Raw genomic sequence first — 72,089 nt, forward strand, 5'->3', positions numbered from 1 at the left:
AATACAGTGACCCAGAATAAACATCATAATATTTAATAAATACATTACCCACCCCCTGTGCCCCCCCATAAATACAAGATTTATCCTTTTACAAACAGGGTTCATAACGCAGCCGCACGCGAGTCCCCGGTGGGCTGGTCGGACACCTGACAGACCTACAGGGTACCAGCAGCCCTTTTCAAACAGGTTCTGGGGGCCTGCTGGTGGGTCCCGCCAGCACCATGGCCCCCAGGTGGTCTCCTTGGGTCACCGTGGGCCACAATTGGGTCCCCACGGTAGGCCCAAAGATGTCTAGGAGCCCCGGGTCAGACCCACAGGTGTCTGTGGGGCCTCGGGTGGTTCCCACGGGGGTCTGGGGAACTCACGAGTGCTCACTACGGGTCCGCGGTGCCCCCACAGAAGTGGGACCACACAGCTTCATCCCCGCAGACTACGGGTCCGCGGTGCCCCCACAGATGTGAGGCCACCGCTTCATCCCCGCATGTGTCACCCGTGGAACCACCAGCCTGGTACCCGTGAGATACCCGAGGAGACCCGCAGGTGGTCTCCAGAGGTCCCACGTGGAACCACGGAACAAACCCTGAATGTAAAAAAAATAAACCTGGCCTATACATTCAATACATTCCCTCCCCCCCCCCCAACACCTACAGTACAACAATGTGCAAAATAACTATTATCCAGATAGGGATAATAGATTATTTGCCCATTATTAAAAACATTAACTAGCATATTCAAATAAATAAAGTACTACTGACCTCATCAATAAGAAGTCTCCGTCGCCAGCCATATCCTTGTCTTGCCCACAAAATACATAGCCAAAACAAAGCCAATACATTGCAATTGCATTCAGATATCAATTAACCCCTTAATCACCTTATCGGATAATAACCACAAAGGTAATTAAGGGGTTAAGCCACACTGGCCCGATACCCACCACCCTTCACCCATGAATTTGTACAGTGGCTTCATCATGCAAATATATATATATATATATATATATATATATATATATATATATATATATATAGAGGCTTGGGGGGAGAAAGGATGTGACGTCATTGAAAGCTTGTCACATGGTACTAGAGCCAATCAGAGCGTGGGAACTCCATTCCTACTCAGATTGGCTGTAGTACCCTGTGACAGGCTTTCAATGACGTCACATCCTTTCTCCCCCAAGCCTCTGTCACATGGTATACTAGAGCCAATCAGAGTAGGGATGGAGTTCCCACGCTCTGATTGGCTACCGTACCATGTGAGGCTGGCCATGTTTCTTTTAATGACGTCATCTTAAAGGCAATTGAAGCAAAGCCATTCTGATTGTCTGTGCTTTCATTGCCTTTAAGTGACGTCATCATTTTTTTTTTATCTGCCAAAACACATGGTTTTCACGGCTCAATCAGGACCGTGGGAACCATGACGAAAATGTGACGTCATAGGCCTTTAAAAGCCTATGTCGTCTCATTTTGAAGCCAGACGCCGAGGAGGAAGGACCTCCTACAGAAGAAGAAGGACAGGGCGTGGCTGAAGACGGGAAGAAGACCCCAGAAGAAGGTAGAAGAAAGAAGAATACAAATGAAGATGGATTACAAGTAGAAGACATGTGGATTGATTTGGATTTTTAGTGTAATGTTTATTATTTTATGGTTTATTATTTTATGGGTTCCTGTGCGTGGTGGATTGGTTCATGAGTAAGCTGCGCAACGGGAGTCGGTGGGGCCAAGTAATGGTAAGTGAACTAAAGAAATGTATTTTATTTAACTTGTTAATTTTTTAAAAACCTTTTTTAACATGTGTTTTTTTTTTTTGGTGGTATATAATTTCTTGCCACTGTATGTATGTATGTATATATGTCTAGAGAGATATATACATACAGGGTAAGAAATGATGTTGTTTTAAAAGCTTGATTTGATGTGTTTTTAAATAATTTGTCTATGCTGCTATGCTTTATTGTGTGTTTAAAATATTTTACAATTAGATAGATGTAATTGTTGATATTGTATTGTGTTCTTGAGGCCAGGGTTAGGCTTCGTATTGTATTTTGTATTCTTGTTGGTACATATATTTTTTCTCGGGCTAAATTGTTATGTTAAAGGCTTGAAATTGTTAATTGTTTAATTGTTAGGGATGGAATGTAAATTGTTTAGGGATGTCATTAATGAATGGTAATTGATTTATGTTTACTGGATTGGATAAAATAGTTTACTTGTTTGGAGGTATTTTTATTTTGATTGCAATTTTATTGTTAACATTCATTTGCAGAATGTATATGATGCATAGATTGGATGCATCATATGTGCAATGTAAATGCAATGTATTGATTGCCATTAGAGGTATTTGATTGGCATTTGCTGATTGTGATTGTAAGATCAGTAAGGATTATGAAAGGAAATTTAATTTTATTGTAGTGTGTCTTTATGGAGAATTGTTATTTGTAGTACAGTATGGTTTTGATAACCCTTCTACATTTATTTGTATATTGGTTCATCATGTGTGTGTGTGTGTGTGTGTGTGTGTGTGTGTGTGTGTGTGTGTGTATATGTATATATATATATATATATATATATATATATAAAAAAAAAAAATATATATATATATATATATATATATACAGTAGAGGCAACGTTTATTCTAACATTTGCCATAAACTAGCCGGGTTACATTCTGGGTATGTGCTGGGTATGTTCTGGGCTAGTTTGAGGCACGTTTAAGGCATTTCTGTATTGACTAACGACCCATAGGATTAACACAGCAGGGATCCCTGGCAGTCCAATTCAGTTTGAATGGGACTGCCAGGGACCCCCGCTATTAATCTGATAGGCCATTAATCAATGCAGAAATGCTGGGGCTAGTTTAAGGAAAGTTTAAGGCATGTATTCAGAATGTACCTCGGTGTTTCCTGGGTTTTTTGGGGAATTGCCACTGGTTTTTGTTCGAATAAGAGTTGCCTCTACTGTATATTTGCATGATGAAGCCACTGTACAAATTCATGGGTGAAGGGTGGGTATCGGGCCAGTGTGGCTTAACCCCTTAATTACCTTTGCGGTTATTATCCGATAGGGTGTTTAAGGGGTTAATTGATATCTGAATGCAATTGCAATGTATTGGCTTTGTTTTGGCTATGTATTTTGTGGGCAAGACAAGGATGTTACTGGCGACGGAGACTTTTTATTGATGAGGTCAGTAGTACTTTATTTAATTGAATATGTTAGTTAATGTTTTTAATAATGGGCAAATAATCTATTATCCCTATCCGGATAATAGTTATTTTGCACATTATTGTACTGTAGGTGTTAGGGGGGGGGGAGGGAATGTATTGAATGTATAGGCCAGGTTTATTTTTTTTACATTAAGGGTTTGTTCCGTGGTTCCGTGTGGGACCTCTGGAGACCACCTGCGGGTCTCCTCGGGTATCTCACAGGTACCAGGCTGGTGGTTCCACGGGTGACACATGCGGGGATGAAGCGGTGGCCTCACATCTGTGGGGGCACCGTGGACCTGTAGTCTGCGGGGATGAAGCTGTGTGGTCCCACTTCTGTGGGGGCACCGCCGACCCGTAGGTGCGGGGATGAAGATGTGTGGTCCCACTTCTGTGGGGGCACCGCGGACCCGTAGTGAGCACTCGTGAGTTCCCCAGACCCCCGTGGGAACCACCCAAGGCCCCGCAGACACCTGTGGGTCTGACCCGGGGCTCCCAGACATCCTTGGGCCTACCGTGGGGACCCAATTGTGGCCCACGGTGACCCAAGGAGACCACCTGGGGGCCATGGTGCTGGCGGGACCCACCAGCAGGCCTCCAGAACCTGTTTGAAAAGGGCTGCTGGTACCCTGTAGGTCTGTCAGGTGCCCCGCCATCCCACCGGGGACTCGCGTGGGGTAATGAAGCAGCATTTAGGTATTTTTAATACTATTGTGCGGGAGCAGGGGGCCCCCTGAGCTGAACCGCATTGATTTGTGGCTCAGAGACCCCCTGCTTCCTGAGTTACGGGCCCCGGTTTGGGGCATCGGTTACAGTGTCGCCGCCATATTTATAGCGGGCACGTCGCGAATGGGACGCTATAAAGATGGCGGCGACACTGCCACCCGATGACACATTCCTGGGCCTGTAACTCGTGAAGCAGGGGGTCCCTGGTCCACAAAGTGATGTGGTTCAGCTCGGGGGACCCCCTGCTCACTGTACAGTATTATTAAATAAATATTCATGCTGCTTCGCTACCATAGCAGATACCCGCAAAGGTAAGGAACGAGTCTTTACTGATATGTGTGTTTTACTCATAGTGTAGATGTGCAGAGGGTCTCCGGAGCTGAACCGGTTTGGTTTTAGGTCTGGGGACACCCTGCTTCCCGAGATACAGGCCCCTTTAGGGGGTGCCGGTATCCCTCTGCTTGGTTTACATGCCGCGGTCACGTGATCGGGACCTTCAAATGCAGAAGGATACCGGCACCTCATAAAGGGGGCTGTATCTCGGGAACCAGAGGGTCCCCCGACCTGAAACCAATGCGGTTCAGCTCCGGAGACCCCCTGCACATGTACACTAGGAGTAAAAGTTGTTTAAAAATACTTTATGTTTTTCCGATGTTTGCGCTGAGAGAGCGGCTTGTCTCTCTCTGCTGCAAACATCTATCGGCACCAAAGGCCTATCGGAAGGCTTATCGGGAGCCAGGCTGTATCGGCACAGGCTCATCGGCAGCTTTGCTTTCGCAGTGCTTCGGCAGGGATCGGAAGGATTCGGCCCTTACTGAATACTGCGAGGGTAAATCGCCAAAAAAAGGCCTATCGGCCACCTATCCGCCACACTTGCCGAAAATATTTTATCGGGCTTACTGCATGAGGCCCATAATCGGTTGTCCTAAACATAAGGGGAAAATATGCATATAATAACAGATAAAACTGACTTATACCATTTTTGTAAAAAAGGGAAAAAATGGCAGAGCACTACAAAAAGTGTCCAAAATGGAATAAAGAGGAAAGTGCGTTTCCCATGAAAATATTATTTATTGGTCATAAAAGACAAATAAGGGCAAAGTGTAGCCCCCACCAACGTTTCACACTTCCCAGAGCGCTTAGAATACATGGACGTTGCAGCATTAAAAGGGAGTTTTCTGCTTGCTACATGTTTCCATATTATGGATTTCAGGACATTTGGTACAATCTAGGGTGATTTATATGTTTATGGTTTCTGGTGTTATTGTGTATACAGCCTTACCCTGAGTGGTGAGTTTGCCGTCCAGGACCACACACCCAGTACCTGTTTTCAATCAAGCTTTACCTGGGGGTCACTCTACAAGTGTCCATTCTTTATAATTATAAGTACTCTTCTGTTACTGGTCTTTAGCATTAAGCATCTACATTCATTACTTATACCATTGTTGTGTAGAATCTGACACAAGTATTATGTCCGTGATGTTGAGATGCAATTGAGATCTGACTTGTATTACTTCTGTACAGTAAATACACAGTATATAACCACCTCTGCTTTGATCACTCTCCTTCTGTTGTAGTGCTAAAGATGACAATTACTTTATGGCGTTTTCCTCCTTTATGACCTACATATTCTTTCAGTTATACCTGCCGTTCCTGCTTCCATACATTTCTTGTGTGTGAATCACTCAAATCCTTCTCCAAACCTTTTCTCTTTGATTGGTCCTAATAACTTTTGATTTGTAATGCCTTTCTGGCGCCTCTGTTAGCGAAGGGATTGATCAAATAATGTTAACCCCTTCAGTGCCCTAGTGATATACAGTGTGTCATGGGGTTTTGCTAGTTTTCCAAGGGGCGTTCGCGATCAGAGATTTACAGTAGCACCGACTGCGATCTAAATAGAAGGCCACCCCTTCCGTTTACATCAACAGAAGCAGGAAGCGACCGTGTGGGTGCTCAGGGATGCGATCACATTATCACTAGTGCTGTGACGACAGATGTGGCAGGATCCTCCGGCACTGAAGGGGTTAAAGCAAATATCTCTGAAGAGCAAGAGTGTTTCCACAGCGGACTGCAACTATCTGCGATAGGCCCTGTGGGAATGGAGGCGCTGTAACACCGAGAGAAGAACTATCTAAGCACCAAAAGCCGGTCCTGTCTATTCCCAACAACATCGGCAGATGCTCAGGGCCTTCTGTGAGCCTAACAGGTAGCACCAACAGCAGGTAACAGCACTGAATTTCCCTTAGGGTGGGGGGGGGGGGAGGGAACATGATATATATATATATAAATATAATTTTTTTTTCATAATGTTGGGGATCCAGCTGTTTTAGGAATATTACAGTGACACATGTATACATGCACAAACGGTTTCTGTCTTGGGGAAACCTGTGATGTGTAAATATATATTTTTCTGTCACTTATAATTGTCAACCAAAATAAGTCTGATTACAAGTTTCATCAGTGCCAGAAAACCATACTAATGGGATGTAGAGAAATGCAGATGTTTCTATATTTCTTATATTTCTAGTCCAGCAACAAATGAATTTAAAAAGGATGGATGAAAGTACTTTATAGGCAGACAATTATTCTGTGAAAAGGACCCGTTTCTAATTAAAGGATGGTCGTGATTTAACCACAGCAATTGTTTTACGTATGGCAATATTTTTGCCAGACTTCGTTTTGTGGAACATTTAATATTTCATATAATGCACTACCAAATGGTCTTTAAAACTCTTGCTATTGAATTATTGCTCTATGGATTGGTAGTGTACTTGTCCTGGAACAGGATTTCATATTTCTCTGCCTACCTTTGCAGCTCATAGGATTCATGTCTCCCTTAATTTAGCTGCCTGTCATTTTCCCTGTCCCAGCAGCTAGCTGCATATGAAAATGCAACATTATTGTTACATGTTGTTTACACAGCCTTAATCAGTGGATTGCTATAGCAACCTCTGAGATTCTTTTCAGAATGGGCTATTCTGTCCTCCCCCCTGTCTTTGCTGACAGTTAGTTTGTGCCATCTCACTTCTAGTGTGACCCTTGCTCCTCACTTCCTTTTTCACCATGGACACAGTGAGTACAGCACCCATCTCTGTTACACTCCTTCCGGCAAGGCCTTATCCTTTTCACCTGCCCTTAATTTCAAAACACTCATAGAGAAGCACTCTCTCACAACACCATTACTTCCACAAGTGCCTGTATTTACTGTTCCTTTCCTAATAAAGTGAAGAAAATATTACAGGACTTCGTGTGCGTTGGAAAGAGGGCTGAGTTGAAGCTATCTGGGTCCATTCATAACCTAGACATGACCCTGGGTTCAGAATAGTGAAAAGGATGGCCGTGTGCTTTGGGAACACACACAGGAGCTGCTACTCACAGCTTTTATGCTAAAGAAACAAGCAAGCAGCTTACACAGCAAATAAACAGCAGTCTCTCACCACCACAGTACAAGCATACAGCTCGACATTGCTACACAGAGCCATCAGCCTCTATACAGCAAACAGCTACAGCTTTATGCAAAGACAAGCAAGCAGCTTTACATTGCTAATAAAGAGCACAGACTTTCTACAGCAAAAGCCTTACAAACAAGCAAGCAGATTTACACTGCACACAGAGCCTGCAGCTTTATACAAGGCAGCAGAACAGCACTCAGACAAGTGCATTATACACAGAACTTTGTTTGCCCTTTCTGTTTTTTGAGTCCACCCTCTGCACAGCCTGACAGTGAGGAGCTACCCTCTCACCTACCCCTGCGCACGTCCCCACAGCTAGTGCCACCGGACACCCGCCAGGACACGAGTCAGAGCCACCGGACACCTGTAAGTACAGCTACCCCTACGCTTACCGCTGCAGGACACCTACAGGCATTATCTGAGACAGTCATCCATTGCTGACACAGGTAAACAGACCGCACGCCACACACACTGTTTAAAGGCCTACATACACCTACAACATGGCAGAACTCACAAAGAGGGCTGAGTTGAAGCTATCTGGGTCCATTCATACCCTAGACATGACCCTGGGTTCAGAATAATACTTATATTGTATATTTTGTTCAGTGTGTAGAGAGTACCTTTGAAGAGTCTTTCAGTTTTGTATTGTGTTTTCCATAGTATTTTTAAATGCTGTCTCTCCTTGCAATGTTGCATCTAAACTGTTGTATGTATGTACAGTATATAGCTTTATTTATATAGCGCCCACAGTGTACTCGGTGCATTACAGAAGCGATAATACAGCAAAAGGAATTATGATATAATCAGGGCAACAAAGTAAAATAATAGGAAAGGAAATCCCGGCCCCGGAGCTTTTACAATCTAAGTGGTATTTTACAGAGATAGCAGGTGAGGGAATAAGTGCAGTAGATTGTGTGGATAGGAGAGTGTTGAATCAGCATGCTGTGCATTATATAATAAATTGTGGTGTATATGTACAGTATGTAGATAAATATACACATTGTGTGTGAATATTTATATGTAGCCCTCTTTCTTTCTGCTCTAGAGTGACTACGGGTACTGCACACACCTGTTGGCTCAAGGAGATCTGGGCCTCCGCAAGCTGGGAGCCTGGGATACTAGTTATCTTATTGGCAGTGCCTCCACTTACCCAGAATCCCCATTGCGTAAGATTCCTCTGGGTAAGAACAATAGCAACACACATAGATTGTAACTGTTTACTGTACGTACTGATATAACCTTAACTTATTCAGTAGATATAGCAATAACACATATATATAACACATCAACCAACTACTTATGATATAACCCTAGTGGCTCGGCCACTCTCATAAGGAGAATTGTCACTGTCCCGTCACCGCGTGCCCCCACACCGTGTCCATGTAACTGTATTTATGTATATAGGCTCAGTCCTTTGGCCACTCCACTTAGTGTCCCCAAAGAGTGCTCCCTAAGGCAGGATCAGCGCCTGTTGACCGGTGTTGGTGCACTTCAGTAAATACCTTCCAGTCACTGTGGTGACCGGCAACAACTTCACAAAGGATCCGCCGCTCCGCGATACTGTGTCCCTATTTGTTTATGCAGTAAGGGGCATGTGTCGCTACCAATATAGGGAGTCTCTGCAGCACCACAAGCTATGGTGACTCAGGGAATACACTGGGGCCTGAGGGGGAATCTGCCTACGGAGGTGGGTAACTGACCCCCTACACACACCCTACCTCTCCCCTGGATCCTCCGGTGCCCTGTGGCTAGCGTGGTCTCTCCCCCACGCTTCCCTTTCCTGCCTCCCTCGAATCCGGCCCTCCTATTCGCTCCCTGGCATCAGGTGACTTCGCTAAGGCTCCTGGGAGTTGTAGTTACTGGCTGAGCCTCTTTCTTATTGGGCAGCCGTTCGCGCGCTTGCACTGCGCATGCGCGACCTCTCGCCGCTCTGACAGTGATTCTAACTATTACGCAACAACAAACTTTCTTCACTTGCTTTCAGGAACCTTTTGACACCTCTAGCCATAAAACACATCCACACCGGGGGAAGGACCAGCACAGATAACATTCCAAGAGACACTGTTTTTAAGTATACCCTTGCTTCATTCATTGTAACATCGCCGGAAGAAGAGATCAGTGTATCTCGAAAGCTCGCACAAATAAAAGCATTTCGTTAACCACAGAACGGTATCATCTATTTATTTTTTGATTATTGAAGCTCGGCTAACACAGTACTGATACCTCTACATGTGTATATATATATATATATATATATATATATATATATATATATATATACATACATACTGTATGTGCTCTTTAACTCCCTTATGACTGAGCATCTGCCAAAAGGACTGACACTAAATTCCAATTATTCTGACCCTTGATTGAGGATGTTTAAACAATAGGATTAGAAACAGAGGGCATAAAAAAGAGGATAGGTACAATAACAAGTTAACAAATGAAAACCTTGGTCAAGGAAAGCAGAAAAAAAGAAAAGACCAGAAATACAAGTCTAGTATTGGTACTGATAAAGGGGAGTGGTTAATCTGTATAGAGTGGTCAGTCTATATTCAATGTATAAATTATGTTTGTCAGTGACTTGTTGAGAGAGTGAAGATGTAGCATTTTCCATCCTGCTTGTATCTCTGTGTGTGAAGTACAGAACTAAAGTAATACAATGTTGCAAATCTTACTTTGGTCATTTATTGCTGAGTCTTTACTTATATTGCATTGGACAATCTCTATTATACCCCTGGTGGATGAGTGAGTCGCCAACCAAGAATGGAACTTATTAATTAATTAATCTCTGACATATTGGGGAGTCGTCCGGGATAAAAGAACTAATATTGTGAGTTCCTGTTCCTGGGACGGCAACAATTATTTTGCCGTCTGGCTACTATAAGGTTATTTCGACGTTGTAATTGATCACATTTTGGAGGATCGTTTGAAAACAACATATTTTCGTCTTCATGATGGATCAAAAGAAATAGGTAAATATGAAAGTTTGTAAAAGTTCTTCTACGGTAGTCTGCCAACATAGAGAAACTGCTAGTCAGGACAGAGCAAATGGATGGTCTCCTAGTAGTTTTGATGATTTAATACATGAGTTGAAAGTTACAGAGGTCCAGTTACATTGAAAGATGTTGATGATACAATTAAGGGCCTGAAATCTGCTATGACTGCAACTCCCTCACTGAAACATAAGGAAAGCAAGGAAGATTAATTCAGGCGTTCTTTCAGGCTGGAAAAGTTGTGTCCCAAAAGTTTGAGGAATTGACAGGGGCAATTATAGAATTAACAGATAAATTAGCTACAGAGGTACAGGGAAAACATGTTTAAGATACAGAGTTCTGTGCAGGCGCAAAGGGTTGTGGGGTTGATGCCAAAGATTAATTTCTTTGCTGCATCAGATAAAAACGCTACAGATGTTGCTAAGGCTGCGCTTATAGTGACGGCTACGAATGACGTCACCCATCTCTGTAGCCCTTGCGAAAGTTGTTATTTGAGTTTTGGAGACGTCTCTTGCTACAAGGGGCTTGACGTCAGACAAGGGGGAAGGCAGGCAGGTATTATCCAAGTCACCAAGTGCACCACCTATACACTCATCTTAGTGGGCAGCGCTGTCCCACACATGGGTGGGGTTGTGGGACTCTAGGGACTTTGGGTACAAGGACTTTGGGAATACTGTGTAAGGAGGTTATAGGCCAGTTAGGGGCAAGGTTATAGCTGCCAGCTAGTGGCAGAGGGTGGCATATATATTGTTGTGCATACTGATGATGTTGCACTGTTAAAGTATGATACTCTGTGTTGTGTTGCTATACAGTATTATGTGATGTTATTGTGTTATTTGCTCGTTCAGTAAACCTTTTAGCCATAACCCTGGTGTATGTGGTTTCTGGGTGGGTTCCTATGCTAGGTCCATTCTACATTCCTATAGAATCCTACATAGGTGGAGGTGCTGACCGACAAAACGTTCCAGAGATTCCCCCCAGGCTCTCACTAGCAGAGGCTCAGGCCTACTGTGAGCCTGACAGGTATAACGCACCACACCAAGTAACATTAGGTTCCCTGCACACACACTATATGCGATTATGGGAATACCCGTTACATAATTATATATGTAGCACTGTTTCCCTCACCCTATGGGAGATAAGACGGCTACTATGTGTGTGTGTGTGGTGCTTTACCTTTGGCTCACAGGAGGCCTGAACCTCCACTGCTGGGAGCCTGGGTGTACCTGATCCATCTGGTGACAGCGCCTCCACCTGTGCAGGATCCTAACTATGTTTGATAACCCATCACAGAACCCAATACAAGAATACACACAATGGTATAGATAACAGGTTTAATAGCATGCAATGGGCAATACAATACAATAACCATAGAAAGTGGCCTCGCACGGCCTTAACCACACCATACCCTCTGTCCAACACCCTGTCCGCACCCTGGTGGGATTTTCCCCAAAGTACTGAAGTGCCCCGGGCACTCAACCTCTCAGTGTCCACAGAAGCCAACCCTCCCAATGTATGTGTGACAGTGCTGCCCACAACCAGTGTTAGAGTTGGTGCACCTGTAGATGGAGGTGTGATACCTGCTAGGTGCTCCAACACCTGGTAGCGACAACAGAATGGTGACAGGGATTTGCTATGGCGTCTGCCTCCATGTGGGATGATATCCAGCTGGAGGTTCCCACCATAATAGTCTCTCTCTGTGTGATGATCTGGTCCCAGACCACCAGAAGCCAAGTCACCGCCGAGTCCTGGCTGTGTCCCTCACGCTTGATACAACAGGGGCAGTGTTCCTATCTACTGGATGTGCATACCAGGTAACCAAAGGTTAACTAACCAGGCGCTTCAAATAGTCATTTTGGAGACAGCTGCATCCTGATAATAAATAAACATTGTCCTGGCTGGTCTCCTGAAACAAACCAGTGAGTGACAAGCTTCTCCTTATAAACAATTAGCTCTCCTCAGAGCACCAGTGGGATTCTAAAGGGAAACTCACGGTTATATGAGCAGTCACAAGCCGATTTTAGAGATGAACAGCAACACAGGCAAACTGCCAAACTGCCAGGAATCTTCTCCGTGCTGATATAGGGTGCATCCCCCGCAGTTGCTGTGTGGCAGGCAAAGCAGCTATCCGGCGTGCAACCAGTAATGAATAGCAGGTAAAGAAACACTCCTCCCGTGGGAGGCAGGAACGGTGCACAACCGAGAGAAAAACCGCAAGCAGGCAGTGGTGGTGTAGAAAAACACTTTAATCCAACATCAGGGTAAAAGTCTGGCGGATCCTCTGACGCGTTTCAGCCCGTGGGCCTTTGTCAAAGTGTGACACTCTGTGATCCCTCTGCTCTGCTTGGTTTACAGGCCGCGGTCACGTGATCGGGACCTTTAAACGCAGAGGGATACCGGCACCCCATAAAGGGGCCTGTATCTCGGGGGGCACGGGGTCCCCAGACCTAAAACCAACGCGGTTCAGCTCCGGAGACCCCCTGCACATCTACACTATCAATAAAAATGTATTTCAAATGTATTTATTGTCATTTATTTATTTATTTTTTGGCGGCTGCTGTGTGTATTTTATTGTTGTGGGATGCGGGAGGGTGGGTGAATGGGGTATTCGCCCCAACGATGGTTGGGGAGGGCTTGCGGGGGGGGGGTAGCGGGAGGGCTTAACCCCTTCATGACCGTAGCGGTATTAACTGCTACGGTCGTGAAGGGGTTAAGTGCACCCGCAACCCCCCCCCTCCCGCAAGTCCTAAACTCACACCAAGGGCCAAATACCCCCCTCACCCATCCCCACTACACACAATAAAGCGGGCACGGTGGGTTAACCCCTTCATTGCCTTAGCGGCTATCCGCTATGGTAATGACGCAGCATTTTCCGTATTTTTAATAATATTGATCAGGAGCAGGGGGGGGGGGGTTCCCTGAGCATTAATTTATTGCTCAGGGAACCCCCTGCTCACTGTACAATATTATTAAAATAATGCTTCTTTACCATAGCGCATAGACGCTAAGGTAAAGAACGAGTGTTTATTTATACTGTATATTGTATGTGTTTTATTGATACTGTACATGTGCAGAGGGTCTCCAGAGCAGAAGCGCACAGGTTTCAGGTCTGGGGACCCCGTGCCCCCCGAGATACAGGCCCCTTTAGGGGGTGCCGGTATCCCTCTGCTCTGCTTGGTTTACAGGCCGCGGTCACGTGATCGGGACCTTTAAACGCAGAGGGATACCGGCACCCCCTAAAGGGGCCTGTATCTCGGGGGGGCACGGGGTCCCCAGACCTAAAACCAACGCGGTTCAGCTCCGGAGACCCCCTGCACATCTACACTATCAATAAAAATGTATTTCAAATCATTTTTAATGTGCGGATGTTTGCGCAGAGAGAGAGCAGCGGATCTCTCTCTGCTGCAAACACATCTCGCCCCCGCCGCCCATACAGTAGTATCATTTATGTATGTGCATATACAGTACAGTACAGTACTGTACAGTACTGTATGTTAGGGCTTACAGGGGTTGTTGTTATACAGTATATATATATATATATATATATATATATATATATATATATATACTGTACAGTATACAGTATACAGTATACTGCATTACAATTCATTATAGGGGACGGCTTCACAGAGAACAGCTCGCAAGCGCCACCATGTGTATTTTGACGGCATTGCAGTATTGTAACCAGCCGGAATAAAAAGCTTAAATTCCTGCCGGAAAATAACGCAATGCACTCTGGAAGAAAACTATCAGAAACCTGAATACACCCGAGTATACCCGAATTCGCGGGACTAGCCGTGCTCGAATAAAGTGTGTCGCCAGTGTATTTATGGACAAATAAATCCACCAGCATATTATTGCACCGGAAGAATTGTGTTGTCTCCTCACTAACCACAGTCACCCTGCCACAGTACATTGCTGAAGTGAGCCAGAAAGACTGGGAACAACTGCACAAAAATAAACTACAAATGCATTGTGAACCCATTACAGTATATTGAATACGTCACAATAAGGACTGAATAGGGACACTGTTTAGGTTGTTGGATTGTATTGAAATGTAAGTATGTATTGGTACTGTATGTGAATACACAGAAAGTTGGAAGGCGAGAGCATATTAGTGCCTCCGTCCACCAACTAGAAGCTCATTTTACAAACGCACTCCTGGGCGGTTAAAACTTAGCGTTTAATAATTATAATACTAAAATAAATTCTACATACAGAATATTAATGATATACACACAATGTACTTATACAGGGAAGGGGATGGAGAGGTGGGGTTGGGCTAAAGGTGTGTAACGCTATGGCGTATATCTGAAATGAATCAGAAGAGCTAATTGACACCTAATGTAGCCTATGAATATAGAACACAGGATCTCTGAATAACAACTACTAACACGACTCTAATCACTATAATAACATACATGTGTTGTGCGGCATGAGGCGTAGCATACCGATCAAACCAACCTGTAATTGTGGAATATGGCACCTAACAGTGTGTTGTTGTAAGTACACTTCTGCTTTAAACTAATAAAACATAATATTGTCACTGTAGGTGCAACACAATAACAAGTTGGTGGTACGTGGATTGACTACGCCTAATGACGTAGACATACACAGCACACAGATAAATCACACATATAGCTGATAGGAAATATAAAAGCCTGGAAACAGCTGTGACTAAACACTCTGCTAGAGAAATACAAGCAGCATACAATTGAAACTGTGGTATACGGACATGCCGTCCAAATATAATCAGTGCTCAGAAGACTATGTCCCGTAGGGAGCAATCAGCATCAAACAATCATATGTTCTGCTGTACAAACCGTGCTTGAAAGTTAATAGCACTCAATGATGGTGTGTTGGTGCAAAAAAGCCCCCAATATGTCAGCAGTAATGGTATAAATCAGTGTTGATATGAATCAATGCATAGCGTGCATAATGTGGAGCCGTCTGACATATACAGAGTAGCACTGAGACAGACACAACCATTAGCCACAGTGTGAAAGACAACTGCTGTACCAGGACACGAACGCAAATAAAACAAGTCTGTAGCAGAGACAGAGATACAATGTACCAACGATACCAGACTTTCTCTGATCCCTCCCTGATGACGTCACCACGCCAAACGCCCTACGCGTTTCCCTCCTACACGGAGATTCTTCAGGGGCGAGTGATGAACAGCTGATGTCGGGAGCGTGTATTTATAGCGTCACGGGTTACCGTAGTAACCCGTGGCCAATCGGAGAGTCACATAATGTTTATTCCAGACTGACAACAGCGCTATCCCGATCACAGAGTTACTGCATGCAGCAGACAGCAGTACAGGAAAAGTACACACTAGACGATTAAAAAATATATATAGGAGAATCGGAGGATATGAGTCCACCATTACCAGGGACAGTGTACATGGAATGAGGCTAAATGAAATTAATGATAATAATGCAGAGTTTATAAATACCGAGTAGCAACTCTGAGATAGGTGGCAAATAAAACGGGCTGAAAATATCCTGACGTACTGAATGGTATGCATATCAACCTCCCATTAGTACATTATGTTGTAGTACTGAGTGCTTACTTGCCTAAAAATAGAATTTTATTTTTTTATACTTTTATATTTCCTATCAGCTATATGTGTGATTTATCTGTGTGCTGTGTATGTCAACGTCATTAGGCGTAGAGTCAATCCACGTACCACCAACTTGTTATTGTGTTGCACCTACAGTGACAATATTATGTTTTATTAGTTTAAAGCAGAAGTGTACTTACAACAACACACTGTTAGGTGCCATATTCCACAATTACAGGTTGGTTTGATCGGTATGCTATGACTTATGCCGCACAACACATGTATGTTATTATAGTGATTAGAGTCGTATTAGTAGTTGTTATTCAGAGATCCTGTGTTCTATATTCATAGGCTACATTAGGTGTTAATTAGCTCTTCTGATTCATTTCAGATATACGCCATAGCGTTACACACCTTTAGCCCAACCCCACCTCTCCATCCCCCTCCCTGTATAAGTACATTGTGTGTATATTATTAATATTCTGTATGTAGAATTTATTTTAGTATTATAATTATTAAACGCTAAGTTTTAACTGCCCAGGAGTGCGTTTGTAAAATGAGCTTCTAGTTGGTGGACGGAGGCACTAATATGCTCTCGCCTTCCAACTTTCTGTGTATTCATTAAATATCAGCTCATCAATTGCACCCAACGTTACACTAGGCGTTTTGGGCACACCCATTTGACATAACATTATCATTTTAGTGAGCTGTATATCTTGTTGGTATTTATGTATTGGTATACAGTATGAATGAATGTTATCTTAAAAATACAAAAAGGGCATATGTGGATAGGAGAAACTTTAATCAGCGTGCTATGCATTATGTATTAAATTGCAGTATACTGTATATGTACAGTATGGAGATATATGCATAATGTTGTGTGTGTGTGTGTGTGTGTGTGTGTGTGTGTGTGTGTGTGTGTGTGTGTGTGTGTGTGTGTGTGTGTATATATATATATATACATATATATATATATATATTTATAATATTATACTGTATGTGATTTTTAACTCACTTATGACTGAGCATCTGACCAAAGGACTGAGACTAAATTCCAATTATATTGACTGCTCCTGATTGAGGATGTTAAAATAATGGGATGAAAAAACAGAGGTCATAAATGAAAGGAAAGCTACAATAAACACACAAGTTAAGATATGAATGCCTTGTTATTGATCAAAAGAATGCAAAGCAACCATAAACACAAATGAATGCATAAAAGCCTTGGTAAAGGAAAGTAGTAAACAGAATAGACCAAAAATACAAGTTTAGTCTTGGTACTGATTAAAGAGAGTGCATAGTCTGTATAGAGTGGTCAGTCTACTGTATATTCAATGTATAAATCATGTTAGTCAGTGACTTGGTGAGAGAGAGAAGATGTTGCAGTTCCCATCGTGCGTGTATCTCTGTGCTTGAAGTACAGAAATAAAAGTTCTACAATGCTGCAAATCCTACTTTGGTCATTTATCGTTGAGCCGTTACTTATACTGCATTGGACAATCTCTACTATACCACTAGTGGATGAGTGGGTGAGTCGGCATCCAAGGAAGCAACTTCTTCATTATTAATAAGCAAATATGCATCTCCGGCACATGGCAGTGCTTTGCCATAATGGTTGGTAGGGGTGACTGTGGGACAGTAGCTATGAGTTTATTCTATTGAAATGCTTCATTTAAGAGGGGAGTTTCCAGGTTTAACTTACGGGTAGGTAGATAAGGTGTATACGGAGTATGATGGAGTCCACAGGGGAGGTGCAGTGCAGGGAAAAAGGTTTAAGGCGATAGAGAGCAGTAGAGGTGAAAGGGTTGGAAAGTAGACAGGTATGGGTAAAGTGCCGGAGACGAGCATGGGCATAACGAGAGATCAAAGCTGATATTTGGGGAGGAGCAGATGAGTGGAGAGCCTTGTAGATAATTTTGTAGGCGATCCAAAATTTGATGGGAGGCCAGGAGAGGGATTTAAGGAGGAGTTGAGCAGAAACTGTTTTGGAAGAAAGTGAAATTATTCCAGCAGCAAAATGTTGGGTAGATTGCACAGGAAAAAGTTGCAAGACAGGGAGGCCTGTTAGCAGTATGCTACAAGAATCCAGACAGGAAAGGATAAGGGTATGCATTAGAATTTTAGCAGTAGATTGAAAGAGGAATGGTTGCATTTTGGCAATGTCACCAAGGAAGAAGTTACACATTTTAGTTATGCTGTGTATGTGAATGGAGAAGGAATGGAAGGAGTCAAATTTAACTCCTAGGCTACGGGCTATAGCACCAGGATAGATGGTAGTACCGTCTACTGTGATGGAAAAGGGGATATTAGACCAGATCTATGGGGAAATATGAGGAGCTCAGTTTTAGACTTAATGAATTTAATGCCATGGAGTGCCATGCCCAAGGGTATAGCCAGGAGGCAATCAGAGACATGGGACTGGATTGTTGATGTGGATAGTGTGATGCCCACACCACGTTGTAGCATCTTTTAGTCCCAGATTAAGACAGTAAACGTAGTATTTCTCTATATGGGATTTATTTACAGGGATAAATAATATACTAACAGGCACACCGTCCCTTTAAGTCAAAACGAAATCATAAAATAAACTCCTACTCCTCTTAGGAGACTAACTACACATTCAGCTTCAACCCTTACTAGCTGGATGGACCGCTAAGCTGGTTACCACCCCAAAACAGGTACTACTATAGCTGAACATATCAAGTCTCTGAACACAGCAATAAAGTGTTTTGCTTATCTGTTACTCCAGGGTTTGGTATGAAAAGTGACTGCGGCGCTTACTCAGATATAAAAACAATCATATAAAGTCATAAAACACACAGAAGATACCAAATGGTAATTATACTGGCCCTTAGATGCTGCTGCTCAATCAAAAAGGATCTTCCCTTGATCCTCGTCAGACATGAAAAGCAAGTGGCGATGAGCGCATGCAGAAATGAACAGATGAAATAAACATGAAAACAACTGATGAGTGGTAGTACTTTCTTGCCAGAAAGGGCAATATACAAACAATAAGAAGAGGGATGTGTTAAATAAATAAATGTATAAGCAGTAATCACACGGCCATGTGTGAGACTAAATCCCTTAGGGAATCTCTTTGGGCACTGTAAGTGCCTTTTTCACCCAATGGTGCAAAAAGGAGAGTAGGCAGAGCACTACAACAGGTATCCAACAAATAAATGGTCAGGAGAGTGTGACAAAGTGCTCTGAGTAGCGTGAAACGTTGGTAGGGCTTTCTGGCCCTTTTTTTTCTACATGACCATTAAATAACTATTTTTTTATGGGACACACACTCTCCTGATCATTTATTTGTTGGATACCTGTTGTAGTGCTCTGCCTCCTCTCCTCCTTTTTGTTACATTGACTCACCGGACGGATGCACACGTGAGGACCCCCACTTCAGGATTACATGGATGCTGTAGCTTCATAAGTGAGTAACTTGCTTGCTATATGTTTTCCTAATTATGGATCTCAGGACTTTAGGTACTTTCTAGGGTACTTTAAATGTTTATGATTCCTGGTGTTGTTGTGTATACTTACCTACATGGGTGGGGAGTTCACTATCTAGGAATACGTACCCAGTACCTGTCTTCAATCAAGCATTTATTTGGGGGTCCCTATACAAGTACCTTTCATTATTCCTCATTACTCTTCTTCTGGCTTTGGTCTTAGCATTACGCACTGACCTCTATTCACCCAATGGTGGCTTGTCAGTCTGTCGTCTGGTGTCACGCATTCATAGGCGTAAAGCGTCCTTGCCACGAGTTCCGTGTTGGCACGTAGAGAATTTTTGTCCGTCAAAGGTTATCGTATCCTCGCGAGAACTCGGGCTGCCGTATGGACGCGGAAGGAGAAAGCAACTGCGTCCGATCACTTGGAGGGGCTACCTACACCTGAGATGTTTTATTGATGTAAGTCAATGGATACTTTGATCTATTTCTAATAAATTGTATATTTCATATTCTGTCTCGTGGCTGTCATCCTTTCTGGGTCCGTGGCAAGGACGCTGGACGCCTATGAAAATACTGTAGCTTTGTTGAAAGATTTTGTTATTATTATTACAGTATTTTAGGTTTTTCAGTTACATTATTTTAGTTTTCAAATTGTTTTTATGCTTTTATACTTATTGGAAGCATTTTCTTATGCTTAGTTATTTTAGCATTTTCCTGCTTATTAAAATGTTTTCCATATATTTTTTTTTAAAGATCCAAAACCAAACCAAAATTAATGGAGTTTTACTGAACCCAAATATAAACACAAAAACATTTAGAACCAGAAATAAACCACTTACTGTATGAAAGTGGCCCCCGTTACAAATCATGCTGTTTGCCACAAATCCATGTACAGTCTGCAAACAGGCAATTATGGAGCAAAACTGTGGCAAAAAGAGGCATATTTTAATTTTGTATTTAATTATTAATCTTCTCTGTCATGGGACTTTGTTACAATGTTTTCCACATATGTCCGCTTACAATATAGGGAGTGCCAAGAGGAGGCGTTACATGCCGCATATGGAATGTATACAAATTTAACATCCTTTTTATTTTGCGTCAAAATTCCCCAGGTCTGAAGTGACATAAATATCTTACGTTTGGTACAGTAAATGGTGAAGGGCCTCAATGCAAATTTTCCCACATGTTGCTCTCTTCAGCAACGCTGTACATATTTTTTTTCTTTCTGTAATTGCACTCCGGAGATAATCGTTTCTTAAACACTTGCTCCTTGGAGTGCAAGCAGTCATTTAAAAAATCTCAAACACATTCATCTCTCAGGGTTCGCTAGCCTAGTTCCCAAGCACCCGATTCTTTGCACCAGTACTTTCTAAAACCCTAAAACAGAAAATATATTTTGAAGCCATTCTTGTTTCTTGGTAAGCCTGGTTGATTTCAGCAACATTATTTTTGTAGAGGAAAACATCTAATCATCCTGACTGCCAACACGATTTTTCCTAAATACAGTGCTGTTCTTTATTAAAAACTGAATGGCTCTAGGCACTGCAAAAGGTATGTCGTATGCTCTTGCCACCACATGTAAAAAAATAATTGCGGTATGCGTGAATGGTACTTGTTATAATATAGCCTTATTTTTCAAAAGGACCATTTAACAATTGCATCCGGCCTCAGTAAAAGCTATTTACACTCCCTGTGGCATTTTTGGGTTTCGGCTCACATTTTCCTTGACCGTGCTATTGTTTCTAAGGATGGCTCTGAACTAATAACCTCAACTATTGCGTAAGGTGTAAGAAAGCATCTGGAAAATCATACAACTGGGTAATGGGAAAACTGGATGACTAGAGATGAGTATATTTTTAATCTGAGTATGCAAATCTTACAAAAAATGAGGCTTTATTTATTCGACAAAAAGTTTGCTTTATCTCAAACGTTCACAGCCAGTTTGCAGAGCTCTAACAGTCAATGGGCAATGTATTTCTACTGCATTTAGATTTTCTGCGAATTCCGTTAAATTAGCTACATTTGTTTAATGCTAAGACTATAAATAGGGCGCACACATATCATCTGCTTGTGGATTTGGAGGAGTGTGGACACAGATGTGTTTGTGCACTGGGAGGGAGTGCTACCAATAGATGCAGATAATAAATCATTCAATTACTGTATGTCTCAATATATTGGTAAAGGAGGATACTATTGTAGTGTGAGTTTGGGACCCCAGAGAAAACCATTACAGCGGGCAGCGGGAGCAGCAGCCTAGAATAAAAGAAAAATAACTTAGCTTCATCAATTGTCTGTACGTGGGGACAAACATGTCACCACCACTAAGTTTGGAGAGGTTGCAAGAAAAGAACCACAAGTTATTACCACCACTCAGTGGTTTGGAGAAAGTAGCCATCCCTGACAAACAAACACATGTGCAAAGCCCAAGCACATCTGTTCAAACAAATGTGCTTGGGCAGAGGAAGCATCAACACTTGCTGGCACTAGCAAGATGGAATAATTTGAGGATGATGACAAATATTAGACTGCTACTGGCAAAGGTGGCCCTGCCCGCCCCACAAGCTCACTCTCCAACATACAGTAGAAAAAGCAAATTGACCTGCTGCCTCTAAGTCACAGCTATTTTTAAAGAGTACAGTTGAAGACGGTAGAATAATTACCTCCTTGTTAGATGAATCAGAGACACAGAAGCTCAAATGAATAGAAATCTAGGCTTTTATTCAGCATAACATCGTATTCTTCACATTAACTAAAATAGCTTCATGCAGTAGAAGTAAAATAAAAATCCCAACTTAAGTGAGCAGCGATACCTGAAATGTGTAGTCAGAGCCCATGGCAGCAGGGCTAACACTAGCAGGGTAGTATACAGTAGTTGTTTTGCACAACCAGTGGCGATGTCTGCTGGAAGCTACATTTAAGGCTTTCTCATCGGTGAACTAGAGTACACCTGAAAAGGAAAATAATTAAGGCGCTAATATATTAACTACAGTGTTTATAGTAATTTCTTAGTGAACTATACTTAGAAATTTCCATTTTGCTGTAGCTTAGGTGAAAAGAAGGAATCTCAGCCCCTATAAAAGTGCAAGAAAAGGAAAAACACCCTGGCGCATATTTGGGGATCTGATTAGATAAAAGAAGCAATATTGGTAGGACAGAGATTTCTAAAGAAAAATGTATGCAGTTTCAGTCACAAAAATGTAAAACTACAATACAATTAAATGAATACTATCATTAGTTTTACATTTTGTATATTTAAACCTAGATTGAGCTCAATGAAATACCTGAAAGTGTTACCAAATGATAACAATAAAACTTAAGCATAAGAAACTAAAGTTCCAAAGGAGGACGCGAGGACTGCAATCTTCCCTTTCTCGGTCCATATAGCAGTGCCCCGGGGTAAGCCTGTACGTTCTTTTGCCGTTGTACCAAATCACAGACACACTACACGAAAACATCAGTAGTGCTGTGCACACATTCTTTCTCATCAGTGATACTGGATGTGCACTTGCTATGTTAAACTTCTGTACCTTCCTTGGGTCCACAGAGCACTGCTTGCTGCTGCAGTTCCTTGGCTCATTGAAAAAAATAGTCCTCTGGCTGCTGCCCTTTTTCTGGGGCCACGTAGGGGCCATCCTCACCATCTGAATAAGGCCTGAAGGGACACTGCTCCATGTGACTGGGCTCTTTACACCAGGAAAACATTTTCTTCCCCATTCTTGCAGAGTCTGTATTTGACTTCACAAGGTAAGGATAAGATCAGGAAACAGTCGCTCCTCATGCAAACTAAGACTCACCAGAAAAATTGGCTAAAAAAATGTTTATTTAAACTACATAAAACGGATACTGGATCCACAGATAGAAGAAACAACCTCCTCCCGCGCGTTTCAAACAAAACTGTTCTTTCTCAAGGAGTACAAGGTCAGTGAGGGGGAGGGTACAATTTAAGCCTCCCATTCACAATTCTAATCACGAACAAACACCTGTATACAATATAATAAGTAGAAATAACATTTCTAATGGACATCAGAGCATCACCTTGATTTTGTAATAAATGTTGATAATATATCAAGACTTGTGGCTGTGAATTGCCTTGATGATGTAAGTAATGACAGAAATATCAATGTTAATACATTATCTATTCACATACAGGAGGCTTAAATAATATCATCCCCCTCACTGACCTTGTACTCCTTGAGAAAGAACAGTTTTGTTTGAAATGCGTGGGAGGAGGTTGTTTTTTCTGTCTGTGGATCCAGTATTCGTTTTATGTAGTTTAAATAAACAATGTTTAGTCAATTTTGCTGGTGAGTCTTAGTTTGCATGAGGAGCGGCTGTTTCCTGATTTTATCCTTACCTTGTGACTTCACGATCAAATATACGCCATGGAGGGACGCTGATCACCCACCTGGGTGCGACGCCAAGCCAGGAGATATCAAGTGATGGTATTAATCGTGAGTAGAGGTACTCCATACCATATCTAGTGGACAGTGTATTCATGCAGCCGAGCCATTACATTTGAACCAATTGCAGTTCTGTTGTTGGTATTCCTAACAGGTCTGCACTCTGTCCTCTCACTCTTCCTGTCTTCCTACTGGGATTATCACCATTTTGCTCCACATACATATTCATTGCCAAACTACCTACGGCGGAACTCCAGCTATCCTGTGAGCTAACTGATGTTTTTTTTCTCTTTGTCTGTATTTGACTTCAGCTGGGCAGCCATTTTAAATTACCAGGGTTTTTTTTTCTTTTCTTTTTTTCTTTCACCAGTGGTGGGGTAGACTCTGGTCACAGCATCAGTCCCTTGTGTGTGCCACCGTCTGTCGCAGTCCTCCCAGTCCAAATGTGGCATTGTGGTTTTCTACAGTGTAGTTTTCCTGCCTGGATGTGTAGCCCTTTAATTCTGGTCACTGCTGCTTGTTTTTTTTTCTGGTTTTGTTGCTCAGGCTGTTTGAAGGAACTTATGCAGGCAAAAGCACAAACATTTTCACAGGCAGTCTCCGGAGCCCCTTTGAACTTCAAGGGCCAGCTCTCATCCCAATTCTAACACCATATGTAAGAGACATGTTCGGAGGTACGCAATGGAGACCGTTTAAAGTGAAACTAAAATTAGGCTTTATTGCGCCTGTCCCTTTAACACAGCAGAACATTCAAAATAAGCCAAAGAAAAACCTGCTCCGTTTTGGAGAATATCTACACATGTAGGCCATCCCTCTCTAACTGGGTGGTTAGCTAAGCTATTTACCAGCCCCAAATATATATATATACATATATACAGAATAAATCAAGGAACAGCAGGCACTCCGTAAAGGCAGTCAATAATGTGGGTGCAAATCATATATAGAATGATAGGCAATACGATACCGTGGTAAAACAAAATCACAGGCAGCACTCCAGATGGTGGTCAAAAATAATATATTGTAAACAAGACACAATACCGACGTTTCGGTCCACAAGCGGGACCTTTCCCAAGGTTGAGAAAGGTCCCGCTTGTGGACCGAAACATTGGTATTGTGTCTTGTTTACAATATCTTAATTTTTACCACCATCTGGAGTGCTGCCAGTGATTTCGTCTTACCACGGTATCGTATTGCCTTCATATATACAGATATATAACAGTCCCATATGAAAGTCTTATCTGTTTCCTGTAGCTGTAGGGGAAGGCCGCTCTGCTATCCTGGGTCAGCACCCTTGTGTGCTAGGGCAATGTTTGTACAGGTATACAGGTCTGGATACTTAAATTATGAAAATGCCTACATTTGATAATGTCTTCAGCGTCTTTAGCGACCAAGGTCATTTTACAATGGATCACTGTGGTGGACTCTATTTTTATCTGTTTTTTAAACACCTGCAAATTGACACATATAGTACAGTAACTGTGCTACAATATGCACTGGATAGTGCAAAGGTGATTCATAGTGCCACCTGGCGGATACGTGAAGAAATGTACCCAAACAAATCAGAATCCAGGTCATTCAAAGAAATCAACAACGCTAAACACAGGTGTGATTGGCTGCGTTAACGCTAGTGTTTGCCAAAAATAAAGAGTGAATCACGCGTGGAATACAGCAGACTTTACAAAACAAGGCTCAGAGAAAAGTTTGAATAACGGCCGCTGCATCTGTTTGCTCAGCCGGCTGTGGTTAACGTGTACTGCACGTATGTGATAATTATACTCTGATGTGTCTTTCTCACATTTGTGAGATATTATTGCAATATATGTTACTGTTGTAGCTGCAGCGGCCGTTATTCAAACAAATCACGGCGCCGATTTTTTACTCCATGCAGCATGAACGCGGCCAATCGCCCCAGGCACCCGCGCTTATCGCGATTGCTTTGTTCAATTTCATGGATTCTGTTTCTTTGGGTGCAATGAAATGAATGAATTGCAATGTGTTCAGTACTGTGCTACTGTATTACTGTGTTAATTTAAGGTGTTTAAAAAACAGAACTTTAAAATGCCATTTTCTGCACTCGCCGCACTTGTGTCTTAAGGCGGTAAGGTTGGAAGACATCCGGCGTCATGACATCGGTATTCCGATGTACACAGCGCATGATTTGTTTGAATAACGGCCGCTGCAGCTGTATTTATGTCAAAACAGCAGAAGATCTCAATTTTACAGTCATACAGTATATACAGACAATTAGTGTCTTTATCTTTAAAAGCATAGTCTCCCGGATCACAGATTCGTGCGGCTGCTTGGGTGTACATAATTGGTAATTATATCTACATGATATGCTGCAATACACTATAAGGACATAAGTAAGTCATTCCTAAGAATATATATTCTGTGATATACTTGTTTTGGCACCCACTTGTGATATATTATAGTAATACATACTAAGGTTTTGGCTATGTATGTATCAAGATCTTAGCAGCAATCCACACTGACATATTGACATACTTTGTCTTTATCTTCATATATATATATATATATATTTTTAGGTAAATACCATTGTGTGGCTGTTAGGATGTATCTAGCCAGCCATTGACTTATGATTTGTTGCAGCATTTTGTAAGGTTATAAGAACATATTTTTAGAGTACTGAAATTACCGAGACTCAATATCACTGAGCAGGAATTACTATATCACTTTATATGATGCCAGTATAGAGTTCATTGAGTTTATTTAACCCATTAGAGGTATATATTACCATTAACTGATGCTCTATTATCCACTCCACTAAAGGGAATTTTAATATTGTACATATGTTTTTAATCTTTTGATTGTGTTGAATTTATATCTGATGTAATAATATTTTATTATTTTGGTCTAATGTTCTGATTCCTATGGGACATTTGACCGACTTACAGTAAAATTATCTGGTAGACCACTGTTATTTTCATAATCAGTCCCAGGATTGAGTGAAATTTGATGGAGAATCTTTTGATCCCTCTTGGATCTACTCTGTTTTATTATCATATATCTCTGTGCACCTGCTTTACTTTCTATTTTCACTATTAGGGCACATTGTAACAGGTGCTCACCACAAACAAGACAGGACCGCGAGGCCGAGGTGGGGATGTTAGTGTACAGCAACCTACTGTGTGAGCGCATCCGGAGTGCAAAGTGATAGTCGTATAGCTGGGTCAGGGTTGGAGAAGTGAGGATAGTGGTAATACTCGCCGTAGACAGGGGTTGGAAAAGTCGGATGGTCATAGAGGGTTGCCAGGGTCTAGGGGCTGAGAAGGTACAGTAGAGGCAACGTTTATTCTAACATTTGCCGTAAACTAGCCGGGTTACATTCTGGGTATGTGCTGGGTATGTGCTGGGTATGTTCTGGGCTAGTTTGAGGCACGTTTAAGGCATTTCTGCATTGACTAACGACCCATAGGATTAACACAGCAGGGATCCCTGGCAGTCCAATTCAGTTTGAATGGGACTGCCAGGGACCCCCGCTGTTAATCTGATAGGCCATTAATCAATGCAGAAATGCTGGGGCTAGTTTAAGGAAAGTTTAAGGCATGTATTCAGAATGTACCTGGGTGTTTCCTGTTTTTTGGGGGGAATTGCCACTGGTTTTTGTTCGAATAAGAGTTGCCTCTACTGTAGATGGCCAGAAACAAGCTGAGGTCGAGGTAGAGAGAAGTCGGGGGTCCAGGTACAAGCCGAGGTCAAAACACTGAGAGACAAGACAGGATCAAAAATGCACAAGAACAAGAAATGGTTACAGATGAAGATAGAAGAAGGTGATTAAAGATAGAAAAAAGAAATTGGGGTACCTGAGCCGGATCTTCATGGTGGATGGCATCGGATGCTGCTGGAGGCCTTCAAGGTACGTGAGCTTCCTGTTTCCCTGGGAGTCGGAGGGCCACCGCTTCTAATGGTAAGTAAAATATTCAATGTTTGTAAATGTCTCTTTTTACAGGTTTAATCTTTGGATGTGTTTTTTGATTTTTTGGGGGAGGCACATTGACTGATAATATATTAATCGGTACCTCTTTAGGGTACAGATTAATACATTATTATGACAATATTTGGGGGGCATTTCTCGCTTGGTATTGGTGTTGCTTTTTGGCATTTCATGTATTATGTGGATGTCATTGTTTGTTTTTTCATGCTTAATGTAATTAAAGGTTTGCGATTGGTGTTCGTTTGTATTTAATGTTATATTATGTTAGCTAATGTGTTTTATGGTTACTTCAGAGATTGTTAGAATTTCTTTTTTTTAATTTAACTGTTTAAATTGATTATAGTTGGAGTAATTCATTGTTTACATTGGTTAGTGTTACTATTCATTTTGAGTTGGTTTCGGAATTAATTGTTTAGATTGTTTAGATTGGTTAATGGTTTAATGAATTCATTGTTGATGTTGCTATTGATTGTATTGATTGGATTAGCTGGCTACTGTTTGTATTTAGTGACGTGTGATTTTTTGGAGTTTAGTTACATTTTATTATTGTGTGTCTTGTGTATTAATTTATTGTCATTAGGGTGCCCATTGAGTGCTATAGAGGCTTATCATGCCCATATTATTATTATTATATGGGTATGATGTACCACTATACTACTCAATGGGTATAGGGTGGGTATAGTCAGTCAGGGTGGGTGCTTAGGCCTCCCGGGTTGGTATCGGGTCAGGGTGGGTTAACCCCTTAATGACTATAGCGGTTAGCAACTGCTAAGGTGATTAAGGGGTTAGGGGCCATTAGAATGTATTTATTTCGTATACAGGCATACCCCGCATTAACGTACGCAATGGGACCGGAGCATGTATGTAAAGCGAAAATGTACTTAAAGTGAAGCACTACCTTTTCCCCACTTATCGATGCATGTACTTTACTGCAATCATCCTATACGTGCATAACTGATGTAAATAACGCATGTGTAACAGGCTCTATACTCTCCCCGCTTGCGCACAGCTTCGGTACAGGTAGGGAGCCGGTATTGCTGTTCAGGACGTGCTGACAGGCGCATGCGTGAGCTGCCATTTGCCTATTGAGCGAGATGTACTTACTCGCGAGTGTACTTAAAGTGAGTGTCCTTAAACCGGGGTATGCCTGTATATGCTTTCTGGCAACGGAGGACAGAGGGACCTGCTGTTGTGGTAAGTATAACTTTATTTATTTACTTTATTTATGTATGCTAATGCAGTGTTTAATAATGGGCAAATAATCTATTATCCATATCTGGATAATAGTTATTTTGCCCATTACTGTACTGTATGGGTTTGGGCGGAGTGGCGTGTATTGATGTTTTTTTAAATATTTATTAATATACATTTCTTTAATAATGTAGAGGTGCAGGGGGTCTCCGGAGCTGAACCACATTGGTTTTATGTCCAGGGACCCCCTGCTTCCCGAGATACAGGCACCTTTATGGGGTGCCGGTATCCCTCTGCATTGAAATGTCCCGCGTCACGTGACCGGGACATTTCCTTGCATAGGAGATACCGGCACCCCATAAAGAGGCCTGTATCTCGGGAAGCAGGGGGTCCCCGGACATAAAACCAACATGGTTCAGCTCCGGAGACCCCCTGCACCTCTACACTATTAAAGAAATGTATATTTAAATAAATAATTTTCGGGCGACATTTCAGCTGGGAGAGTCGGCTCTCTCAGAGCAGCTCTCTCTGCAGCAGAAATGAATCGCTGGTTTAGGCCTTTTCAGAGGCTCGATGCTCTCGCTGGCAGCAACTCGCCCATTTTGGGCATTTTGATATCACTGGTAATCGAGCCTTTCTGAATACCGTGATAGCAACGCCCAAAAAACAGTCATTTTAAATTCCCTGGTGATTTTTTTTATCAACCCTCTCTGAATAAGGCCCCTAGTGTTTACATAGGATTCAGTTAATATCTTTACCCTACTGGTGTGTTCACTTCAGCCTTTTGGTTTCTGAATGGTCCTATGAGAGAGCAGAGGAGGGTATTTAAAGATCACTATGTGTATGGCTGATTACTCTTTGACAAAGTACCCGTCGGGTAACAAACACGTCAGAGTGCGCCATGTGTCTATCCATTTATTTTTAATAAACTCCATTTGTCATTGACTGGATCTCACTGGGGACTGGGCAGCAAAGGGTTAAATCCCACTCTTGTCTAACGTATTTTACAGACCATACTGTATGAAACACAAGACAAATGGACACAATAGTGTAGAATGTTACTGGTGTATTAAAATAGAGGATAGAAATGGATGTTGACAGACAACAAAAAGTAACCTATGTGCACTCGCTATTCACATAAGAGGGTTGGGAAAGATTCAATCCTAGGGTGTAACCCCTATATAGCCACTCACAAATATAACTAAAATCTTTTATTAAACATCTATGCAAAAATAGAACAATAACGGTGGATTAAAAACCAGGGAACTCCCGCACGGGTGGAGAGACCTATAAGTCTAAGTCTAATAACACTATAGTTGTCTCTTTAGTAACAAAGAGACAAGGGAGAGGAGAACGGTAGAAAAGTAAGAACCGTTATAACCATAATAGGTAAATATCCATATGCACACACAATATACCAGACATCAAAAACACACTCATAGACCAGGTCAGAACCATCCGTGCGGGAATTCCCTGGTTTTTAATCCACTGTTATTGTTCTATTTTTGCATAGATGTTTAATAAAAGATTTTAGTTATATTTGTGATGACCCCTCTCTCCCTTGGGCGTCCCGCTTTCTTTCTCTAACCTCTTCTTTTGGCCTTCAACAGTGGACTGCAGCCAGCACCCACAAGGATGGCCACTACTTAGACCTGGTGTTCACTAAAAACTTCTCTCTCTCTGATTTCTCCATTTCCCCTTTTCCTCTCTCTGACCATCACCTCATCTCATTCTCTCTATCTCGCTTCTCCCCTTCTCTACCTCCATCTACCCCCCGGTTCTGCAGAAACCTGCGCTCTATTCACTTTCCTGACTTTGAGTCCACTTTATGCTCCTCCCTCTCCTCTCTTAGCTCTGCTACAGACCCTGACAACCTGGTCAGGAACTACAACTCTGCCGTGTCCTCCTCTCTTGATCTACATGCCCCGCTTTCTCTCTGCCGCACTCGCCCTTCTAACCCTGGCTAAATTCCCACACGCACATGCTGTGTTCCTCCACTCGTTCCTCCGAACGCCTCTGGAGGAAATCTCATACTCTCGCAGACTTCCTTCACTACAAATTTATGCTATCCTGTTTCAACTCTGCCCTCTCGCAAGCTAAACAAGCCTACTTTTCTTCACTAATCAACATGCACAAGTCTAACCCACACCGACTGTTCTCTGTCTTTGATACTCTACTCAAACCCCCCTCAGCTGCCTCTCCTTCCTCCATCTCCGCTCAGGACTTTGATGACTATTTTAAGGAAAAGGTGGAATCCATACGTCAGAACATCCCCTCTGTTTCTTCCTCCCATCCTACACCTCTTCCTAACTCTCCTCCTGCCTTCCTTGACTCTCTTTCCACTGTCTCAGAGGAAGATGTGTCACTGTTGATTGCCTCTTCTCCCTCTACCACTTGCCCTCTTGACCCCATTCCCTCCCATCTCCTAAAACCTCTTGCTCCTACTATAATCCCTATGCTCACACACATTTTTAACTCCTCCCTCTGCTCTGGAACCTTTCCATCCTCCTTCAAACATGCAACAGTCATACCATTACTCAAAAACACCAAGCTTGACCCTACCTGTCTTTCTAAATATCGACCTGTCTCCCTCCTGTCTTTTGCCTCTAAACTCCTTGAACGTCTTGTATTCTCTCGCTTGCTCCATTTTCTCAACAACTATTCTCTCCTAGACCCTCTACAATCTGGCTTCCGCACTGCTCACTCCACGGAAACAGCCCTCACTAAAATAACTGACGACCTCCATACTGCCAAAAACAGAGGTCATTACACTCTGCTCATATTACTCGACCTCTCTGCAGCATTTGACACCGTGGACCACCCTCTTCTCCTTCACATTCTCCATACTCTTGGTATTCGGAACAAAGCTCTATCCTGGATCTCATCCTACCTCTCCCATCGTACTTTCAGTGTCTCTTCTGCAAACACCTCCTCCTCCTCTATAGATCTCTCTGTGGGGGTACCCCAGGGCTCTGTCTTGGGACCTCTTCTCTTTTCTCTGTACACACTCTCTCTAGGTGACCTAATAACATCTTTTGGGTTTAATTATCACCTCTATGCTGACGACACACAAATATACTTTTCAACACCTGACCTTACACCTGCTGTACAAACCAAAGTTTCTGAATGTCTCTCTGCTATATCATCCTGGATGGCCCTCCACCACCTTAAACTCAACATGGCTAAAACAGAGCTCCTCATACTTCCTCCCAAACCTGGCCCTACTATCTCCTTCCACATTACTGTTGGAACTACGATCATTCACCCACTAGCCCAAGCACGCTGCCTAGGGGTCACACTCGACTCCTCTCTCACATTCGCCCCTCACATTCAAAACATTTCTAAAACATGTCGCTTTTCCTCCGCAATATATCAAAGATTCGCCCTTTCCTCTGTTGCTCGACTGCTAAAACTCTGAATCAGGCCCTCATTCTCTCCCGTCTTGATTACTGTAACCTCCTGCTGTTCGGCCTTCCTGCCTCTCACTTGTCTCCCCTACAATCTATCCTAAACACTGCTGCCAGAATCACTCTACTCTTTCCTAGATCTGTCTCAGCATCTCCCCTCATGAAATCCCTCTCCTGGCTTCCGATCAAATCCCGCATCTCACACTCCATTCTTCTCCTCACTTTTAAAGCTTTACACTCTTCTGCCCCTCCTTACATCTCAGCCCTAATTTCTCGTTATGCACCATCCAGACTCTTGCGTTCTTCTCAAGGATGTCTTCTTTCTACCCCCTTCGTATCTAAAGCCCTCTCCCACCTTAAACCTTTTTCACTGACTGCCCCACACCTCTGGAATGCCCTTCCCCTCAGTACCCGACTAGCACCCTCTCTATCCACCTTTAAGACCCACCTTAAGACACACTTGCTTAAAGAAGCATATGAATAGCACTGTGGATATTCTGAACACATGATACATAAGCTTGGCCCCCTGCAGACGTACTTACCAGAACTCCATCCTACTGTCTCTGTATGTTCTCCCAACCTACCAATTAGACTGTAAGCTCCTCTGGGCAGGGACTCCTCCTCCTTAATGTTACTTTTATGTCTAAAGCACTTATTCCCATGATCTGTTATTTATATTATCTGTTATTTATTTGATTACCACATGTATTACTACTGTGAAGCACTATGTACATTAATGGCGCTATATAAATAAAGACATACAATACAATACACCACACCCTAGGATTGAATTTTTCCCAGCCCTCTTATGTGAATAGCGAGTGCACATAGGTTACTTTTTGTTGTCTGTCAACATCCATTTCTATGCGCATATATTTCTCGTATGCACCCTATTCATTAAACATTGATGTTATTTATGTAGGTGAGCGGCAGTATCTCTGTACCCTCTCTATGTATTAAAATAGAGCACAATAACAGAAGGCTACTCACATAGTAGTAAGTCCACTGATGGAGATGGGGGTCCCACGAGTGTGCAAGCTTCTGCACCGGAGCTGGTGCGCTGTCAGCTCCTTGTGTTGATTCTTACACCGGCACTTACGTGTTCCACAGCTCATGTGGTCGACCGTCAGGAATCCCTTGCTTGATTGCTCGCAATCAGGACTCTACGCATTTTGTAGAGTTGATTTGTCATGGGTCCTTGATTGCATAAAGATGGTACTTGGTTCCTTAATAGTGTCATACAGCCAATCCAGACTAAGCTCAGTATTTGGCAAGTCCCTCTGAATGGTGGCTCGTGGCAAGTCATCGCAATGTAATGTCATAACAGTATAAACTAGGATGGACAATAAAAAATAATGCTTTAATACCTCCAAAAATAAACCTTAAAAACATAAGAAATATAAAAAAGAAATATATTTAAAAAGTACATATAAGTACTTATAGAAAAACCTGCAGAAAATAAACCTTCAGTCAGACACATGATATCATAGCACTTTGGACACAATGATCCATCTTGGATGATGCAACTGGATTTGAGGATATAGTTGATGGCATCCTCCGTTTAAAAAAATGTCCTAGTGTTGATCTTGTTCTCCTCAATATAGATGACCAGATCCAGAAATTCAACCTCGTCGTGGCTCCAAAACGTGTAGTCCTGATTGTGAGCATGAAGCAAGGGATTCCTGACGGTCGACGTCATCATGTGTAAATGTCGACCGCCTGAGCTGTGGAACACGGAAGTGCCGGCTACTACTGCTGTGGCTCATTTTATTCTAACACATCGCCGGTTTTTCCCTGGCTTTTTCCTGGAATGCGACGCACTTCACCGGGAGCATGCCACATTACTTTTGCGTTCTCAGCCATGGGTCATGTGCGGGTCATGCGTGGTTGACACGCGGTTGATGCGTTTATTGAGAATGGTTTGGATTTAATAGGTTGCAAATCTTCGCGTGTCCGCCAGATGGCAGATACTGCTGCGGCCGAGTTTATTCGAGCATTTGCCCGTTCTCGGCCGCAGCAGTAACCTGGCGCGCGCCGGAGGGTGCCGGGCGCGCGCCGAAGCCTCGGAGGAGAGGCCCGCCGATCGGGGCTTCCCCCTCTCCTTACCGGGTCCGCCGGGTCCCCCGGAACGTCCCGCCGCCGTCAGCACATCCACGCGACACCAGGGCTCCCTCGGGGAGCCCTGGGCACGCGTACAGGCGGCACAGGCACCCGATGATGCGTGACCGCGCATCGGTGATGCGCGGCACGCTGAGGGAGTGCGGCTCGCAAGCCGGGACATTTCCCGGCTTGCGGAATGAGCCGCACTCGAATAAAGTGTGCCGCCTGTGTATGCATGAATTGTAATGCACATGCGCTTCACTAATGTGTCGACTTGTAGGTGTTTCGTTTAAAAAAGATACCCCAGTGTGCTATTTTAAATTGGCCTTGAGACTGAAGGAAGAGGTTGCAAAAATGTATCAATTTAGGCTTTTCATATTAAATAAAGACAAAGACCAGTTTCTGTTACAGTATTCTCCAGAGAGCCGTCGCCATGAGTGTTCAAGTGCAGCCCGTTTTCCAAAAACCCGATAGAAGTTACGCGTATTTGATATGGGCCGCGATTAATGCAACAGAGGATAAGATGGCAACAGTTGTTCAAATTTATCAGTATTTTATCGAAAACTATGACTTTTACAAATTTTCGCCAGCTCCTCATACGTGGAAGCGTGCAATAAGGAAAAGGTTATGTAGCGATCCCTGTTTTTATCGTATTGAGCCACAATTTGTTGGAGGGTATTGGTGTGTATCACCGGTTCTTTCCTGTATCTATGATCATGCAGACGTAAAAAGGTGAAAGGTCCTGTTAAAACCAACTAAGAAACGACAGTCGCTGCCAAGCAATGTACCAGCACCGGCTTCCAATAACGGTCCCACCGTCAGTGACAACCCTTGCTGTCTATCAGCAAGCCTGAGACGGATTTTGCGTGCAGTTTCGATCAAGCTTGCATGTACCTAAGCATTTTCCAGCCTCATCAGCTCACTACAGGTGTACTAGTCCCGCTGCAAACTGTCGACGTGGATGATCAAGAACACTGGACTGGCAGTGGACCGGCGCCGGCGCCAGCTGAATGGGAAATTCTATGGTGTGTATTGTTGCCGTATTATTTTCTGTGTTTTTTTTATTTTGACAATACAGTATCAATATCGGCGCGATTCTAAAGTCAAGCGATTCTCCTGAAAGCAATATTATTGGCTGAGCGACTTCGCCAGTACTGTGCTGCAGATACTGAACAATTGGTGGAACGCTAGGCGCATGCGCATTGGAACCTTCTTGAAACGCATATGCGTGTCATTACATCGACGGTAGGCGCGTGCGCATGTGAACAGGAGACGCCCCCCGAGAAAATTATTGGTGGGACTGGCTGGGAACTTCTTTATGGGGCTGACCATTACAGTGAAACTTTTCTTTTGTTTTTCCTCAGAAAAGAAAACGGCTAATGGAGGGATTTCGATGGATAATATCGCTTTGTGTAACAATGCCTGCACATTGCTGAATCGGATTGAAAAACCCACGTATCGGAGTCTACAGTTTAGTGGCCGTTGTTATTGATTAGGATAGAATACTGTACCTGAAACAGTATGCTGATGTTTTCCGGCCGTACAGTATACAATACTTTTTTATAAACAGTATACTGTGTAATAAACCCCAAAAAATAAAAACTATGCATTTATTCTACATGTATTACAGTACTGTACATACAGTATGTGTCTTCTATACAGTGCCAGTACATACAGTACAGTACAGTACTGTATGTGTCTTCTATTTTTTTTTAATTCTCTTATACTGAGCATGCCTACAGTATACAGTGCAGTATGCCTCGACATTCTAGAAACACTGTATTTTGTTACAGTAGCAAAGGAGCCAATGGAACAATGTAAAACAAATCAAAATGTTCTTTTATTGGTGGAGTAAGTACAAAAACATTTATTTACAAATACTGTACAATGTAGAAACATTTTAAGTGCACTGCAATTCAAAACATCAACAGGTGTATGGTTAACTGCTACAGTAATGAAAACATTTATGTATAGAAAGTAAAAACATTTACAGTCAGTCAGTATGGTTTACAGTCACATGTTTTAAAAACAAATTCTTTATTCATAAAATATACAAAACGCAACATCTCCTTTATTAAAGAACGGCAAGTCAAAACATATACAGTGGGATGGTGTGCAAAACAGTCTGCACCAGTACAGTCCTCAAGGGCAGCAAACAGGCCCGATTTTCAGGGTAACCTTTGAAAACCGTGCCTGTTTGCGGCCCTCAGGGACTGGAATTGTGCAGGTCCTGTGTGTTTGTACAGCAAGTTAAAACATTTCTGTATAAATACAAGTTAAAAAACACAGAACAACATCTCCTTTATTTAAGTACAGCAGCTCAAAACATTTACAGTACAGTTCAGCACAACAGTATGGTCTTACAGTACCCATGATTAAACCAGAAAGTCCACCAGATTGTCCGTCCATGGCCGATTCCTTGCATGGCGTAAAACGCAATTAATGCAGTCTCGAACGCCTTTCATTACAGGATCTGTAATTGTATAAAAGTGCCGCAATTCCCCCAGAATGGTCTTTCATAAATTGTCAGGAAGCGCCTTTTTTACGCGATTTCCTTCGTAGTTCACTCTGAAGGCCCAGTCGCAGTACAAAGAGTAGGGCACATGGTGCTTAAAAAGTAACAAGGCATACTTGTGGGGTGCACCAGCACTCATCACCCTATACTTCTCCCTGAGTGCCGGTGGCAGATCGCGCAGGGGGATGTCGGGCACCGTATCGATGCAAGAAAATGTAGGTCTTCTGGGAGCAGGTGTGCTTGAGGCAACGGGTGATGGTAGGTTGTCTGGGAGGAAGCTTTTCTCCGGTCTTGGTCGCCGTGTTGTCTCCTGGCGTGGTCTTGACGGGGTTGTCATGTCCTCCTCAACGGCATACATGTACACTACATCTTCTGGTGGAGGGGGTGCCCTTGGTGATGGAAGGGGGTCGAAGCTCCCATTCAGTAAATCCATGCCACTCTCCTGCTCCGGCGTCGGGGAAACAGCGGCATGAACACCGAGTAAATTATGTATACCCGCTATGTCAGCCTCTATCTTCTCCATCCGTCGATCCATCTGTTGATCCATATGTTGCATCCGTTGATCCTTATGTAGCATCCATTGCTCCACATTTAGCATGGTCTCCAGAAGCAAATCTATCTTTGCCAGCACAATAGAGTTCCCGGGGATATCCACAGTTATCCCATGCAGCATCCGGTCTAACGAGCTGCTTCTTGTGCATGGCGTGTGGAGATCTGGGTGGATGGGTGCAATGGAGGATGAGATGGGGGTTCCATGGAGAGAAGTGGTGACCTGTGGATATCCGGTAGAGGAGAAGCGGCAGTGTCGTCGAAGAGGGATGGAGAAAGTGACCTTTGGATTTCCGGGCGAGAAGCAGAGTCGTCTAAGAGCAAAGGAGAAAGTGACCTGTGGATTTCAGAGGCACCAGCGGCAGCGTCGTCGGATATAACTGGAGAAGATGGCCTGTGTGTTTCAGGGAGGGCAGCGTCGAGGACGAGGGGTGGAGAAGACGGGCTGAAGATTTCCGGGACAGTGGCGGCAGAGTCGTCGAAGCGTATGGGAGGAAGTGGTCTGCGGGTTCGATGGGTTGGCTCCCATTCGTTTTGCTTCGAGAGTACATCACCGTATTTCTTCTTGACATAATAAGGCTGACGTCTATGAAAACCCTTAGCCTTTGGTGTCAGCAGAAGGTTTTCTTTATTGGCCTTAGCCTGTCGCTTTTGCATTGGCGTGGAAATGGCGAGTGGGTTCCTGCGTCCGTAGAATCGGGGTTGATCCATGGAAGCAGATGGCATAATGCAGTATCTGGACAAGGGCAAGTTCAGATAAAGATCATTGAGTGGTGGGCTATGCAAAGTGTGCAACCTTTTATGCATGGCGGCGAGGTACAGGTGTTGAAAGTGGGCGTACTCTAATGTAAGTCATTACCGTATAAATACACCATCCATTTTGTGGATTGACTGCACATTGAATACACATCGACTAAACATCGAATATACATTCTTGTGTTTGTATTTCTTTCAACTCGCAGCAATGCCTGTTAAAAAGATTTCCAAGGATCTCAGCATGCGAATTAAGGAGATGTACACAAGCGGACACCGAATTGCTGCTATCCAACGCTGGTTAGCTACTTCTGGCCTCGTTGTGCCAGCAACCACCGTGAACTATCATGCACACGGAAAAAACAGAGAACGCAAAAGGGCACCAAGGGTAACAAACGCATAAGTATATTTATATAACTTAAATTTTTTTTATATCAAATAGTGTACTGTAAATCTACAGTATTATATCTAATATTTTTGTTATTTCTGTAGATTTATATTACAACAATATATATATTTTTTCTATTTATATTTATATTACAACAGTATGTATATTTTGTATATTTATATTACAACAGTAATGTATATATATTTTATTTATATTACAACAGTATATATATTTTGTATATTTATATTACAACAGTATATATATTTTGTATATTTTGTATATTTATATTACAACATTACTGTATATATATTTTTTATATTTATATTACAACAGTACATATATATATTTTATATTGCTGCATATTAATAGAACAATATATTGTATCCTGTTGATCTACTGTCTCTAATATTTTTACTTACCGGATTGTTTTTCATTACATTGTAGGGAGACAACTCTTCTGGTGGACAAAATAAGTGAGGAGAATGATGAGAAGAGTGCATTAAGGGTCAAATACACTCTGCAGGAAAATCACAATCTCACTGTATCCGAGACCAGCATAAAGAAGATGAGACGCAGCATTGGATGGAAATATGGACGTGTGAGGTTAGTACTGGACAGTACAGGAGGTAAAAGTGTTGTTTAGGAAACTGTACTGTACCGCTAAAATGATTTATTCCTTTTCATTACAGAGCGTACCCCATGATACAAGACGTAAACAAAATAAAAAGAGTGGTCCAGGCCCAGGCATGGATCGACAGTGGAGAAACTTTCCAGGATTGCATCTTCACTGACGAGTCTACTGTGTCGCTGGAGAGATTTGCAACCTTTGCATTCCACAAAAAAGGCCGCATATCTTTGAAGCCGCGGCCAAAACACCCCGTGAAGCTGCATGTGTGGGGTGCCATCTCTAGGCATGGACCAGGATGCATTGTCATCTTTGAAGGTTAAATATATAAAATATAATGTAGCCTTATGCACTGTACTTTCCTAGTGTAGCCTCACTGTATGCACTGTACTGTACTATTGTGCAGTTTTTTGAGCACTTTTCTTTTCTTGCTATAGGAATCATGAATAAAGCTTTCTTCCAAGACAACATTGTCCCTCAGATAGTTCAATACATCACACGCGAGTTCCCGGATGGTCACCGTTTCTACCAGGACAACGATCCAAAGCACACCGCGTCAACAGCGCATATGCTTGAGCGCGGTATCAACTGGGTGAAGACGCCAGCGGAGTAAGTGCGGTAACCGTGTCTCATTTTTCCCCCCTGTTTTTACTGTGTACTGTATCTCTTAAACTAATTGTCCTTTTTTTCCAATGACAGATTGCCAGACTTCAATCCGATCTAAATGGTCTGGCATCAGCTGGAGGACCATATCCAGAAAGTGGTGAAACCCTCCAAAAAGTACGAGTTGTTGAAAGGCATAATGAGTTTTTGGAACGATGTACTCACCGTGGAACGCTGCAATAAATATATAGACCATATTGCGACTGTGTTGCCCATTGTGATCGCGCGTCATGGGCAAGCATCAGGAAAGTAGTACTGTACTGTAGTATTGTAAGTACAGTATGATACAGGTAAGTATGGCACAGATTTTTTTCGTTCCTAATAGTCAAAGTATACAGTAGTTACAGTTTTTTATTTACAGAGAGAGCAGCACCAGCCATCTGGTTACATAGTATTTAACAGTAGTCAGAGTATACAATAGTTCCAGTATAGACTAGTTTGACAGTAGTAGAGTAACTGCCTACTAACTGCTCAACTTTTTTCTTTCCAGAGAAAGCAGCACCAGCCATCTACAGTACAGTAGTACTACACATAACACAATGCCATAATACAGTACGCACATAACTGCACTAATTTTTTGTTTTCTTGTCGTTTCAGGAAAAAAGGGTGGCCTGGGGGGAGGTGGGGTGTTATGTCCAGTCTAATCTGTTTGTACAGTCAAATGTACAGTATATAAACAGCAGTAATGATGTACACAAAACCTCTCCTCTCTCAATGAACTACTGTACTGTACACAGAATGAGGAACAAGATAAAGACGGAAAAAATAATATTACTATATATATATATATATAATCAAAAAATAAATAGATGATACCGTTCTGTGGCTAACGATATATATATATATATATATATATATATATATATATATATATATATATATATATATGCAAATACAACTGTATGCTCATCTGCATGTCTTAGGCAGGTCTAAGACATGCAGATGAGCATACAGTTGTATTTGCATATTTGCTTTCCTGTGGAGGGTTTTTGTCACTTTTTTACTCACCATAACTTAACTCAGTATTATGGTATATATATATATATATATATATATATATATATATATATATATATATATATATATATATATATATATATATATATATATAGTGTTATAAGGCATTTGGCACTCCAATAGGTGCTGGTAAGCCACAGGTGCATGTCCCATATAGAGAATGTAGTTATACGTTACCGTTCCAAGGATTGGTAAACAAGAGACAGCACTCAATGTTGAAAATCAAAGTGTATTAGTGAAAGCAAAAATACATCCAGAAACCCAACGTTTCGGTCCTACAGTATGGGACCTTCCTCAGGGGTATACGTATCCCCCTGAGGAAGGTCCCATTCTGTAGGACCGAAACGTTGGGTTTCTGGATGTATTTTTGCTTTCACTAATACACTTTGATTTTCAACATTGAGTGCTGTCTCTTGTTTACCAATCCTTGGAACGGTAACGTATAACTATATATATATATATATATATATATATATATATATATATATATATATATATATATAATACATTACAGTATATATTATTAAAAAATATTCTTATAAATGTGCATTATTCATGTATATCCATGTTTTACAAATGTTTTCTAAATGTTTATCCTATTTCAATCTGCCAGAAGAACTTAATAAAGACTGCATTATGTATTATTTGTATTTTTTGGTTCCTGATAAAATAAAATAAATATTTATTTACATTCCTGCTAATCATAATCATTGACAACACCCTCCCCCCCACACACCCACAGTACACAAATGAATAAGAATGAATGACAAAACAACATGAATCAGTTAATGGTTTTTTTAACTCTCAATTCTCACAATGCTGTGCAAATCAGATTTACATTTAAAATCCGAGAAGGGATTTTCCAAAGCGTTACCGTAAACAAAGCCTCAAAGGGTTGGGGGGGGGGGGGTGGGGTGAGTCATGTGCAGTAATCAGCTAGCTCCCATCTCAAAGAGGATTACACGCAGGCGCAGTGAGACTTTGTAGCTCGCTAATGGATGGATTAAGAACACAATGGCAATATTCAGAAAATTAACGACTCTGTGGAGGGGGGTTGGGTGACTCATGTGCAGTAAGCAGCAAGCTCGCATTTATTTCTGGCTCTGGGACCCCCTGCTTTCCGAGTTACAGGCACCGGTTTGGGGCATCGGTGAAAAAGTGTCGTAAATCCAAAAGGATAAGTCCAAAAGGTTCCACTTGCTGAAGATCCAGACAGGTAATATTCCCAACAAACAGATCCTAGGAGCACTTTGCAGCTTCAGAAGAAGTGGTATAGCCAACCACTATTCAACCTGTAGAGCAAAAGACATAATGAAGCGCAGGCTCCATAGCATGTAACTGTATAAAATAAAGGTGAATTTAATAGAACAAGAAGCCCCATGGAATTGCACTTACAGGATTATAAAAACAAACACACATTGGAGAGAAATCTCTGTTGGGACTCATCCACGGGGGTGGGGGAGTCTGGAACAAACAGGGTGCACCTGATCATTTGATAGCCATATACAGCTCCTACCACAAGCTGGTGCCTATCTGCTGCGTCTCACAATGCCTCTGTGTCCTCTGCTCCTGCTTCAGTCAGGTAGCGGCAATGAAGTAATCAACTGGCTGAATTGCTGATGCCACACGTGATGATGTCACCATCCCTATGCGTTTCGTCACGCCTCGTGACTTCATCGGGAGTTGTTTGATTGGTCCACAACAGCCAAATAAATAGGCTGAAATCCAAGTAAAGTTATTCTCACAATAGAATCTGCTGATACTGATTCAACAGACTTTGTACATTTCACACTTAATGTGTGCTTGATCAATACAATAATAATATACAAACAATTGGGGCTGCTTGTTCTATTAAATGCACCTTTATTTTATACAGTTAAATGCTATGGAGCCTGCACTTCTTATATATATATATATATATATATATATATATATATATATATATATATATATATATATATATATATATATATATATATATATAGAGGTATCAGTACCGCGTTAGCCGAGCTTTAATTAAAAAAAAGAAAAGACAATACCGTTCTGTGGCTAACGAAATGCTTTTATTCTTTCGAGATACTGTACACTGATCTCTTCTTCCGGCGTTGTTACAATGAATGAAGCTAAAAAGGGTATTTAAACTTAAAAACATTGCATACTGGAATGTGATCTTTGATGGAAAACAATCCCTCCCCCGTGCAGTTTTATGGCTAAAGGTGATAAAATGTCCCTGAATGTCAGTGATGTGAGAATATGTGTGTGTGTGTGTGTGTGTGTGTGTGTATTTGTGTATGTGAATATAAATAGGTAAAGAGCCCACAGTATACACAGCGCTTTACAAAATGTGTGTGTGGAGTGGGGGTGTATATCAATGTTGTGGGTAGGTGTGGAAGTGTAAGAGGCTGTGGCATAACTACAATAGTGTGTGGAAACTGATATAGGGATGGAATTGCATAGAGTGTATGTGTAATAGACAGCTGTGTGTGTATATATATATATATATATATATATATATATATATATATATATATATATAGCGCAGTATGTACGGACATGGCCTTAGCACTCATGGGAAGAGAGTTCTCTCATGTCAGTAATAAATCATAAAATTTCGGTCTCGATTTAGGTAATCGCTAAGTGTCCCAAACAGTTGCATAAATTTGTATTCATGCAGCCATCTCTCTTTCGTTGTACTGAAATTACTTTTGAGTATGGCCACCTTCAGATCGTTCATCATGTGGCCAGAGTCAGAGAAATGTTCGCCAACAGGACTATCTCTGGTTCCGCTTGTGATGCTGTGGCGATGCAGATTCATTCTTTGTTTAGCCCCTGTCCCGTCTCATCTATGTAGTAGCAGCCCCCTGGGCATTTCATGCACATGATGAGGTAAACAACATTGCTGGTGGAACCGGTGAACCTTCCTCTGATTTTGTACTCCAGATTCCTGTGTGGTATGTGTATTGTGCTCGCTGTGTAGAGCATTGCGCAGGTTTTGCATCTTGGGTCCTGGCATGGTCTTGTCCCACATTCAGTTGTACTGCTGAATACTTTACTCCACACCATCATTTTCTTGAGATTAGGGGGTTGTCTGTATGATAATAAGGGTGTTTCAGGGAAGACCGTTTGCAGTCTTGTATCTTCCTGGAGGATGGGTTGTAGTTCCCTGGCGATCTTGCATAGTGCTTCTAGGTGTGGGTTATATGCGACCACCAAGGGTACCCTGTCGCTTGTCTCTTTCTGTCTGTATTCAAGGATACCACTTCTTGGTATTCTGGTGGCTTTGTGGATTTGCTGATCTACAATTCTGTGGTCATAACCGCGGTTTATGAAATCAGATCTCAAGGCTTTAATCCGCTGGTCTCTGTCTGCTGTGTCGGAGCATATCCGGTTGTATTGTATGGCTTGACTGTAGATTGTTGCAATCTATTAGCTTATCCTTGGGATTAATCTTTCCCAGAAATATCAAGACTTGGTCTCATAATAATAGTTTTACTGCTGCTCTCTGTAGTCTATTATTCACTGGAATATATACTGTATATACTGTATATAACCAGTTCCAGTAATAATAATCACATGTGCAGTATGAAGGCTTAGAGCCCAGAGCACCCTTCACTGAAAGAAATGCAAAAAATATGAAGTATATTGTTTTTGAAAACTAGAATATAATAGTATAATAGTATACTACAGCAGCAATACATCCAACCACAGTTAAACCCTGCAACAAATGGCGTCAGCTTGAGGCTGCACCTCTATTTATACTCCTTGACTCCTCCAGCTCTTTATACACGGATCGTGGATTAAAATACGTAAAAGACGAATCACACTTTTTGAGACTGATCCACGGAAATCTGCGGACCAAAGGAACCGGACGATCCGAGGCAGATCCAAATCTACAACATTCTTTTGCCCATCTCTAATCAACAGGGAAAGGTAAGGAATTTCATTTATTTCAGGAAATTGCTTGTTCCCCTCGAAAAGTGCTGTTATTTCTCAGCCCGCGCCTCCTATGGAGCGATTTTATTGTCTGATGTCAGCTTCCGCTTCTCGGCCTTCTCCCTCTCTGGATCAACTCAACTTGACTTTATTCTGCTACTGCAGATAACATAAAATGCTAGGTGTTCTCTTCGGTGGGTGTAGCAGGACTGAGGCACACATAGCACATCCAAGTTTTTCCCTCCTTTGTCAGTCTCGAGCAATGGGCAGCTAAAAACACCTATCCCATGATTGCAGTACTCTCTAGTCTGTAGAGGACAAACGTCCACAATAATCCATAGTCATTCACAATTGTCCAAAAGGTGTTAAGGACACCATCACCAGGAGCAACACAAGGAGAGGAAGACTCATATAGGGTGCAGTTTCTCACAGTATCCAAAGTCACACTGGAAGTAATGCAGAATACAGAGACTTCATGTATCGAGCAGTGTCTAACAATTTTTACTTTATACTGTAATCACTATCTTATAACTTATTTAGGTAACCTGATGTTATTTTCCCTGATTTAATGGAACTTAGTGCATCTGAGCCATAGTGAAACATACGTATACACAGAGTTTTGTCTGCAAATATGGTAGTCAGTGCTCAGTATGCTATCATTGTATCAAAACTGTATGTTAAACATTCAACATCATTTTAGTAACCATTTGAAAGTGTCTTTCTTTCATGGGATTTCATCTTTACTGAAATGATTGAACAAAATACATACTGATATTATCATGTTCCTGAATAGTGATAACTGTGTTTTCTTTCAGATTTACTGGACTGGGCCTTATTATGTACTATAATTTTAATTATATAAACTCCTTTGCATCATAGAATATTTATAGACCATCTCATGCCTCCTAAAGCATACAGTATTTGTTTAACTACTCCATTGTTACGTGCTATTTTCAGATGTTCCAAGCAAATGCACAGTTACAGTAATTAGTAAAGACCCCTTATGCTGATGGTTGTTTACATTGCTTGCCTATCCACATTTTTGTCATGTACTTAGAAATCTACGGTATCCCTTTAAAATCTTTCTATCATCTTCTACTGTATGTACTAGTAGGACCACCGACATTGGGGGGCAGCTTGGACTCATGTCTAGGGCCTGGAAAATCCAGTGGCCTGGGCCCCCTGCTGGCATCCCTAACATAGTGCCAGAACCACAGAAGTGTCTCTTAGAGTAGAGAGTAGAAGAGTAGAAGGGTATTTATTAGAGATGTCTGTCACAGAGGGGGACGGTGTCTGCAGAGGTGCCGGTCAGAGGAAGCATGCTGTAGGTCGAGGGAAGCAAGGGCTCTCTGACATGTACCTCCATGCCCTTCAGAAGTCTTCCTCTAACAGGCACCTCTGTGGGCCTCTTCAATCCTCCAAGGCAGCAGGTATGCACACTCGACTCCTTTCCCCATTTGATTTGTCACACCCTGCTGTCCAGGTCCCTATTTACATATATTTTACATATTAAACCATTACTAACTTGTTCTACTCCAATAAGACACATTCCAATGCCTGAGGACATCTTACGGCCAATTAATTTGAATAAGCAATATGGGGTCTTCCACTGCCACAATGTGTGTTATGGAGTAGCATTGTTAAGTAAATATGGACCCGTGTATCCATTTAATTGGTTTACAATTTTTCAATATATATAAATCCTCTATCAGAATATTACAGAACAGGTCTGTCATATAATATAATGATTAAAAAAAGTGTGGCAGTGTGATCTGTTAATTATGTTTAAATAATTCTTTTAACATTCCTTTAACATATATATTTTTAGAAGTAAATATATAAATAAAAGCTATGTAATGTTGCTAAGCATCAGTATTTATTAGTTATCGTGTTTTCCATGACAAGTAAAGCTTTAGTCATGTCTCCAATAAACATTTCTAATTCATAAGAAATTGTTCACATGCAAAGCATATGGTAGATTTTGCTTAGCTACACTCGAAACAACATACTGCATACCAAAAAATACTTCAAGTGCTACATAGTCTTTTGAGAAGATACATTAAATAAACAATAAAGGGTTGCATTAGCAACAACCAGTATTTCCCACAACATATTTTGTGGTTGAAAAATGTAGTTAGAACAGTAGTGTGTTGATGGCTCTCTGCAAATACAATAAACATTGCTTACTGTATGTGAGCGTTCCATACATTTTTGGGACGTAGAATTGGTGCAAGGAAATAAAATGTGCATTTGTGCGCCCATGTACTAATGTTAAATGTCTCCACCAGTGTCCAAAATTAATTTTTTTTTCATTAATTTTAGTGTAACAGAAATGGATTGTGCTAGGCATACAGATGTAAATGGTATGTACCAACAAAGAAGAGTTCGCTTTTGAAAAATTGTCCATCAAGTTAAAAATACTTCAATTGTTGAATTTCAATGGAGAAAGTATTGGTGTAGCACGAATCTGTGAGAATACAGGTAAACATAAACAAAATCAACTATCTTCATAGTATGACTATATACTGTATACATATTACATTGTAATTTATAGACTTTACCACTTGTTTTATAAAATATGTGTATTTCTAAATGTCAATGTCTGTGAGTTATTTTTCTGTGATCATTATATATTTCGAAACCACATAAATATTAATATGTGTCTCATCACAAAATCAATTATATACAGATGCAGCGGTCATTATTGGATCATTTTTCTGCATCGTTTTCGTTAAGTCTGCTGTATTCCACGCGGCATTCACTCGTTAATCTTCCGTGAAGGCTGTCAATCATAGGCATGTTTACCGTTGTTGATTTTCCGTGGTTAATGTGATTGGGATTTGTTGGGGCGCTGTTCTGCGTGTTTCCACCAGATGGCAAAAGTGAATCCCTTTGCACAGTGAGTTGTGTGTAGTCAATTTGCAGGTGTTTAAAAACTAGATAAAAAGAGTGGCCAACACGCTCATCCATTGAAAATTGACCTTGCTCGCTGAAGACGTTATCAAATGTAGGTGTTTCATAATTAAAATCTCCACAGTATACACAATACTTGTTCCGTTATTCTACATTGCTATCCCTGCAATTGCTGAATGGACATTATGTCAAGTCAAGTCAAGTCAAGTCATGTCAAGTACATATATTAAACTATAATGTAGTTACGCATTTCTCATATTTTCTGCAATTAATGCTGAAACAGATAAGAAGGGGACTTTAGCAGAGATTTACGACTATATAATTGAAAAATATGAATTCTTCACATTTTCACTGAACCAACGTGGCTGAAATAATTTGATAAGGCAAACATTAACTACACTACCGACACACTTTATTGAAGTGTGGTCGGTACCGCAAGCCGGGAAATCTCCCGGCTTGCTAGTGGCCGCCCCTCGGCGTGCCGCGCGTCATAGACGCCCCCTGCACGCGTGTCCAGGGGCTCCCCGAGGGAGCCCTGGTGTCCCGCGATCGCGGGACAGCGGCAGGGGGTTCCGGGGGACCCGGCGGACCCGGCAGTGGTAGGGAGAGCGCCCCGATCGGAGGGCGCTCTTCCGCTGCTTCGGCGCGCGCCCGTCACCCTCCGGCGCGCGCCAGGATACTGCTGCGGCACAGAACGGGCAAATGCTCGAATAAACTGTGCTGCAGCAGTAATGATGATTGCTTTTTTTGCACAGCCCCTCCTCTGAGAGATACCTGTACAAGAGGATATTGGTCTGTACTCCCAGCTTTTGCCAGTGTTTGCTCATGGCGACAGAAAAAGAAGAAAGGTCGGGTTTCATCCATTTAAGATTCATACAGTACCTGTATGTACTCCCCGACCCTGCAGTCTACAGGAACCAACACTGGCTTTCCAATACTCTTTCAATAACGGGCTGACCGTGACTGAAAACCTAGTGAGCAGCAATCCTTGCTACCTGGCCCCGCCTGATTACCGGCTTCAGCAGACTCCTGTAAACTATAATGCTGATTACATGAGTGATCCCGGCTGTTAAGCACAAAGCTGTACAGCCCTGACATTGGGTCATCTGCACCCAGTTGGCAATGTATATAATGCTGATAAAGATTATGCAGACTACATGAGTGACCCCAGCCTGTAAGCACAATACACCTCTGACATTGGCTCATCTCCACCAGTTTGGCAAATTTTATAATGAAGGTAAATATAATGTACTATACATTATTTACTTTAATTCCCCTGGGGGGGGGAACGCTAGATTTTCTAGGTGGACGCGGCAGTTGTAGAGGTCCTGCGCTCTCCACAAGGCATTTAAATGAAATGCCAGGGGTTGCACAAAGCCTCTGGAGGGGAGGAAACTGGCACTACATTCAACGGTAAGTATCTTGGTAACTAGAGGCTCCCAGAACCTGAAACTATCATGCTCTCTGCCTTGGAAAAAAGAAAACATTGCCTTCAAAACATGAACCAGATGCCGCACATCTGTCCTGAGACTCTGATCCCCTGATCCTAGGTCAGCCTATCAAGGCTGACAGGTAGGGCAGTGCTGGCATTAACATACTGTACACTCATTATTATTATTTAAATTATGTAATACAGTTATTCTATTATTTCACATTACACCTCATCACTTATAGTGACTAATTGATATATGTTAATAGAATTTCTCTCAATTTAAAGAACAAATAAATTAATGTATAAAGATATTGATTGTGAATATATATAAATGAGTTCTTCAGTATTTTTTTATTACCAATTTATTACAAAGATTGTTATGCCAGCGGTGCTACGGGATAATGGATAATGCGTCTCCATATATATGGAGACACATTATCCATTATCCCGTAGCACCGCTGGCATAACAATCTTTGTTTATAATTAGCAAGCCTACAAGGGTACCTCTATAATACGTAGTGTATGCGGTGTCTAGCTCCGCCTCTCTCTTCGTGTGTGTGTATATATATATATATATATATATATATATATATATATATATACATTTATATATACACATACAGTGCTCGACAAATCCGGTCGCCCGATCGCCAGGAGCGACCGGATTTTGTCCACTGGCGATTGGCCCAAGCAGCGCACGGGTTCTGTTTAATTTCCCCTGCTCGCACTGAATGAAAATAAAAAAAATAAAAAAAGATTGGTGTGACGCGACTTGGCACGAGAACAATTTTATTTTATTTTTTGGCACGCAGCCAGGCTCTATGTGAGCCCGTGCATTGAAGTGGCCTTCCTTTTAAATCACGATCCTGCTTGAGAAGTAAGTTCTTCCCCATTCCCTCCATGCCTCTCCGATGCCCCCTATACCTCTCTGATGCCCCCCATGCCTCTCCGATGCCCCCCATTCCCCTCCAATGTCCTGTAGGAAACGGTGATCGTGACCTAGAGCGGGACTCCCGGCGCAGTTTCATTTAGTCTTGCTGTATTTGGCGCGCTTCCTCACTCGCTCTTTCTCCCATGGCCCAGTTCCTTGTTGTGTTTCGGCCCCCCCTTGTCTCCTTTGTGTGAGTGTGTTTTTTGGAGTGTATAAGTGTGTATGTATGTGTGTGAGTGTGTGTATGAATGAATACAGACACCCACACACAATCAGTCATCTACCCTCCCAGTCACCCATCCACCCAGTCAGTCACAGTCACCCACCCAAGTGTCAGTCATAGTCACCCAACCAAGTGTCAATCTGTCACCCACATCCTTACCCACACCCTCACCCACCACCCCTTCACCCACCACACACCTTACCCACACCCTCCACCCACCTCCCCCTCTGTCATCTACCCCCTCAGTCACCACCCCCTCTGTCACCCACCCCTTCTTTCACCCACCCTCTCTGTCACCTTCTCTCTTTCTGTCACCCCTCTCTGCCACCCCCTCTCTCTCTCTGTCACCTCTCTCTCTCTCTCTCTCTCTCTCTCTCTCTGTGTCACCCCCTCTCTTTCTATCTCACTCTCTCGGTCACCTCTCTCTCTCTGTCACATCTCTCTCTCTCTCTCTCACTCTCTCACTTTCACCCCCCTCTCTCTCTCTGTCACCCTCTGTCTCTATCACCCTCTCTGTCTCTGTCACCCTCTCTGTCTCTGTCACCCTCTCTGTCTCTGTCACCCTCTCTGTCTCTGTCACCCTCTCTGTCTCTGGCACCCTCTCTGTCTCTGGCACCCACTCTCTCTGTCACGGTCTGTCTCTTGTCACCCTCTCTCTCTTGTCACCCTCTCTCTCTTGTCACCCTCTATCTGTCACCCCTCTCTCTCTCTCTCTCTCTCTCTCACTGAATCACCCCTCTCCCTCTGTCACCCCCTCTCCCTCTGTCACCCCCTCTCCCTCTGTCACCCCCTTCTCCCTCTGTCACCCCCTCTCTCACTTTCACCTCCCCTCTCTCTCTTCCGGCCCACCACTCTCTCTCTGTCTCTGTCACCCTCTGTCTCTGTCACCCTCTGTCTCTGTCAACCTCCATCTCTGTCACCCACCGTCTCTGTCACCCTCTGTCTCTGTCACCCTCTCTGTCTCTGTCACCCTCTCTCTCTCTGTCACCTCTATCTCTCTCTGTCACCCTCTCTCTCTCTGTCACCCACTCTCTCTCTGTCTCTCTCTCTATCTCATTCAACCTCCGTCTCTGTCACCCACCATCTCTGTCACCCTCTCTGTCTCTGTCACCCTCTCTGTCTCTGTCACCCTCTGTCTCTGTCAACCTCCATCTCTGTCACCCACCGTCTCTGTCACCCTCTGTCTCTGTCTCATCACCCTCTCTCTCTCTGTCACCCTCTCTCTCTCTGTCACCCACTCTCTCTCTGTCACCAACTCTCTCTCTGTCTCTCTCTCTGTCTCATTCAACCTCCGTCTCTGTCACCCACCATCTCTGTCACCCTCTCTGTCTCTGTCACCCTCTCTGTCTGTCACCCTCTCTCTCTGTCACCCTCTCTCTGTGTCACCCTCTCTCTGGCACCCTCTCTCTGGCACCCTCTCTGTCACCCTCTCTCTGTCACCCTCTCTCTATCTGCCACTCTCTGTCTCTGTCACCCTCTGTGTCTCTGTAACCTTCTCTTCCTCCCTGTCTCTCTCTTTCTCTCTGTCTCTCTCTTTCTCTCTGTCTCTCTCAATCTCTCTGTCGCTCTCTCTCCATCTGTCTCTCTCTCTGTCTGTGTCTCTCTCTGTCTGTGTCTCTCTGTCTCTGTCTCTCTCTCGCTCTCTCTCACCCACACTCTCTCTCTCACCCACATTCTCTCTCACATTCTGTATCTGGATATCTTATTTGCCCTATATATCTTAACTGCCCTATACCTACACCAAAATAACATATACTGCTTTCTTCCAGATCTGACTCTTGAGCATCACATGGGAGACATCGGAATCCCCCATAACCAGTGGACAGGTAGGGAAAACCTCCCCTCCAATATATACACAGGCGGCACACTTTATTCTAACTCGGCTCAAGCCGCAAGCCGGGCGGTTTCCCGGCTTGCTCGCTTTTTTCCCTCGGCGTGCCGCGCATCATCGATGAGCGGTCACGCTTCATCGGGAGCGTGCGCGCGTGCCCAGGGCTCCCAGAGGGAGCCCTGGGTTGCTGTAATGTGGGGGATGGTGGTGGGGGGCTCCGGGGGACCCGGCGGACCCGGAGATGGGAGGGGGAAGCCCCGATCGGAGGACCGATCCTCCGAGGCTCCGGCGCGCGTACGGGACACCTCGGCGCGCGCCCGGTATCTGTCGCAGCCGAGACCGGGTAAAGGTTAGAATAAACTCGGCCGCGACAGTAACATTGCGGGAATGAGGGATACCTGGACATTGAGGAACTACGGATCAGGTAAGATCCCAGGCGGGATTGCTGCTTTAGAAATTGTGCAGCAGGGGCATCCAGACACTAGTTAAGGGGTTCAGGAATCTAGTCATTCACATGTGACTTATTTTTCTAGATCTGAAATGTACAGATACTGTACACACACACACACACACACACACACACACACACACACACACACACACACACACACACACACACACACACACACACACACACACACACACACACACACACACACACACACACACACACACACACACACCTGTAACAAGAACTAATTGTAGTAAAGTATAAAAGTAATACAATAAATAAACTTATGTCAAAAACAAATGTTGTTCTTAGTTCTTACTAGGAATTTATTCAATTTCTTATTTGTCTAAAGCGGGGCTAGGTGGCAAGTAGGTTTTTTTGGTTCGGCGAGTAGATTTTTCAGTGATTTGTCATATATATATATATTTTTTTTTCATTGGCCCCTCACATATTGATAACACTAAAAAATAAACACCTGCTCTGGGCAGGGATCAGATTCACCTATTTGAAGAGGTTTTGTAGATGATTCTAAAGAAGTACTTTAAATAGAAAAGTTATTTATACATCACATCATATAATGCATATAGTTACTGTACGTATACAGTATATCTGATAATAATAATAATAATAATAATAAATTTATATATACTATATATATATATAACACTTTTCTCAAAATAGGACTCAAAGCACTTCAAAGTTACAAAAGAGAAAAAGAAGAAAAAATGTAAAGATATAAAAGAAGACAAACACAAGGAAAGATACAATACAGGATGGGACGGTTGCCATGGAAGACCAGGTTATGTACACCTTTTTAACAGGATCATTCATTGAGCAAAACAAGGTAATTAAATAAATTGTAATTTATTTGACATAAATTTGCTTACACACAATGATACACAAAATACAGACAAAAATACACACTTACTTGGGACTGGGGTCGAAAACGAAACTTTCCTTGGTGCAGGGAACTCTATGGGAGAGTTTTACCATGACCGGGACTTAGCCCGGAATCTCCTGGAACCCAAATCGGCATAAAATTCCATACGCCACCGCTACCTTCTCTTCTGACATCCTGGTCCCACCTGACCGCGAGTTAGTCCAAATCTCATGGAACTCAAATCGGCATAAAATCCCAGCCGCATCCACTACGTACCTTTCTGAGAACTTGGCCCCAAAAAGCTGGACTCTGGCAGGCAGGCTTTTCAGGCTTGAAATCGAAGCCGGTTGCTCTGCTATTCGCACAGAAGCAACTTAGAAAAGCCCGCCCGTGCTCTTACACCAGAGACTATTAATCTGATTGGTTCATCGATTGTTATAGTATTCTGAGTTTCATTCACAAAACTCCGCAGCCAATCAATGCGTGTGAAAATTCCCAAGCAGCCAATCAGAGCCAAGCCACCTAGAAAAGCTGGGTCAGCGGGAAATCCGAAATAGCTAAGAGACATGCGCAAGCCTGACGCCTCTCTCCCTGGCTATCTCAATGCCACCCACTGGGCAGGCTCCACCAAGTCTGGCAGAGCAAGTGGCATCCCAGAGGACTGCCATTGATCTGCGGACCTGGTACTCCGCCTTTCCCTGTTGACTAAATACTATTCACACGTCTGGGCATCCTCTGACTGCTTTGAACTACGATGTCCAGCAGACTTACAGGCACCTATAGTTAGTTCAGGCAGCCTGTTTGGACATTGGTTCTGAATGTAAAAAGCACATTTCAAGAAGTGAAGTATATTTCACTACACTTCTGAGTCTTGTGGGACAGGGGACAGAAAAGGAAACATTTTGTCGTTTTATTCCTATCTGCCTTATTCCCCACACACTTTCTCTTGGACTCAGTCTGGACTTTGATATCCCACCTCAACCTTCTATACAGTTGGGGAACCCACAAACCCTATACTGGTTGTGGGTCACCTTGGCACTAGCTGGGGTACTCCCCTTAACCTAGGGATTCCCTCAGCCACAGGAATACATGTTTTAGCCCTGTGTCTCATTCTCCTTTCTGGCTGTGCTGAAGCAGGGTACCCTATTGGCGAGTCGCGCTTGCATTTTCAAGAGGAGAGATTGTCGGGCCAATGTGTCTATATGTATCCGAGAATCAGGCAGAATTCCCGGGTACATTTATAGGGAAACCAACAACTCAGGACCCCAACCTCCTAGGCACATTCTGTTAACGGTTCCTCTGCAAACAAAACCTTGAAATTCATACCCTAGCAATCCCTGGTTGCTGGCATGCCCGGAAAGGGAAAAACACAAAAAAATACTTTTATTTCATACAGTATAACAGAATGGTACATTGTTACTGGGCCCAAAAGCTAACTCTCTTGGATCCTTATACACGGGTGAGGGGTAACCAAAACAGGCTTAACCTTTATTTGAGAGCCTGGTTACCCACTCCGGTCACAACGGTACTCTAGTTATTAAATGCCAGACAGGTTGTGGTTCATTAATTAAATGCCTGACTAAACAGGTACAGTGGCAGCCGATCTGAGTCTAAAACGGCTAGATCCGCGGCTCTCAGATAATCCCGGTTAGGTGCGTTTTTTTTTTTGCCCTGAGTGAATTGCGTTATTTTAGCGCTCGTGATATTAGCATTTTATTCTCGCTGTCTGCAATACTGCAATGCCGTGTAAAAACTCAAGGGGGTGTTTGCGAGCTGTTGTCTTGGAAGTCTAATACCTTCGCGGTTCAACCTACGTCAGTACACAGTCTTTGTGCGCGCGCAGTAATTGTAAATTTGCATATTTAAAGTAGACATGCATTTGCAGTGCTATACTGTACAGTATGTCTCATTTGAAAATTGTTGAAACGCATAGGCATGTACAGTACTGTAACAGTGTCACATTATGGCATACTGTATACAGCGCTCAGGATAATTTACTGCACTGCAGGGTATTTCAACTTCTTATCTTCTCTACAATGCAATACATCTCTCCCACACCATTCCTTTGAACGTGTGTCTGGTTTCAATCACATTCCTGCTTGACAGCAGCATGCGCCTGTAACTTTGCCCACCACTGCTTGCTTGATTGAGTGACAAAAAAAAACATTTTTTTTTATTCTAATTTTTTTATTTTTTTTATTTTTTTTCTCCACAAGTCTGCAAAAACCATCTTGATACTGTATTATTGATACTGTATTATGATATTCAATCTGTGCTGTAGCTTTTGACTGCGACCTGTGCGTTTGACTGCACATGGTTGATTTGTGTGCTTTTTACGTACTGTATTTGGGGGTGTAGGGATCATATTATTATGATGAACTGCCTTTTGAAATTAAAGTACAGTATGTCATTATCTTTGAACTTCATGCAGCTGTACCCTGTAGCCCCCTCCCCCAAGAACACACACAAGGCTCGCTCATAGCCGAGCTAAAAAGTCTCACTGCGCCTGCGTGTAATCCTCTTTGAGATGGGAGCTAGCTGATTACTGCGCATGACTCACCCAACCCCCCCTCCACAGAGTCATGAATTTTCTGAAGCTTGACATTGTGTTCTTAATCCGTCCATAGCCGAGCTAAAAAGCCTCACTGCGCCTGCGTGTAATCCTCTTTGAGATGGGAGCTAGCTGATTATTGCGCATGACTCACCCAACCCCCCCCTCCACAGAGTCATTCATTTTCTGAAGCTTGACATTGTGTTCTTAATCCGTCCATAGCCGAGCTAAAAAGCCTCACTGCGCCTGCGTGTAATCCTCTTTAAGATGGGAGCTATCTGATTACTGCGCATGACTCACCCAACCCCCCCAACCCTTTGAGGCTTTGTTTATGGTAACGCTTTGGAAAATCCCTTCTCGAATTTGAAATGTAAATCTGATTTGCACAGCATTTTGAGAATTGAGAGTTAAAAAAACCATTGTCAATGATTATGATTAGCAGGAATGTAAATAAATATTTATTTTACCACGAACAAAAAAAATAACTATAAAACGCTTGCCATTGTGTTTTTAATCAGTCCCTAGCAGAGCATCACCTCTCTATGCGCCTGTGTGTACTGTAATCCTCTTTCGGGTGGGAGCTAGTTGATTACTGCGTATGCGCCTGTAACTTCACCCACCACTGCTTGCTTGAGTGAGTGCCCCCCCAAAAAAAAAAATGTTATTATTTTTTAACTGTTTTTTTATCCACAAGCCTGCAAAAACAATCTTGATATTACAATAATTCAATCTGTGCTGTAGCTTTTGACTGCGACCCTTTTGATTTGTGTGCTTTTTATGTACTGTATTTGGGGGTGTAGGGATCAAATTATTATGATGAACTGCCTTTTGAAATTACTGTACTCTACTCTATGTAATTTTGTTTGAACTGCTGCACAGCTAATCCTTCATGCAACCCCCTCCCCAATGCACACACAAACTCTTATCGACAGACACCTCCACAGAGTCATTCATTTTCTGAAGCTAGTCATTGTGTTTTCAATCCGTCCCTAGCCGAGCGTCAATCACCTCACTGCGCCTGCATGTAATCCTCTTTGAGATGGGAGCTAGCTGATTACTGCACATGACTCACCCAACCCCCCCCCCAACCCTTTGAGGCTTTGTTGACGGTAACGCTTTGGAAAATCCCTTCTCGAATTTGAAATGTAAATCTGATTTGCACAGCATTGTGAGAATTGAGAGTTAAAAAAACCATTAACTGATTCATGTTGTTTTGTCATTCATTCTTTTTCTTTGGTGTACTGTAGGTGTTGGGGGGGGGGGGGGGTTGTCAATGATTATGATTAGCAGGAATGTAAATAAATATTTATTTTATTTTAACAGGAATCAAAAAATACAAATATAAAAATAATCATGAATAATACATAATGCAGTCTTTATTAAGTTCTTCTGGCAGATTGAAATTGGATAAACATTTAGAAAACATTTAGAAAACATGGATAAACATGAATAATGCACATTTATAATAATATTATTTAATAATATATCATTTATAATATATATATACAGTATAGTAATATAATTTTTTCCGTCTTTATCTTCTTCCTCATTCTGTATACAGTACAGTAGTTCATTGAGAGAGGAGAGGTTTTGTGTACATCATTACTGCTGTTTATATACTGTACACTTGACTGTACAAACAAATTAAACTGCACACAACACCCCCCTCCCCCCAGGCCATCCTTTTTTCCTGAAAAGACAAGAAAACAAAAAATTAGTGCAGTTATGTGCGTACTGTATTATGGCATTGTGTGATGTGTAGTACTACTGTAGATGGCTGGTGCTGCTTTCTCTGGAAAGAGAAAAATTGAGCAGTAAGTAGGCAGTTAGTACTGTCAAACTAGTCTATACTGGAACTACTGTATACTCTGAGTACTGTTAAATACTATGTAACCAGATGGCTGGTGCTGCTCTCTCTGGAAAGAAAAAAATTGAGCAGTTACTGTACTGTAGGTGCATACTGTATTATGGCATTATGGCATTGTGTATGCAGTTAGTACTGTTAAACTAGTCTATACTGTGACTACTGTATACTCTGCCTATTAGGAAAGAAAAAATCTGTGCCATTCTTACCTGTATCATACTGTACTTACAATACTACAGTACAGTACTACTTTCCTGATGCTTGCCCATTACGCGCGATCACAATGGGCAACACAGTCGCAATATGGTCTATATATTTATAGCAGCGTTCCACGGTGAGTACATCGTTCCAAAAACTCATTATGCCTTTCGGCAACTCAGCCTTTTTGGAGGGTTTCACCACTTTCTGGATATGGTCGTTCAGATGATGTCAGACCATTTAGATCGGATTGAAATCTGGCGATCTGTCATTGGAAAAAAAGGACAATTAGTTTAAGAGATACAGTACACAGTAAAAACAGTGGGAAAAAAATGAGACACGGTTACCGCACTTACTCCGCTGGCGTCTTCACCCAGTTGATACCGTTCTCAAGGATATGCGCTGTTGACACAGTCTGCTTCAGATCGTTGTACTGGTAGAAACGGTGACCATCCGGGAACTCGCGTGTGATGTATTCCACTATCTCAGGCACAATTTTGTCTTGGAAGAAAGCTTTATTCATGATTCCTATAACAAGAAATAAAAGTGCTCAAAAAACTGCACAATAGTACAGTACAGTGCATAAGGCTACACTAGTACAGTACAGTGCATAAGGCTACATTATATTTTAAATATTTTACCTTCAAAAATGACCATGCATCCTGGTCCGCGCCTAGAGATGGCACCCCACACATGCAGCTTCACGGGGTGTTTTGGCCGCGGCTTCATAGATATGCGACCTTTTTTGTGGAATGCAAAGGTTGCAAATCTCGCCAGCGACACAGTAGACTCGTCAGTGAAGATGCAATCCTGGAAAGTTTCCCCAATGTCGATCCATGCCTGGGCCTGAACCACTCTTTTGATTTTGTTTGCGTCCCTTATCATGGGGTACGCTCTGTAATGACAAGGAATAAATAATTTTAGCAGTACAGTTTCCTAAACAACACTTTTACCTCCTGTACTGTCCAGTACTAACCTCACACGTCCATATTGCCATCCAATGCTGCGTCTCATCTTCTTTATGCTGGTCTCGGATACAGTGAGATTGTGATTTTCCTGCAGAGTGTATTTGACCCTTAATGCACTCTTCTCATCATTCTCCTCACTTATTTTGTCCACCAGAAGAGTTGTCTCCCTACAATGTAATGAAAAACAATCCGGTAAGTTACAGTGCAGTAGGCCACAAGCACAGCATTACAGTATTACAGCACAGTTCTACAGTATCAATATGCAGCAATATAAAAAATATATATATACTTTTGTAATATAAATATAAATTGAAATAACCAAAATATTAGAGACAGTAGATCAACAGTACACAATATATTGTTCTATTAATATGCAGCAATATAAAAAATATATATACTGTTGAAATATAAATATAAAAAATATATATACTGTTGTAATATAAATATAAAATATATATACTGTTGTAATATAAATATAAATATAAAAAATATATATACTGTTGTAATATAAACAGTGTTCGACAAATCACCCAAAAATCTACTCGCCCAACCAAAAAATCTACTCGCCACCTAGTCCCGCCCCCAACCCCGCCCCCAACCCCGCCCCTAGTCCCGCCCCCAACCCCGCTTTAAAATAAAATATATAATTAAAATACATTTAATAAATTCCTAGTCAGAACAACATTCGTTTTTGACAAATGTATTTAGTGTGTGTGTGTGTGTGTGTGTGTAAGTGTCGGATCTAGAAATAAAAGCCAGGTGTGAATGACTAGTTTCCTGAACCCCTTAACCAGTGTCTGGACGTCCCCGCTTCACAATATCTAAAGCAGCAATCCCGCCTGGGATCTTACCTGATCCGCAGTCCCTCAATGTCCAGGTACCTCATTCCCGCAATGTTATAAGTTGAAGGGGATGTGTTCCCTACCTGTCTTCTGGGTTAGGGGGGATTCCGATGTCTTCCGTGTGAAGCTTGAGTCAGATCTGGAAGAACGCAGTATAGGTTATTTTGGTGTAGTATAGGACAGTTAAGATATATAGGGTAAATAAGATATCCAGATGAAGAGAGAGAGGGGGAGAGAGAGGGAGAGAGAGAGAGAGAGATAGGAAGAGAGAGAGAGAGGAAGAGAGAGAGAGAGAGAGGAAGAGAGAGAGAGAGGAAGAGAGAGGAAGAGAGAGGGAGAGAGAGGGAGAGAGAGGAAGAGAGGGAGAGAGAGGAAGAGAGGGAGAGAGAGGAAGAGAGAGAAAGAGAGAGAGAGGGAGGGAGAGGGAGAGAGAGGGAGAGAGGGAGAGAGGGAGAGAGGGAGAGAGAGAGGGAGAGAGGGAGAGAGGAAGAGAGAGAGGGAGAGGGAGAGAGAGAGAGAGGGAGAGAGGGGGAGAGAGAGAGAGGAAGAGAGAGGAAGAGAGGGAGAGAGAGGAAGAGAGAGAGGGAGAGAGAGAAAGAGAGAGAGAGGAGAGAGAGAGAGAGAGAGAAAAAAAGAGACAGAGGAGGGAGAGAGAAAAAGAGACAGAGGAGGGAGAGAGAAAAAGAGACAGACGAGGGAGTGAGAAAAAGAGACAGAGGAGGGAGAGAGAAAAAGAGAGAGGAGGGAGAGAGAAAAAGAGACAGGAGAGAGAAGGAGACAGAGGGGGGAGAGAAAGAGAGGGGAGAGAAAGAGAGAGGGGAGAAAGAGACCAGAGAGAGGGGAGATGGGGGAGACCAGAGAGAGGGGAGACCAGAGAGGGGGGAGACCAGAGAGAGGGGAGACCAGAGAGGGGGGAGACCAGAGAGAGGGAGACCAGAGAGAGGGGAGACATGTGAGACTAGAGAGAGGGGAGACGGGGGAGACCAGAGATAGGGGAGACGGGGGAGACCAGAGAGAAGGGAGACGGGGGAGACCAGAGAGAGGGGAGACCGGGGAGACCAGAGAGAGGGGAGACGGGGGAGACCAGAGAGAGGGGAGACGGGGGAGACCAGAGAGAGGGGAGACGGGGGAGACCAGAGAGAGGGGGGAGACCAGAGAGAGGGGGGAGACCAGAGAGAGGGGGGAGACCAGAGAGAGGGGGGAGACCAGAGAGAGGGGAGACAGGGGAGACCAGAGAGAGGGGAGACCAGAGAGAGGGTAGACCAGAGAGAGGGGAGACCAGAGAGGTGGGAGACCAGAGAGGGGGGGAGACCAGAGAGAGGGGAGACCAGAGAAAGGGGAGACGGGGGAGACCAGAGAGAGGGGAGATGGGGGGAGACCAGAGAGAGGGGGGCAGGGGTGACTGACTGACCGGGGCAGGGGTGACTGACTGACCGGGGCAGGGGTGACTGACTGACCGGGGCAGGGGTGACTGACTGACCGGGGCAGGGGTGACTGACTGACCGGGGCAGGGGTGACTGACCGGGGCAGGGGTGACTGACTGATTGGGGGGGGGGGAGGTACCTCTGGTGTCACACATACTCCTATACACACATACACATTCTCCTATATATATACATACACACATACATACACACACTCCCACATACATACACACACTCCCACGTACATACACACACTCCCACATACATACACACTCCCACATACATACACACACTCCCACGTACATACACACACTCCCACATACATACACACACTCCCACATACATACACACACTCCCACATACATACACACACTCCCACATACATACACACACTCCCACATACATACACACACTCCCACACACATATATATACACACACACACACACACACACACACACACACACACACACACACACACACACACACACACACACACACACACACACACACACACACACACACACACACACACATATATATACACACATATATATACACACCTATATACACACATATATACAGACCTATATACACACACACAGGCCGCGACCAGCACCACCACGCTCCCCCGCCCATCTCCTGCTCTGCTCCCACATGAGGGGGCTTCCCCCGCTCCCATCACCCGGCGCGCTCTCTGACGCGGGACCGGGGGGAAGCGGGGGCATGAGGGGGCATCCCCTGCTCCCATCACCCGGCGTGCTCTCTGACGCGGGACCGGGGGGAAGCGGGGGGGAGTGGAAAGCGGGGGGGAAGCGGGGGGGGGGGGGAAGTGGGGACATGAGGGGGCATCCCCCGCTCCCATCACCCGGCGCGCTTTCTGACGCGGGACCGGGGGGAAGCGGGGGGGGGAAGCGGGGACATGAGGGGGCATCCCCCGCTCCCATCACCCGGCGCGCTCTCTGACGCGGGACCAGGGGGCAGAGGGGACATGAGGGGGCATCCCCCGCTCCCATCACCCGGCGCGCTTTCTGACGCGGGACCGGGGGGAAGCGGGGGGGGGGGAAGCGGGGACATGAGGAGGCATCCCCCGCTCCCATCACCCGGCGCGCTCTCTGACGCGGGACCGGGGGGAAGCGGGGACATGAGGGGGCATCCCCCGCTCCCATCACTCAGCGCGCTCTCTGACACGGGACCGGGGGAAGCGGGGGGGGGGGGAAGTGGGGACATGAGGGGGCATCCCCCGCTCCCATCACTCGGCGCGCTCTCTGACACGGGACCGGGGGAAGCGGGGGGGAGGGAAGCGGGGGGGGGGAAGTGGGGGGGGGGAAGCGGGGACATCCCCCTCACATCACCTGGCGCGCTCTCTGACACGGGACCGGGGGGAACCGGGGACATGAGGGGGCATCCCCCGCTCCCATCACCCGCCGCGCTCTCTGACACGGGACCGGGGGGGGGACATGAGGGGGCATCCCCCGCTCCAATCACCATAACTGCGGGCAGCAGGAGCACCGGGGAGGGGAGGGAGGTGGAGGAAGGCACAGATAATACTTACTGTGTCCTCCATCCTCCATGGGAAAAAATGGCCGCTCGTTGGGGGCAGGCTCATATAGAGCCTGGCTGCGCGCCCACAAAGCCTGGGAGCGCGCGCCAATCATCTGTCAGGTAGGGGGAGTTTTTTTTATTTTTCAGCCAGCGCGAGCAGGGAAATTTCAGCGCGAGCAGGGAAAATTTTAAAAACAAAACACGTGTGCTGCTTGGGCCAATAGTTACTCCCCCGGGGGTTAAATCCACCCGCCCCGGGCGAGTAAATGTATAGGATTGTCGAACACTGAATATAAATATAAATATAAAAAATATATATTCTGTTGTAATATAAATATAAAAAATATATATACTGTTGTAATATAAATATAAATCTAAAAAATATATATACTGTTGTAATATAAATATAAATATACAATATATATATACTGTTGTAATATAAATCTACAGAAATAACAAAAATATTAGATATAATACTGTAGATTTACAGTACATTATTTGATATAATTTTTTTTTTTAAGTTATATAAATATACTTATGCGTTTGTTACCCTGGGTGCCCTTTTGCGTTCTCTGTTTTTTCCGTGTGCATGATAGCACACGGTGGTTGCTGGCACAACGAGGCCAGAAGTAGTTAACCAGTGTTGGATAGCAGCAATTCGGTGTCTGCTCGTGTACATCTCCTTAATTCGCATGCTGAGATCCTTTGAAATCTTTTTAACAGGCATTGCTGCGAGTAGAAAGAAATACAAACACAAGAATTTATATTCGATGTTTAGTCGATGTGTATTCAATGTGCAGTGAATCCACAAAATGGATGGTGTATTTATACGTTAATGACTCACATTAGAGTACGCCCACTTTCAACACCTGTACCTCGTCACCATGCTTAAAAGGTTACACACTTTGCATAGCCCACCACTCGATGATCTTTATCTGAACTTGCCCTTGTCCAGATACTGCATTGTGCCATCTGCTTCCATGGATCAACCCCGATTCTACGGACGCAGGAACCCACTCGCCTCTGCCGTGCCTGTAATGCCGAAAAAGCGAAAGACGGTTGCCGTTTCCACGCCAAGGCCAAAGCGACAGGCTAAGGCCAATAAAGAAAACCTTCTGCTGACCCCAAAGGCTAAGAGTTTTAATAGACATCAGCCTTATTATGTCAAGAAGAAATACGGTGATGTAATCTCAACGCAAAACAAATGGGAGCCAACCCATCGAAGCCGCAGACCACTTCCTCCCATACGCTCCGACGACTCTGCCGCCTCTGTCCCAGAAATCTTCAGCCCGTCTTCTCCACTCCTCGTCCTCGACGCTGCCGCCGCCCTCCCGGAAACCCACAGGCCATCTTCTTCAGTTCTATTCGACGAAGCTGCCGCTGGTGCCTCTGAAATCCATGGGTCACTTTCTCCTTTGCGCTTAGATGACTCTGCTTCTCGCCCGGAAATCCACAGGTCACTTTCTCCATCCCTCTTCGACTACGCTGCGCTTCTCCTCTACCGAATATCCACAGGTCACCTCCTCCACCCTTCTTCGACGATGCTGCCGCTTCTCTCCATGGAACCCCCATCTCATCCCCTGAAGCAGCCATCCACCCAGATGTCCACACGCCATGCACCAGAAGCAGCTCGTTAGACCGGATGCTGAATGGGATAAGTATGGATATCCCAGTGGACTCTATTATGCTGAAAAAGATATATCTGCTTCTGGATACCATGCTAAATATGGAGCAACGGATGCTACATATGGATCAACGGATGGATCGACGGATGGAGAAGATAGAGGCTGACATAGCGGGGATACATCATTTGCTCGGTGTTCATGCCCCTGTTTCCCCGACGCCAGAGCAGGAGGGTGGCATGGATGTGATGAATGGGAGCATCGCCACACTTCCATCACCAAGCGTACCCCCTCCACCAGAAGATTTAGTGTACATGTATGCCGTTGAGGAGGACATGACAACCCCGTCAAGACCACGCCAGGAGACAACACGACGACCAAGACAGGAGGAAAGCTTCCTCCCAATCAACCTACCATCCTCCGCCGCCACAAGCACACCCGCTCACAGAAGACCTACATTCGCTCGCATCGATACGGTGCCCGACATCACCCTGCGCGATCTGCCACCGGCACTCAAGGAGAAGTATAGGGTGATGAGTGCTGGTGCATCCCACAAGTATGCATTGTTCATTTTTAAGCACCATGTGCCCTACTCGTTGTACTGCGACTGGGCCTTCAGAGTGAAATACGAAGGAAATCGCGTAAAAAAGGCGCTTCCTGACAATTTAAGAAAGACCATTCATTAGGAATTGCAGCGCTTTTATTCAATTACAGAACCTGTAATGAAAGGCGTTCGAGACTGCCTTAATGGCGTTTTGCGCCATGCAAGGCATCGGCCATGGAAGGACAATCTGGTGGGGTATGCATTTGAGTGAGTGTTCAACTGTTGAAAATGTTTGATAAATGTTTTTTTCCAGTCCCCGAGGGCCGCAAACAGGCCCAGTTTTCAAGGTTGTCCTGAAAACCGGGCCTGTTTGCGGCCCTCAAGGACTGTAGTGGTGCAGGCCTAACTGATAGTTCTGCACACCATCCCAGTCATGTTTTGACTTGCCGTTCTTTAATAAAGGAGATGTTGCGTTTTGTATATTTTATGAATAAAGATTTTTTTTTTAGAACATGTGACTGTAAACCATACTGCTTTTACTTTCTGTAAATAAATGTTTTCACTAGCAGTAAACCATACACCTGCTGATGTTTTGAATTGCTGTGCACTTAATGTTTTTACATTGTACAGTATTTGTAAATAAATGTTTTTGTACTTACTCCACCAATAAATGAACATGTTGATTTGTTTTAAATTGTTCCATTGGCTCCTTTGATACTGTAACAAATTATAGTGTTTCTAGAATGTACACTACTGTCCAGGCATACTGTACGGTATACTGTAGGCATGTTCAGTACAAGAGTATTTAAAAAAAATAGAAGACATACTGTAGTGTACTGTATGTACTGGTACTGTATAGAAGACACATATTTTTTGGGGTTTATTACACATTATACTGTATATAAAAAAGTATTGTATACTGTACGGTCGGAAAACATCAGCATACTGTTTCAGGTACAGTATTCTATCCTAATCAATTATAACGGCCACTATACTGTAGACTCCGGTACGTGTTTTTTTTAAATCCGATGCAGCAATGTGCAGGCATTGTTACACAAAGCGATATTATCCATCGAAATCCCTCCATTAGCCGTTTTCTTTTCTGAGGAAAAACAAAAAGAAAAGTTTTACTGTAATGGTCAGTCCCCTAAAGAAGTTCCCAGCCAGTCCCACCAATAATTTTCTCGGGGGGCGTCTCCTGTTCACATGCGCATGCGCCAACCGTCGATGTGATGACACGCATATGCGTTTCAAGAAGGTTCCAATGCGCATGCGCCTAGCATTCCACCAATTGTTCAGTATCTGCAGTTCTGTAGAAGCCGCTCAGCCAATGATATTGCTTACAGGAGAATCGCTTGACTTTTGAATCGCACTGATATTGATATTTTCAAAATAAAAAATAAATAAATACGGCAACATTACTCACCATAGAATTTCCCATTCAGATGGCGCCGGCGCCGGGCCACTGCCAGTCCAGTATTCTTGATCATACACGTTGATAGTTGGCAGTGGGACTACTACACCAGTCAGCTGATGAGGCTGGAAATTGCTTAGATACATGCAAGCTTGATCGAAACTGCACGCGAAATCCGGCTCAGGCTTGCTGGACAGACAGCAAGGGTTGTCACTGACGGTGGGACCGTTATTGGAAGCCGGTGCTGGTGCTGGCGCATTGCTTGGCAGCGACTGTCGTTTCTTAGTTGGTTTTAACACAACCTTTTGCCTTTTGCCGTCTGCATGATCATAGATACAGGAAAAAGCCGGTGATACACACCAATACCCTCTAATATATTGTGGATCAATACGATAAAAACATGGATCGCTACATAACCTTTTCCTTATTGCACTCTTCCACACATGAGGAGCTGGCGAAAATTTGTAAAAGTCATAGTTTTCGATAAAATACTGATAAATTTGAACAACTGTTGCCATCTTATCATCTGTTGCATTAATCGCGGCCCATATCAAATACGCGTAAGTTCTGTCGGGTTTTTGGAAAATGGGCTGCACTTGAACACTCATGGCGGCAGGTTTCTGGAGAATAACAGAAACTGGTCTTTGTCTTTCTTTAATATGAAAAGCCTTAATTGATGCATTATTGTAACCTCTTCCTTCAGTCTCAAGGCCAATTTACAATAGCACACTGTGGTATCTTTTTTAAACGAAACACCTGCAAGTCGACACATTACTGAAGCGCATGAGCATTACAATTCATGAATATCTGCCATCTGGCGGACACGCGAAGAACTGCAACCTATTACATCCGAACCATTCTCAATAAACGCGTCAACCGCGCATGACCCATGACTGAGAACACAAAATGAATGCGGCATGCTCCCAGTGAAGTGCGTCGCATTCAGGAAAAAAGCGGAGATGTGTTAGAATAAAATGAGCCGCAGCAGTAGGTCTTGAGCCTATTTTTATAAACTTCCAGAGAGGGGCCTCTGGAACAGTATGAGGCAGACTTTTCCAAAGAGTGGGAGCAGCATGGCTACAAGCACGGGTCTCAAGGAAGTCAAGGAGATTCTGGGATTTCTTAGTAGTCCTTCACCTGCAGATCAACAAGCCAATCTTTAAATTAATTTGTCATTTTAGGCAGCCACTGCAGAGAATGAAGAACAGGTGTCATGTGGCTAGAATGGGTCTGGTTACTTAACAACCAGGCCTCAGCATTCTGCACCAGCTGCAGGCAGTGCAACTCTGTTTCTGGAAGACCCAGATAGAGTGAATTGCAGTAGTCCAGGTGTGAGGACACAAAGGCATGGTCAAGCATAGTAAGATCCTCTGGGGGAATCAAGTTCTTAATCCTGGATATGTTCCTTAGGTGGAAGAATGAAGATTTAATTATGGCTTACACCTGATGTTTATGGCTCAAGTCACCATCCAGGACAACACCAAGATTACGCACACATAGGGCCGCCAACAGCAGGGGACAGCTGGAACTCCTATCCCAGGCCCGGTGAGAAAAAGTTCCCAAGAACCCCTGCTAGAAAAACCTGCAAAAGAGGCCTCCTGGAAAGTGTTGCCAGAGGGTGCCTGCTAGTAGCTGTCCTTGGAGGTGCCTGTTGATACAGCATGCTGTAAGCTAATTGAATGGAGTCTCCCATGACAGGCACCTTTATGGCAACATTCCAGTAGACAGCCCTGTATGCCACCTCCACAGGCCTCTAACAGGCCCACTCAATCCTTCAGGGCAGCAGGTAGGCAGTGGGTACATGGCTCCCCTCTTCCTATCTCCCTGTCTCCCCCTCTTGCTCACTCATTCCCCCTCATTCCCCACCCCCTCTCACCACCTCTCATCCCCCTCTCTTTCTCTCACCCCTCAACCACCCTCCTTACCCCATGCCCTCACCCCCTACACACCCTCACCCACTCTCTCCCCCCCTCACACACTCTCACCCCACCCTCTCTCCCTCTCACCCCAAAGCCCATAACTACCTGCCCTCAGGCCCTTATCTCATTCTAGCCCCCCACAGGGAAAAACAGTGCGCCGTGGGGTGGGGAAGGGGAGATTGGGGGATTAAAAAGGGAGGGGGGGGGGTACTGCATCTATAATTTGTCTTGGGCTCCAAGATTTCTGTTGGCGGCCCTGCGCACACAGACATATCCCATACAATTTACAAAGAATGGGTGCAAATTTAAAAATGTAAAGCTCAATATGATTAAATAATCTAATCATCTCAGGGAAATCCTAACGGAACAATTAATAGTTATAGGCTTCATTACTATACTGTATCTACTACTTCATGTCCCCAATTCTTTAGTACTGTACAGTATGCTGCTTGTGACTGTTTGTCATAGTGTACAACACATTCTTGTGGTTACTCTTTAAACTCACATTTCTGAATATTGCAGTGTATTTGCCATAACACACAGGTTAGTAGTTACAAAAGCTTTTTTACTGAATATTTGTAATGATTTCAAACTGACCTCTTCTTATCTGCTCCTTTATCCTTTGTAGAAGGTGGTTGACTCTGTCGAATGACAGATGTTGCCTCACAATCTGTCTGCAGATGCCTTTATTCCCACTTTCAGCAGACATTTGCCTGAGTCAAGGCATGTATTGCATCTCAGTGACGATGTAAATGGGTGTCCATTTCCCTAATCATCAAAAGAAGCTTTGCATGGAACAAAGGAGTACTGTTCAAATAAAACTGTCTCCCCTTTGACCTTCCTTTCATACATGAATGGGGCGCTTCAATTATGTAATATTATCTTACTGTATATTTTGACACATCACAAGACCGTAAAAAGGCATGCATCATTATAGAGTAAAATCAGGTGTCCAACACCATTGTGTGAGTGCTTGAGAAGTGCTATATATAATGCTTTTGTGACTATTAATATGGCAGTTACAGGTTTTATGGTAAGCTCTGCTAATACACCAACAATACTTGCAGATGCTAAATAAGGTCATGCAGTGCTGCTGAGGTGTGGACAGACTAATTTAAACCAATCTTTAATTTAATATTAGACACAGATGAAGAGTTGCAGGCTTTTAGGATGCATTAACATATTACTGGTATGAGCTGAATAGACAGACCCATCCGTTAATTGTTAGTCAAGTGAATGTGTTTAACTATATAAGGCAGTCTCTCTTGGCTGTGAGCCATATGGCTGTGAAACATTTTAAAGTGTAACATTGAAAGTGTCTTGAGTTAATTTTGGAGTTGAAAATGGAGGTGAAGATTAGATGAAGAAGATCTGGACTCTGCACAACAACAACTCTACAGCTGTTAGAAATTGACTTTCTAAAAGCTGTGATCCTTTGTACTCTTCCTATCCTCCAATACCTGGGAAGTCTCTCCTCCTGCATCTCACTATGCCCTCCCTATTGCTTTGTCTGTTTACTGTTTCCTCACTCCTTTGTGAGCGTTTCTGTTCTCTACAACTTACCCGCTCTCCACTGCACCATTATTTATACACCTCTCTCCCAACAACTTATTTACCCCTTAATAAAAAACACTGACACAAATCCTCTATTCACACCCTCTATCTACTTCTTCCTGCTGCTGGGGATCTCCCCTAAGCCTGAACTAAGACATACACACCTGATCTCACCCATGCCTCCCTGCAATCTCTTCCCCTGTAAATGGTGTTAACCTTCTGATTTAATACTGACTAACCTTAAAACTCACCCCACAAATTAAGCATCCCAATAGCCTGCACTCATGGTTACTGTCCCACAGTAACTCCTACCACCCATTGTGGCCAAGCACTGCCATTTACAGCACTTATTCCCTCACCTGCTGTCTCTGTAAGTTTCCCCTCAAACCTCTCAGATTGTAAGCTCTTCGGGGCAGGGATTTCCTTTCCTATTGTCTGATTTTGCTTTGCTTAATGTATTTTAATTCCCTGTACTGTATTCTTTGTGAAGCGCTGAGTACACTTTTGACGCTAAATAAATAAAGACATACAATACAGTTATACTGTATGAGGATTAAAAAAGGCAATCTTCATGAAATGTTGTGTTACAGTATAATAATGTGTTTTATCGTGTGTGCTTTGTTTTAGACACTGTATATAAAGTACATGAAGCCTATAAAGAAGTGTGTAAGTGCATATAAAGCAAAAATATAGCAAATCAATACCGTGTCGCAGTTGTACAAAATAACAAATTTTTCTGTTTTAAGATATCAACATACTACTGCACAAATGCCACTCTTTTGTCTTCATACATATGTCCCTTTGTTAGAAAATGAAAACTAGGGTATCGAAAATGCATAAGTAGAGATGGGTGGATTTGGATCACCATGGATCGTTCGATCCCTTTGGTCTGCAAATTTTTGAGGATCAATCTCAAAAAAGGCGATTCGACTTTTCTGGATTTTTTTTTAATCATTTACAAACCGCGGATTGGATTGGTAAAATCCACCAGCGGATTGTATCCAATAGGAATTGAAACAGGCACAATCTGTCGACAGATTTTACATGAAACGGATTTTTAATGGAAAGTTCGGGAAATTCCTCGAAATGCATTTTGACCATTTCACCCATCTCTAATCATAAGGGAAAATGTGTGTGCAATTTTACATTGTTTGTCAGAGGTCCGTTAAACATACAAATAAAAATGATTAAGTAATAAGATACATGGAGCATGTCAATTGTAACTGAAATATTTATTTTCACCAACAAAAATAAATTACAGTATGTAATGAATAATTTTTTAAATATACAGTATCACTTAACGGCAGAAGCTATCATGGATTTGTATGAATCAATCAGCATATACAGTAGATCCTTTAACAAGGAGTTATGCCATTCCATGGATGTTTCAATTATTGTCTGCACTTCATTTCTTAGCGTCTGACTCATTACAGACAACCCTACCATGCTCTGCTGGAATATCTCAATGATCATGTGCAGACCTCTAGGACAAGAGTTAAAAGGCCATAATTTACTTAACCCCTAAATATACTGTATACATTTTCCTTGACATGAAAGAACCATTTAAAGACTTATTTTTTTCGAAATAGCTGGTTTATTAAAAGTTATAAGTGGCTCTATTTCTTTCTGAAGATAAAGAACATTTATATACAGTAGAAACACAAAACAATTTGAGTCCTTTAATACTTTAGTTATATATGATGCTCAAATGAAAATAATAGACAGAGTTGCTAATTTTATCCGGAATCATATCATGATTCATAGATTTTCTGTCAGTCAGATGTGCATAATCTATTGTGTTCTGGAATCATTCAAGGTGACTGGTTTGAGATAAAACATATAATATAAACAATTACCTGGAAAAGAACATTGCAATATATCACATAGAGCTGCATACAATATGTGTCATTAAAACAACTTTTGGAATATTGAAGATTCACTTTAGATAATGACTATCCTGGTGGTGTTTTACTATATGCCCCACCTAAAGTATGCAAGAATATTTTAGCATGTTGCATATTGCATAACATTACCAACAATATCCTCATTGACATAGTGGAAGACTTCTGCCCTAAGCCACCATACCACCAGTAGTACCAGT

Source organism: Ascaphus truei, chromosome 4 (assembly GCF_040206685.1).
Source record: "Ascaphus truei isolate aAscTru1 chromosome 4, aAscTru1.hap1, whole genome shotgun sequence".
Lineage (NCBI taxonomy): Eukaryota > Metazoa > Chordata > Amphibia > Anura > Ascaphidae > Ascaphus > Ascaphus truei.